Below are 72,089 nucleotides of genomic sequence, written 5' to 3'. Positions count from 1 at the left end.
TGATACCTTGACCAGGCGCTGAAGGCGCCTCCAGGCATGTTTACACTTTGGTCGGGTGTGGGTTTAGGTAAAGTAATTCCAGGAAGCCCATACTTCTTGGAATACTTGGCCACCATCTTGGTCGATATGACGCTAGGAGGGGCAACATACCAGTCTGTTTCTGCTCGGGGGCCATCGCGAGGGCGGGCTTTTGGCTGAATGTCTGGTGGTGAGAAATTTAGAGGTTGAGGGTCATTTGATGGACCCTCAGTATTGGTTGTTGGTTGGTTAAAAGGAGAATTGGTGGTTTTCTTTTTCTTACGAGCTGTGTATTTGACACGACCCATGTGTGGCTGACTGTCTGAAGGACTGGTCGTGGGTTTTTGATGTGAAAATAAAGGCTCAGGGAAGGGAAAGGAAGGTTGTTCTTGATCCTCAAACAACAATGCGAGAAGATCATCGTCTATTGGTCTCTCACCTCCCCAAGGATCGTGCATGAATATATGAGAAGAGCAAAGGGGAAGTGAGAATCTACGACCAATAGATAGAAGAAAGAGAATAACCAGGATAACGTTGCTCATGTATAAATGTTAAGCTTTTATACGACCAGCAACATCCTGATATAAACACTACGAACATGCGAGCAGTTTGAAAAAATAGATCAAAAAGTGAATGGAATTTTTTTTTTCGAGAAAACTTTTTTACTCTGAAAACAGGCAGGAAAAACCCAGTTTTTTCGAAAATAATCAAATTGAATTTTCACTTCGATTTTGGGCCCTAAATCGGTACTCTTATGTCTCACATTAATTTATAAACCTCACCTAGTATTTTATACTACCTAAAATCTCTATTCTAGCATGTTTCTATACATCTTTGTCTAAACCCGATTACCCGAAAATCTTTTTCTCAAGAGCAATGGAGGCACAATCAGAAAAACTTAAGAAATCTATTCTAGATTACAAAAAAGAAAAAGGTGGGTTCAGAGCTTACTTGGAGTATGATTTGTAAAGGAAAACACGTAGATTCTTGCTCGAAGTTGATCGACGGCGTCTCGGATCACAGAGGTTTTATGGGGTTTTTCTTGGAAATTTTTTCTGAGTTCTTAAGGAGAGAAAGCTTTGGTAAAAAGTGAAAGTTTGAAAGATAATATATTTATACTGATCTTGGAGCAATTGAAAAGTAATGATGAGAGTGGGATTTCGATGTATGGGGAATCGCAATAGCTGTCAGAATATTTTTGGGAAACTGTAAAGGTTATGATTATTTGCTTTCTCAAAAAGGTGCTATCAGATGTGACAGGTCAAACGAATAGCTGGTCGAGCAAGTTTATTAAATGATGGTCGCAGTAAAATAAACTTGGGGGGGCAAATGTTTACCCAAAAAAGATTCACTTGATGACGTGGCAAGATTAGTACGCACGTGAGATATGCGTGACTATTTAAGTGGTTACGTTCTGGTCGACCATCGACCATAGGAGAATTCGTACTACAGAGGGCATGTTTCATAGGCGACCAGAGTTGGTCGCAATGCATAAGATATTTTCTAAAGATATTTGATCTTGCATTTATGTAATAATTGTAATTTCCATTATTATTCAAATTTGTTTGTATTAAATATAATCAAGGCCCATTAGCCCATAAGTAGATCCTTGAGCCTATAAATAAGACTCAAAAGGCTCATGAGAGGGATCTTTTAGAGACTCTGAGAGAGAAAATTATTGTTTTTAGACAATACTTTGTATCTATTGTTGAGCTTGTGAAACTTGGTAAACCCTTGTTTACTGATCGCGGGTTCTCATTAAATTAATAAGAACACTAAGTGGATGTAGGTCATTACCATCACTTGGGGCCGAACCACTATAAATCCTTGTATCATTTATCTTCTTTACTTGAATTCATGTAATTTCTATCGTTTTATTTGAATCCGTGTCATTGACCAAATCAAGGGTCAACACAGTGGATGGGCATGGTTAGCTCCATCCTCGACCATATAGGAGCGAAATGCAATGATACAGTGGCATGTGACACGTATATGCTACAGGAGGAAGCCTGAACGTGGTGGGAAGTGGTATCCCAGACCCAGAATGATGTTATTGTAATGCCCCAAAATCCCTAATAAGGTTTAGGACCTTGATTATGAGGCCAGGAGGGCCATAATGGATTTATTATGATATTAAATGGTTATATGCATGTTTATGTGAATTATATTATAATATGATGTTAAATGCATGCATGTGGGTCCACATTTCGTTACAGGGGTGTTTTGGTTATTTGGCCTGCTGAGGGCGTAATTGTATATTTGTATGCATGTCGATGACATATTGTTGAGGCCGCATTATAATGTGGATTTGTTCGAGCTATTCTGCATGAGACGATCATGGAATATTAATTAGCGGTTTAGCATAACAGGTTTAAGTTCGAGGCTCGGGATTAGTCTCGGGGTGATTTTAATGATTAGAGTGTTGCCAGGAATAAAATGGTAACGGGATATGAATTATTGGTGTTTGAGAATATCGAGAATAGCGGGAATTGGAGAGCGTTAATTATAGTTAACGAAATAGGTGCGAAAGGATGATTTTGCCCTTGGTGACTATTAAGGCTTTATTTTAGACTAGAGCACATTTAGGTCTTTTCACCCTTAAGGATTTATATCAGCCATTAAGGCTGTAGAAGTTTACCAAAAACAGAGTCTCCTTCCTCCTTCTCTCCCGATGGTTTTTCTCCTCCATTTCTCTAGGAATTTTCAATCTCTTTTTGAGGAACCAAGCCAAGGAACCAAGCTATGATAAGCTAGGGTTATGCTCCACCATTGAAGAAGGTGTGTTGCTGAGATTGAGGTGAGCTTTTAGCCATTAGAGCTCTTGCTTTCGCTCTATTTTCTTAGTTAAGTTTTAGCTGGATTTTGAGTTGGAAAGTTAGGAATCGATTGGAGTTTTGGCTAGGGTTCTTATGGTTGTGATGCTTGAGGCATGTGAGGATGGTTTTTGGGTTCATTTGGAATCAAAAATGGGGTTTGGAAGCATTGGAATCGAGTTAGAATTGAAGAAGTCGAAGAAGGAGGTTTCAGGGGAGAATTGTTCTAGGGGTAGCGCTATAGCGCTACACAGGATCTTTGTTGGGCGGTTTAGGGTTCTGAGTATAGCGCTGGGGCACTATTGAGCAGCGCTGTAGTGCTACTCTGTTCCTCCAGAATCCCGTTTTGAGTGTTTTTAAGGGTTTTTGGCACGGGGTTTCAATCCTTAAGGCCCGGCATCTACTCTACTCACCGTGTGGTTTCGGGGTCCCGAGAGTGAGGTTTAGATCAAGACCCTATTATTGTTTATTTGCATTAATCGGAGGAAGTATTTGGTTATGACTATGTGACCGCTAGAGGATTAAGGATCGATCGTTCTCAAGGGTCGTTCTTGTTCTAATTCTCGCTCGAACCAGAGGTATGAAAAATGCACCCCATATGTGACATGCATGGTTATTCATGAGGCATGTTGAGTGCTCTATATGTGGACATTGATTGCATTGAAAATTCATAAGATACATGAGATTAGGGCATGGAATGAATGTTGATTATGAGATTGATCAGAGCTTGAGTCTCTGTAATTGTGCATGATTATAATTATGCTTTTGATTACTGAATAAGCATGCCAAATGCCTTATATCTGAATATTTGACATATGATATATGTCTGTTTGTATTACCTAAATGAGGAAGCACTGACTTATTAGTCAGGTATTGGCAATAGTGTCAGTATCAACTGTGAAGCTGTGACTCATTAGTCAAGTTCGGCAGTGGTACAGGGCACTGGTCACATAGTGCTAATTTACAAGTCAGGAACGACTTTAGCGTGCTTAATGCAAGCCAACAAAGATTAGATCTAATCGACATCTGCATTGAATGACTCGAATGAGCATTAATGCCGGACCGACCTCAAGTTCGATGAAAATTAAAAGTGCTTGTCTAGTCTAAGGGCTAGTTAATTAGAGCCAGAGCCAGAGCCAGAAAGGCTAAGGTGACCTACATGTCACATGGCTAGGAGGGTATGGGACCTCCAGAGTGTGACTCATTAGTCACCTATACAGGGTATGACTCATTAGTCATCCACATAGAGATAGACTCATTAGTCATCTATACAGAGTGTGACTTATTAGTCACCTATACAGAGTGTGACATATTAGTCACCTAGACAGAGATGAACTCATTAGTCATCTACACAGGGTATGGTTTATTAGTCATCTATACAGAGTGTGACTCATAAGTCACCTATGCAGGGTGTGACTCATTAGTCATCCACTCCGAGATTGACTTACTAGTCATCTATTCAAGAAGCAGGTGCTCAGAGAATGACTCATTAGTCTTCAATTCAGATGTAGGATCCCATAATCATTGATTTGAAATTATTTGCAAGCATGATGAAAGCCATTATTGCTAGGCATGCACATTATGTTTCGATGACACGTTATTACTTTTCATGAGCATGTTGAGTTTTCTTGTTGGGTTTCGGTTCACGGGTGCTATGTGGTGCAGGTAAAGGAAAAAGAATGCTGGACCATCCTTGAGTTGGAGAGCTTAGGTGACGATGTGTACATATGCGGTTTCTCGATTGCCACGGCCGAGGGTTGGAAGAAGAACTAGGGTTAAACCCTATTTTGCCGCTTAGATCGGCCTGTTGTAAATATTTTCTTGTAATAGACCTGTAAACTATATTTTCGAGATCCCAATGTATACAGTAAACATTCTAATGAAACTTTAAGGGATGAAGAGTTAAGGGCAAGCTAAGCCCTAGATTATCTTGGCAGTTTGAATCCTGGATAGGACTGGTTAGGTTGACTTTGGATCAGCCTTATCTTTGGCACTGTCAGTTGAATACAGTGTGTTATGTAATTCCATGCAGGGGACATGGGTTAAAGGAACTCATGAGTTGAGTCATAAGAATCTGAAGGTTAAGATTAGGTATTCCGGTAAGGAATAGCCAGTTCAGATCGTAACAGAAGTAATAGGGTTCTGAGGAACAGATTGTACCTTGAGTTAAGGTAATGTTACAGAAACAGTGAAGTCAAGAGAATGACCTGGGAAAATTGAAATCTGTTGTGCGAAATTTATATTCCGGGCTGTTCAGAGAAATTTCGAGGACAAAATTTCTGTAAGGAGGGGATAGTTGTAATGCCCCAAAATCCCTAATAAGGTTTAGGACCTTGATTAGGAGGCCGGGAGGGGCATCATTGATTTATTACGATATTAAATGGTTATATGCATGTTTATGTGTATTATATTATAATATGATGTTAAATGCATGCATGTGGGTCCACATTTCGTTACAGGGGTGTTTTTGTAATTTGGCCCGTTGAGGGCGTAATTGTATATTTGTATGCATGTCAGTGACATATTGTTGAGACCACATTATAATGTGGATTTGTTCGAGCTATTCGGCATGAGATGATCATGGAATATTAATTAGCGGTTTAGTCATAACAGGTTTAAGTTCGGGGCTCGGGATTAGTCTCGGGGTGATTTTAATGATTAGAGCGTTGCCAGGAATAAAAGGGTCACGGGATATGAATTATTGGTGTTTGAGAATATCAAGAATAGCGGGAATTGGAGAGCATTAATTATAATTAACGAAATAGGTGCGAAAGGATGATTTTGCCCTTAGTGCCTATTAAGGCTTTATTTTAGACTTGAAGGCATTTAGGTCTTTTCACCCTTAAGGATTTATATCAGTGATTAAGGCTGTAGAAGTTTACCAAAAACAGAGTCTCCTTCCTCCTTCTCTCCCAATGGTTTTTCTCCTCCATTTCTCTTGGAATTTTCATGCTCTTTTTGAGGAACCAAGCCAAGGAACCAAGCTGTGATAAGCTAGGGTTATGCTCCACCATTGAAGAAGGTGTGTTATTGAGATTGAGGTGAGCTTTTAGCCATTAGAGCTCTTGCTTTTGCTCTGTTTTCTTAGTTAAGTTTTAGCTGGATTTTGAGTTGGAAAGTTGGGAATCGATTGGAGTTTTTGCTAGGGTTCTTATGGTTGTGATGCTTGGGGCATGTGAGGATGGTTTTTGGGTTGATTTGGAATCAAAAATGGGGTTTGGAAGCATTGGAATCGAGTTAGAATTGAAGGAGTCGAAGAACAAGGTTTCAGGGGAGAATTGTTCTGTGGGTAGCGTTATGGCGCCCATCAGAGGGCGCTATAGTGCTACACAGGATCTTTGTTGGGCGGTTTGGGGTTCTGAGTATAGCGCTGGGGCACTATTGAACAGCGCTGTAGCACTACTCTGTTCTTCCAGAATCCCGTTTTGTGTGTTTTTAAGGGTTTTTGGCACGGGGTTTCAATCCTTAAGGCCCGGCATCTACTCTACTCACCGTGTGGTTTCGGGGTCCCAAGAGTGAGGTTTAGATCAAGACCCTATTATTGTTTATTTGCATTAATCGGAGGAAGTATTTGGTTATGACTATGTGACCGCTAGAGGATTAAGGATCGATCGTTCTCAAGGGTCGTTCTTGTTCTAATTCTCGCTCGAACCAGAGGTATGAAAAATGCACCCCATATGTGACATGCATGGTTATTCATGAGGCATGTGTAGTGCTCTATATGTTGACATTGATTGCATTGAATACTCATAAGATACATGAGATTAGGGCATGGCATGAATGTTGATTATGAGATTGATTAGAGCTTGAGTCTCTGTAATTGTGCATGGTTATAATTATGCTTTTGATTACTGAATGAGCATGCCAAATGCCTTATATCTGAATATTCGACATATGATATATGTCTCTTTGTATTACCTAAATGAAGAAGCACTGACTTTTTAGTCAGGGATTGGCAATAGTGTTAGTATCAACTGTGAAGCTGTGACTCATTAGTCAAGTTTGGCAGTGGTACAAGGTACTGATCACATAGTGCTGACTTACAAGTCAGGAACGGCTTTAGCGTGCTTAATGCAAGCCAACAAAGATTAGATCTAATCGACATCTGCATTGAATGACTCGAATGAGCATTAATGCCGGACCGACCTCAAGTTCGATGAAAATTAAAAGCGCTTGTCTAGTCTATGGGCTAGTTAATTAAAGCCAGAGCCAGATAGGCTAAGGTGACCTACATGTCACATGGCTAGGAGGGTATGGGACCTCCAGAGTGTGACTCATTAGTCACCTATACAGGGTATGACTCATTAGTCATCCACATAGAGATATACTCAGAGTGTGACTTATTAGTCACCTATACAGAGTGTAACTTATTAGTCACCTATACAGAGTGTGACTTATTAGTCACCTAGACAGAGATTAACTCATTAGTCATCTACACAGGGTATGGTTTATTAGTCATCTATACAGAGTGTGACTCATAAGTCACCTATGCAGGGTGTGATTCATTAGTCACCCACTCCAAGATTGACTTACTATTCATCTATTTAAGAAGTAGGTGCTCAGAGAATGACTCATTAGTCTTCTATTCAGATGCAGCTCCCCATAATCATTTATTTGAAATTATTTGCATGCATGATGAAAGCTATTATTGCTAGGCATGCACATTATGTTTCGATGACACGTTATTACTATTCATGAGCATGTTGAGTTTTCTTGCTGGGCTTCGGCTCACGGGTGCTATGTGGTGCAGGTAAAGGGAAAAGAAACCGTCCTTGAGTTGGAGAGCTTAGGTGACGATGTGTACATATGCTGCTGCTCGACCGCCACGGCCGAGGGTTTGAAGAGGAACTAGGGTTAAACCCTATTTTGCCGCTTAGATCGGCCTGTTGTAAATATTTTCTTGTAATAGTCCTTTAAATTATACTTTCGGGATCCCAATGTATACAGTAAACATTCTAATGAAACTTTATATCTTAATCAAAAATTTTAATCCCTAAACCACTAAACATTCTATTGAAGACAAGGTTTATGGTTCGATTAGCGAGTTACCCGATTTTGGCCAAATGACTCAATTAGCGAGTTTAGCACTGTTTACAAGACACACCGTAACAGTCCTTGAAGTTTAGGGCGTTACAAATTGGTATCAGAGCGAGCCAAGGTTTATGGTTCGTGAAGACAAGCCGAGCATGTACACTCATCACTGAAGATAGCTTCACTCAAGGAATTGTAACTATTTCTGTAGTTATGTGCTTAACTGCTTAAATAGAATGTAAATGATTTCCCTGCACATTGTATTAGGGAGCATGAGATTCTGATAGAGCCTGGCTCTTGACTATATGATTATATGCTCCGTGAATATTTATATGAATATGATCATATGATTACCTGCTCCATGAATATATAATTGTAATATTTGCATGCTGGAGTTGGAAGAGCAGGGATCATGATTAATGTATGAATGTCGTGGGCATGTTTTAGCACTGCAAGTGGTTAATGAATGTGGTGTGGTAAGATTTATCCCATGGGGTAAAGCTCTTGATATGCTCATTATGATTAATGGGTCAAGTTATTGACTGCAGATTCAATCAGCAAGTTTATAGCCAAGGCAGATAATGAGGCCTGGTCGTGGTTATACAGAGGCTGGGAGTTACAGCCAGGGTATTAGTTCTTTGTCTGCTCCTATGAATTTTCAGCAGATGTTTACAGATTTGCAGTCAAGATTGCAGAGACAGGAGGAAGAGATTAGGTGTTTGAAGCAACAACAGAATCTGTTGGGGATCACCTCTTCCTTTGTTATGCCAAGAGTGGCACCAGCGTTGGCTCAACCTAGGGTTGAGAGTAGATGGGAATTTCTCTGTGGAAGGTTCCAGGAGTATTACCCTCCAGTCTTCGAGGGAGGCTTTGATCCATTCGAAGCTGAATGATGGATGGGCATGATCAGTTCCATTCTTGACAGTATGGGGCTGGTGGGCCACGATAGGGTAATCTGTGCTACATGTGTACTGTGGGATGATGTCCGAACATGGTGGGAGGTAGTATCCCAGACACGAAACACAGCTGTGATGGACTGGAAAGAGTTTAGGCAGCTGTTCAATGAAATATATTATTGTGATGCAGCTAAGATTGCTAAGATGAACGAGTTTGTGAATCTCGTTCAAGGAAAGCCATCTATAACCGAGTATGTTAGCAGATTTGAGGGGTTGGCCAAGTTTTCTTTAGACATGGTACCCACAGATATGGCTCGGAAGGAAAAGTTTGTTCAGGGATTGAATCCTGGAATAGCTTAAGGCATTAGAGTTGCCCCAGTGCATGAAGTCTCTACCTATGCTCAGGTGGTAGAAAAGGCTCTTGCTGTTGGGAGCATAAGAGATGGGAAGAGGAGTGCTAGGGAGCACGGAGCTCAGATAGTGGTATCTCCACTTATTGGAGCAAGCAAGAAGGAGCACTGGAGGACTTATCCAATATGTGTTCGGTGTAAGAGGCGCCATTTGAAAGGGTTCCGACCAAAGACATGTTTTTCATGTGGAATGGTTGGACATATAAAAAGGGATTGCCGAAGTCGAGAGAAAGAGGATGAGAAAAAAGGGATGGACAGCTCGATTCCAACTCGACTGTTTATTCCAAGGCAGTCAGAGTTTGAGACTGAGACTAGTTCCTCAGGGGTGGCAGGTTAGTTTTTTGTTATGATTGTTAAGTTATGTTGTTTGGTTTTGGTGCGATGCTGTTCTTTTGTTTGATGCATATAGAGAGGGATAAAGTTGCTATACAGGCTATGTGGTTATGTTATGATGAAAATGTGATATTGTATTGGTAATTTAAGAGATCAGGTGATTATTATGGGAATGACTCATCAGTGGTTTTAATGAGCTGGTTATGATTGGCTTTGGTTTGATCCAGGGTATGGATTGGTTAGCCAAGTGTGGGGCAATTTTAAATGGCAAGGAAAGAACAGTAACTCTTGGATTTAAGAGTGGAAAGCCTTGTGACAGTTGGTATTGTGCATGGATTTAATATGTTTATGACATTTGTAGTAAGAGCTAGAGTTTTATAGCGAAGAGATGCATGGAACTCTTAGCTAGTGTGGTGGATCTTTGATCTGGTTAATACCAGCTAGAAATCAGGAAATAGAATATACAAATTCAGTTGTTATAACTGATAAGGGCACTAGGAGTGCTGAGTTATGATTTGGGAATTTGTTTAATGCCAAGTGTTTGCGAATCAGAAGAACAAAGCATTGAAGGTTTATTTGAATGGGAATTGTCATCGTCTTGGACGATGGTATTGTGGTGTTTTCTAAGCAGAGATTTGCCAAGGTCAAGGAACGCGTTGGGGGCAAGATTTTCTTTGGGTGGTAAGAATATTACAGGTGCCTTAGGAATTAATTCTGAGTCTTCTTGCATATAAGAATCAGTTAGTAGGTGGTTATGACACCTCAATAGCAGAAAGAAGTGATTGCCTATGCAACATGCTGATTGAAGTATCTGACCAGAACTAGGGTAGAGTTTCTGGTGGGTCAGGTGGCCAGTTTTATGGTTGAGATTATTATCTCAGAGAAGATCAAAAAGAAAGATGATTAAGTAAACCATAGATAAGAAGATTGAGGAGATTGTCCTAGTTGGGTTAGTTAAGGATTATACAGTGTCAGGTATGGGTTTATTATGGTATAGGGGTCGGATTTGGAATTCGATGGACACTGGGATTAAATGGGAGAGTCTGGATGAATCTCAGGTTATCCTCCTATTCTCTTCATTCAGGCATCCTGTAATGTATTAGAGTTTGAAAGCTTTTATGGGATAGCCTAAGATGGAGAGAGGCATAATGGAGTGCGTGATAAAGTTCTTAATCTGTTAGCAGATCAAGATAGAGTATCAAGATTCAGCAAGGCCATTGCAGGCTTTGAGTATTTTGTAATGGAAACAAGGAAGGCATCGCGATTGGTTTCGAGGTGGAGTTGTCCAAGTTAATGGGTCGGCGTGAGTTGACATTGGGTCATTATGGACCAGTTTTCCAAGTGAGTTCATTTCTATCAGTAAGGATAAGTAACACAGCTGATCAGTATTCAGATCTCTATGTGTGAAAGAGATAGTATGCCTTCTTGAGAATTTAAGGTCTATCTTATTAGATGAAGACTCTGTTGTTACTTCGAGGTTATGGAAGGGTTAAAGAAGGCGATGATTATATAAATAGAATTCAGTATAGATTATTCTTCTCAAACTGATGGTAAATCAGAGAGAGAAAGAGAGTTATTCAGTATTGGGAAGATACCCAATGAGATGAGGTATGTTGAGAATGCTTAGCACCAGTTCATTGGAATGAGATGAATGTGGGGTGGATTTTGGACAATGAGATGGTTCAGGGGACCGTTGAGATTATTAGAGGTTAGAGCTTGGATGCTCACTTCTCAGAGTAAATGGAAAAGTTTTACTGAATAGAAAGTAGGAACATGGAGCTACAAGTAGAAAAATGTATCCTCCTTAAAGTATCACCATGGAAAGGGGTGAAGAGTTAAGGGCAAGCTAAGCCCTAGATTATTTTGGCAGTTTGAATCCTGGATAGGACTGGTTAGGTTGACTTTGGATCAGCCTTATCTTTGGCACTGTCAGTTTAATACAGTGTGTTATGCAATTCCATGCAGGGGACATGGGTTAAAGGAACTCATGAGTTGAGTCATAAGAATCTGAAGGTTAAGGTTAGGTATTTCGGTAAGGAATAGCCAGTTCAAATCGTAGCAGAAGTAATAGGGTTCTAAGGAACAGAGTGTACCTTGGGTTAAGGTAATGTTACAGAAACAGTGAGGTCAAGAGAATGACTTGGGAAAATTGAAATCAATTGTCCGGAATTTATATTCCGGGATGTTCAGATAAATTTCGAGGATGAAATTTCTGTAAGGAGGGGAGAGTTGTAATGCCCCAAAATCCCTAATAAGGTTTAGGAGCTTGATTAGGAGGCCCAGAGGGCCATAATTGATTTATTACGATATTAAATGGTTATATGCATATTTATGTGAATTTATTATAATATGATGTTAAATGCATGCATGTGGGTCCACATTTTGTTATAGGGGTGTTTTTGTAATTTGGCCCGTTGAGGGCGTAATTGTATATTTGTATGTATGTCAGTGACATATTGTTGAGACCACATTATAATGTGGATTTGTTCGAGCTATTCGGCATGAGATGATCATGGAATATTAATTAGCGGTTTAGTCATAACAGGTTTAAGTTCGGGGCTCGGGATTAGTCTCGGGGTGATTTTAATGATTAGAGCGTTGCCAGGAATAAAAGGGTCACGGGATATGAATTATTGGTGTTTGAGAATATCAAGAATAGCGGGAATTGGAGAGCATTAATTATAATTAACGAAATAGGTGCGAAAGGATGATTTTGCCCTTAGTGCCTATTAAGGCTTTATTTTAGACTTGAAGGCATTTAGGTCTTTTCACCATTAAGGATTTATATCAGTGATTAAGGCTGTAGAAGTTTACCAAAAACAGAGTCTCCTTCCTCCTTCTCTCCCAATGGTTTTTCTCCTCCATTTCTCTTGGAATTTTCATGCTCTTTTTGAGGAACCAAGCCAAGGAACCAAGCTGTGATAAGCTAGGGTTATGCTCCACCATTGAAGAAGGTGTGTTATTGAGATTGAGGTGAGCTTTTAGCCATTAGAGCTCTTGCTTTTGCTCTGTTTTCTTAGTTAAGTTTTAGCTGGATTTTGAGTTGGAAAGTTGGGAATCGATTGGAGTTTTTGCTAGGGTTCTTATGGTTGTGATGCTTGGGGCATGTGAGGATGGTTTTTGGGTTGATTTGGAATCAAAAATGGGGTTTGGAAGCATTGGAATCGAGTTAGAATTGAAGGAGTCGAAGAACAAGGTTTCAGGGGAGAACTGTTCTGTGGGTAGCGCTATAGCGCCCATTAGAGGGCGCTATAGCGCTACACAGGATCTTTGTTGGGCGGTTTGGGGTTTTGAGTATAGCGCTGGGGCGCTATTGAGTAGCGCTGTAGCGCTACTCTGTTCCTCCAGAATCCCATTTTGAGTGTTTTTAATGGTGTTTGGCTAGGGGTTTCAATCCTTAAGGCCCGGGATCGAATCTACTCACCGTGTGGGTACATTTCAGGGTCCCGAGAGTGAGGTTTAGATCAAGACCATATTATTGTTGATTTTCATTAATTGAAGCTTGTATTTGGTTATGACTAGGTGATCGCTAGAGGATTAAGGATCGATTGTTCAAGGGTCGTTTCTATTCTAATTCTCGCTCGAACCAGAGGTAAAAAAATTGCACCCCATATGTGACATGCATGGTTATTCATGAGTCATGTTGAGTGCTCTATATGTGGACATTGATTGCATTGAAAATGCATAAGATAGATGAGATTAGGGCATGGCATGAATGTTGATTATGAGATTGATCAGAGCTTGAGTCTCTGTAATTGTGCATGATTATAATTATGCTTTTGATTACTGAATGAGCATGCCAAATGCCTTATATCTGAATATTTGACATATGATATATGTTTGTTTGTATTACCTAAATGAGAAAACACTAACTTATTAGTCAAGTTTGGCAGTGGTACTGGGCACTGGTCACATAGTGCTGACTTACAAGTCAGGAACGGATTTAGCGTGCTTCACGCAGGCCAACAAATATTGGATCTAATCAACATCTGCATTGAATGACTCGAATGAGCATTAATGCTGGACCGACCTCAAGTTCGATGAAAATAAAAAGCGCTTGTCTAGCTAAGGGCTAGTTAATTAGAGCCAGAGCCAGAAAGGCTAAGGTGACCTACATGTCACATGGCTAGGAGGGAATGGGACCTCCAGAGTGTGACTCATTAGTCACCTACACAAAGTATGACTCATTAGTCATCCACATAGAGATAGACTCATTAGTCATCTATACAGAGTGTGACTTATTAGTCACCTATACAGAGTGTGACTTATTAGTCACCTAGACAGAGATGAACTCATTCGTCATCTACACAGGGTATGGCTTATTAGTCATCTACATAGAGTGTGACTCATAAGTCACCTATGCAGGTTGTGACTCATTAGTCACCCACTCCGAGATTGACTTACTAGTCATCTATTCAAGAAGTAGGTCCTCAGAGAATGACTCATTAGTCTTTTATTCAGATGCAGCACCCCATAATCATTTATTTGAAATTATTTGCATGCATGATGAAAGCTATTATTGCTAGGCATGCACATTATGTTTCAATGACACGTTATTACTATTCATGAGCATGTTGAGTTTTCTTGCTGGGCTTCGGCTCACGGGTGCTATGTGGTGCAGGTAATGGCAAAAGAAAGCTGGACCATCCTTGAGTTGTAGAGCTTAGGTGACAATGTGTACATATGCGGTTGCTCGACTGCCACGGCGAGGGTTTGAGGAGGAACTAGGGTTAAACCCTATTTTGCAGCTTAGATCGGCTTGTTGTAAATATTTTCTTGTAATAGACCTTTAAATTATATTTTCGGGATCCCAATGTATACAGTAAACACTCTAATGAAACTTATATCTTAACCAAAAATTTTAATCCCTAAACTGCTAATCATACTTAGTTACACGATTTTGCCCAAATGACTCGATTAGTGAGTTTAGCACTATTTTCAAGGCACACCGTAACAGTCCCTGTAGTTTAGGGCATTACAGTAATGATGGGTTGGGAGGAATTCAGACAATTTTTCAACGAGAGGTACTACTGTGACACAGTTCGAATTGCGAAGACCAATGTGTTTATGAATTTGGTTCAAGGTAGTAAGACAGTGATAGAGTATGTCAACGAATTTTATGGGTTGGCCAAGTTCGTTTTTGATTTGGTACGAACAGATGTAGCCTAGAAGGAACGATTAATTCAAGGGTTGAACCCTAGGGTGGCCCAAGGAGTTAGGATTACTCCAGTCCATGAGATTTCAACATACACTCAGGCGGTAGGGAGGGCCCTTGTTATAGAGGATGCAAAAGGTGAGATATGGAGCAAGGGTGTCGTGGGGCAGGAAACTTAGGCAATGGTGCCCCCATTTGCAGGAGCAGGTAGGGGCGGAGGCCCCAGTAATCAGAAAAGAAAGACCCCTGATAGTTCTACCACTTTAGGTCCTGACAAGAGGGGTCATAGTATTCAGGGAAGTTGCCAAGGAAGCAACGAGGTCTGGAGAAGTTATCCATGTTGGAAAAACATTCAGAGCACGCAACGAAATTGGCGTGGTGGGCCCATTGGTATAATAACAACAACAATAAAAAAAATCATTAATCATATAAACCGTTTATATGACTAAGAAAACAATCCATCTAGAAACATTAATATACAATATTATTAATCATGTAACATATATATAAAATATAAAATATATTTATATATAACATATAAACACATAAACATATGAATATTCAAGAACATGAAATTTTACCTCTTGAAGCCTATCAAGTGTCCTTGAGTCTTTTCTTATATTTATCGATCTTCCTATCCAAAGCTTTAAGCACTCAAACCACAATCTTCCGGAGTGTTCTCTACACCTCAAGATGTGTGTGGGCACATAGAGAACATGGGTTTGTATTTTTAGGAATCACAAGTATTTCTCAACGCATGAGAACTTGGATTATGGTCTGAGAATGACTAGAATAAAGAAGAAGAAAGAAAGAATTTTTGTCGAACAAAAATTCTAAGAACTTTTCTTAATGGTATTTGATATGTGTAGTGTATTGTGTTCTTATATATTCTCTTCTCTTTGTTCTATATCATATATATATAGAGAGAGAGAGAGAGAGTGTGTGTGAGATTTCTATTACCTTATTATTCCTAATAATAATAGTAATATAATAATATCATAATAATGATAGGATTTGATTTAGGTAAATATCAAACTTACCAATTTTGAAAAAACTAATTTTAAATTATTAAATAATTAAATAAATAAAATAAAAACTACACTGATACAATATCAGCATATTGATACACGCATGTCACAGTGATTGGACTATGTCATGCGTGTACTGTTATATCCCTTTTCAGGGATATTACATTTTTCTTTTATTTAATTATTTAATTAAAATCAATCTCCCACAAAATAATGTGTTTATCTTTTTAAGGAAAAGATTACAACCATATTTCAAAATTTAAATTTCAAATTCAAAATTCAAATTGACGATCATCATTATCTTCTTCTTTTAAAATTAAATAAATCAAAAACTATTTTTTGATTTACCAATTTTATTTTCTCCCACTCAAATAAAATTATTAATTTCAAAAATTAATTTATTCATTTATATATATGAAATTTGAAATGTACATATTTAAATTAATAAATATATTTTTCAAAAATTAATAATTAATTATTTAACCTCAATTATCATATAATTGCATACTTGACCCGAAGAATAAAATGCTTCTCAAATTCCCAAATTATACTTGTATCAACTCTTACCTTGATACAGTCCTGATAGAGCCACCCTGGGGACCTATGTACCTATAATATCAAGCTCCAATAAATAGTACATTATTAATCAAAACTCTTTGATTAAATAATCATATTTATTAATCTCAAGATTACTCCACTATAAATATGAGATTGAACTCTAGATAATTATAGATGTATATTTACTGAGTACTTTATTTAAGAATAAAGTGTCCATTGATATAGTCATTACATACAATGTTAATTCTCTATTAGTGGTTCATAATTAAAAGGGAATAAAATTAATGTCTTACCCTTTTAGCTATATCTTGTTCCTAGAGTACCATTCACTTTACTAGTGAAGGTTGTGTCACAAAAAGTTTGCAACGTGAGCGCTCATAACATTTTCAGTTCCAAAAGTCAACCCAATAGGGAACCATTATTCAATCTATAAGAAGGTATAGATTCCATCTCTATTAAACTACGTCCCCAACCATATATATCATTGAGTCCTCAAAACAATTATTCTTAGCCTGATCATTTCGACAAACCTTAATGCATGAATCAAAGGATCAGATGACATATAGGAGTTCGTAGAAACCTCAGGATTAAGATCATCGTGTATATAATCATCGTTTGATGCGTTTTCTTAATACTATGAAACGTTGTTTAAACAAGTATTAACAAATCACATCTGGTCCAGTTCTACATACTCTCAGCATGCAAAGTACCTCCACTAAAGTGTCCTACTACCTAGTAACCCAGATCTAGATCACATGTATTCATAATACTAGTGGACCGTACTAGCAGTAATTAATCTAAAGATTTCATAACTTTATTTTACTGTGAACCGTTTTAAGTTTATTATCTTAATCTCGATCCTCTCATACCAATATGAGATTACGACCACAAAGATAAACTTTGGAATTTTCTGATATTTACTTATTATTATCAATATAAAATCAAACATAGTCCATATATATAATAATTCAATTCAATTATTTATTTCATTTAAAACATTTGTCAACTACAATTGCTTTAAGGGCACTATTCCCAACAATCCATTGTGTGTCAGTTGCAGGAGACGCCATCTGGGAAAATACTGAGCAAAGGCATGTTTTCTATGTGGAACAGCTGGGCACATCAAGAAGCATTGCCAAGAATCGAAGACAGAAGAACTAAGAAGTACAGATAGTTCGACCTCAGCTCGAGAGTCCGCCTAGAGGCTGGTCCCTTGGAAATGACAGTTTGGCCTTCTAGTTTTTGTTCCTTTATTTTGTATTGGCTGAGTTTGGTGCTACGTACCTCTTTGTAGAAATATATGCATGAGATACCTACCGTATGAATATTATGCTACGGGACTTGAGATTTTGTGTTTGTTAAGAAAGTTGGTAATTTCTAGGGAATGGGACAGGGTATTACAGGTAGAAAATTTGCATTAAAAATTGGTTGGGATTGTTATATGATGATCTCAGTATGATCCTAAGTATGAATTAGTTTACCAATAAGGGACAACCATGGACTGTAAGAGAGAATGGTGACTTCCGGGTTTAAAAGGATAGGACTCGGCTGTGATTACAGGATGCCTAGCCGTTGTGGTAGGTACCACTAGGGGTATGTTAGTTAGACTAGAGGGAAACTGGATCGGTCAGTGGGATTTTAGATGGGTTTATAAGAATTTGTTAGGATTGCTGTCACGACTAGGAAATTGAGTGTGCTACGGGAATAAGGCAAGAATAGAACAAGTATCAGAGACATCATGAAGAATGACGCTAGTTGAGCAGCTAGAATTAAAGGTTCAGTCAAAGGAGTTACTTGGCTTAAGGGTGATCAGATGAAGCATTTTACCATAAGACATGTCAACACCATGGGTTAAGGAGAAGGCTAAGCCTATGAGAGTATGTATTGTATATGGAAAGCCAAATAAGGTAATTGTTAAGAATTGATATCCACTGCCAAGAATGAAGGATTATTTGGACAAGTCATATCTAGCTCGATCAAGAATGTTTTGGGACTACTTCTGGTTAAGAGTAGAATATGAGTAATACCTGTATTGATAGTACTGATGCTAAGGAAGCGGAGATTACAGGTAAGGCTCCAGAAGGGATAAGTTTCGATTTCTCCAGATGATATTCAAGGTCACATTATGGGAAGTGATGGGACTGCATATGATTCAATTAAGATAGAAGTCGCAAGGAAATTGTTGAAGGAATGCCTTAGGGGGTTAGAAACACAGTGAGACTAATGAGACACCTTAATCTTTACCTTAAGCATCTTTGGGGATTTTTATACCCTTTATTAAAGTAACATAGAAATATAAAGCTTGTCTCAATGTATAGTTGTGTACCGGATTCTCAGAGATTAAAATAAGGGTTGATTCACACGCCATGAGATTAGGATATGCACGGGATGGACTGGTACAAGAGGACAGTGCAGTGGGCATTTTCCTTGCTTAGAACGTGGAATATTAGTGTGGTGCGTCAAGGACTAGGGCGCGCCCGTGTATACACTGAAAGAGTGATCGTTTGTACCTCACAATGGATGAAGGGATAAGGACTTAGATGTTCTACAAGGTATGTCGAGTTGACGGTAATGTCAGATAGCCATGGTTAGGGTGGAGTAATGACTGGGATTGGTTCAGAACCTGCGCTTGATAAGTAGCATATATACCTATATGAATAAACGGTGAAGCACCGAAAGAATATCTTGTAGGAATGGTTAAGAATCCTACCGCTTTGGCATAGATAGGTTAAGATATGTGAATCAGATGAGTGAACCGATGGATCCTGATGTTGAGGAAAAGATTTGGGACGGGCCTTAGGTTACCCTTTTACGATTATTGTATCCAAGAAGTTGAATACTGGGAGGTGCGCGACCTAATCTTTTAGTAATTGAGAGATGATAATCAGAAGTTAGAAGGGCTATAATGACTCTAGAATATCTTGAAGTTAGTATGAAGGAATATAATTATGGACCCTCAAGGTGAATCACCTCAGATTGCAGATGAGGTGAGTGGATGCAAAAAGTTGTGACTTGACCGATTGGGTTAACACACTATGGTTGGCGTGAGTGAGATATCAAAAGAGGGACTGTGTACGAAAGGAGACCATACGTCCCCACTGGATACCAAAGTCGACAATGTTAGATTGAGACCCTTAGGTTCCCAGGTTCGGGAAAAGGGTCATAGAGGGTGATGAGTATAAGGTTTGAATTTGGAATTAATGGTTACCTTTAGACAATTGATAACCTAAAGGAATAACTCAGAGTTTGAGTGTTTTACTTCGAATGTGTGAGGTTTGGAACCTTGAGGTAAATACAGTCCCTAGAATGGCTTGTCACGATGATGGATGTCGGTCTACGGCTAGAGTGGCTCTAAGTAAGATATTATGAGAAAGGAAATGATAAATACTTATTCCGAAAAAAATGAAACCAGGAACAGGAAATATCCTGGCTCATAGTGGGTTTGAAGGACCAGTGAAATTATTAAGGATTGTTAGGGCAGAGTGTCTACTTTATTGAAGGGTATAAAAGTTTGCAAATTTGAGTATGGGAACGTAGGGTTTTGGAGACTTTGCATTTCTCCAAATATTGTGGACTAAGAAGGGTAAAAGAGTTTTGGAAAGGAAGAAGGGATTTTGACCCTAGATTTGGATAGATCTAAAAGATCCAAACAAGGACTAGGCCAGGGGTCTACATTTTAGCCTTACCCCAACATGGGTAGAGGCTCATGAGGTGTTACTGGTGCCAATGTTAAGGGAACAAGGGTTGAGTATAACCCCTGATTGGGCGAATAGGCCCTGGAATTTCGGGGGAATTTATTGTGCAAGGAAAAGCTAGTGGAACTCTAAACACAAGAGATAAAGTCATACAAATTAAGACTAGCCATCTTCTGAAGGTGTTGCAAGCAGTGGCAAGGTGAAGGACTTGACTCTAGGGTTATAGTCAGGTTTGCAGAATTGGTATCCCGAGATGTTTGAATAAATTTCGAGAAAGAAATTTTAATAAGGAGGGGATAGTTGTAATGTCCCAAATGTTCTAATAAGGCTTAGTGCCTTGATTATCATGTCAGGAGGTTAATGATTGATTTAATTATGTTATTACGTGGAATAAATGACTGTGATTAAAGATGCATGTTTAGGTGAATTAAATATGCATGTGGGCCCATTATGGTTAATAGGGGCATATTTCTAATTTTGGCCTATTGAGGGCATAAATGTAAATTATATGTGTGTTGTGCTTGAGACCACGAGATTGTGGAGATTTATTTTTGATGTGTGATCTGAGACGGTCTTAGGGTGCAAAATAGCGAAATAGTCACAATTGGGTCGAATACCCGGCTTTGGGGTGATCTTAGGGGTATTTTGGGGATATTGTACGTGTTCAGGGTTACCAGGTAGTGGTAGTGATTTAGTGGTTATTTCAGTATGTCGGGGGTTAAATGGGTAATTATAGGAACACTCGAGGAATTGGGGGGATGTGGCAAAGGGTGAATTTTCCCTTGGTGGTGTTAGAAGGGCTAAGGATTTACCTAGGGGCATTTTGGGCATTCTACTGATGGGGATAAACTTTGTTTGGCCTAAGACTCTAGAAGTAGTAAGAAACAGAAACATAAACCTTAGCCTTATCTCTCTCTCTTTCCACTCAGCTCTCCCTCTTTCTCTCTCTTGAGTACCTCTCTCTCTCCCTCCAAAGGCTTGGAGGTTTTGGTGAACTTCTTGAGGATTTGGCTAAGAATTTTAGCTAGGGACTTGGGAGAACAAGCTAGAAGTGATTGGGATTAGCTCAGGGTCGAAATCATCGTAGAGGTAAGGTTATTTCAATGTTTCTTTCGGTAAATTCTGTTGAGAATGAAGCTTAGCTTAATTCTAGGCTTAACATGAATTTAGTCTGAATTGGATGATTTAGCTAGCTTTCTAAGGTGCTAGTACTTCCTAAAGTGTAGTAGAGTTTTTTGAAGGACTTAATTTTTGCCTTAGAGTATGTTTAGATTGAATTTCAGGGAGTTAGAAATCTGAAAAGCTGGAAAAAAAGCTGGGTTCGCAAGTCTGAGCCGCGGCCTTGTTCTTCAGGCGTTGCGGCCCGTATGAACCCAGGAGGCTTGGAAGCCTCTGATTTTTCCCAGGTGCCATCGCGCAGGCTGAGGCGCATTGCGGCATGTGTTCCCTTGCAAGATCCCAAGGCTCTCTGACTTGCAGCAAGTCGCGACTCAAATTAGGGAAAATGACCAAAATAGGGTTTTAAGCTTGGGAACTCAAATCTTAAGGCTCGAGAAGGATTCTACTACCCGGTTTAGTAGAATTCGAGGTCTTGGAGGCTAGTATGTTATTATGAAGGCTTTTAATTGATTTAGATCGTGATGGCTATTTATCATTACGTTGTGGCTAGGTTTTATCGCTCAGGCTTGGGATTAGGGATCGTGCTCGAGATCACTTTGGGTTGTCAGCTCGGGACACAAGGTAAGAGAACTGTATGTTCCTGTAGAGCTATGTTGTGTTTTGTTTTGTAGGTATTATTTATCACTATTATGTCATACATGTGATTGTGACCCATTGGCAAAGATCGAGAGCGGCAAAGGTCGGGAGTGGGAAAGGCCAGAAGCAGCAAAGGCCGGGAGCGGCAGAAGTCAGGAACAGCAGAGGCCAAGAGCGGCAAAGGCCATGATCGGCATTAAGCATGTTGAATGCAGGCCGCCAGGGTGAGACCCTCTAAGCATGTTTTACACACTCGCTCGGTTAAGACCGTGAACTTGGTGCCTGGTAACACACCCTGATCGGCGTAGGCCGCTGTTGTGTATTCCAATAGAAACTTGTAAATTGTTTGTTGTCTTTGATTAAGTATGTATTTGTTGAAATTAATTATTGTATGATGTGCTGTGAAGTTCTCTTGTTGGGCCTTAGCTCACGGGTGCTCTGTGGTGCAGGTAAGGGCAAGGAAAAGAACGATCAAGCATGAGTTGGAGGGCATGGAGCGGTGCGTACATGTTTTGCCTACCTAGTCGCCACGACTGGGGTATTTTGAGGAGCGTTTATAAATGTTTAATTTTTTCACTTAGGTCGATTGCAAAGTAACTTTTGAGTTGTAAATATGTTTCTAAATAGTATTTTGGGATCCCAATGTAACACTTTCATGATTTAAATGAATGTCCAACCTTTTATACCCAAATCCTATTTAAATGAGTCTTCATTTTAATTAACCACACTTTTTCGTATAATACATCGATTAGCGAGCTAAAGGCACATCTTAAAATTACATGGTAATTGCTCTAGGGTAGTAGGGTGTTACAGACTTGGCTGCCTGACAACCCTCCCACTACGATGAAGCTCTCTGTTGTTCTGACTAGAACTTTTCGCTTGTTCTGGTCGCTTTTCATTGTGAACAGTTGGTGATCTATTTACTTGATTAGAGACCATCTCATTTAGTATAACCTTACTACGAACTACTACAAAAAAGGCCTTTCTCTGCGGTTTTTTTACTCAATACACTGCGGTTTTCGAGAGTATTGAAAAGCGCAGTGTATTCGACCGCAGAGAAAAGTGATACGCAAACCGCGGAGAAAAGCTACACTTTTCTCTGCGGTTGTAGTAAGCCAACCGCGGAGAAAAGAGAGCTTTCTCTGCGGTTCTAGTAAGCAAACCGCGGAGAAAAGAGAGCTTTCTCTGCGGTTTTCTTACTAGAACCGCAGAGAAAGCTCTCTTTTCTCCGCGGTTGGCTTACTACAACCGCAGAGAAAAGGGATTTCTCAATAAAAAAAAAAATTTAATTTCGGTTGATAACCGAGCATTTTTAATAAAAAAAAATTAATTTTCAATTTTAATAAATAATTATTTTCAATAGTATAACTAATTTGTTAAATTATTATATATACATTTCATATCTAATACAAAATAAATGGCTAGTAATGAATTAAAGACTTTAATCATTCTAACCAATATAAGTTAGCACTTTAATCTTACATACATACAAAAATTTAGTTTTCATAAACAAATGGCATTAATCTAGCTAACCAATCACTTTGTAGTGGTAGTAGATCCTCTTTGACATTGAATTGATTTTTGTCAAACCACTGCAAAATTGAAAAGTTAATATAGATTAGATAATTAAATACAATATCTAGTTTTTCTTAAGCAAAAAAGAGTTTAAAATATAACATACTTTCTTCTTGATAACTTCTGCTGGATTCGGTGCATTTACAAGATCATAAATGTATCTTAGTACATAATAACCACATTCATGACTTTCAGGTTGTTTTGGACAAGAACCTCTCACCAATTTTGTAAATGTGCCGATGTATTCATTTTCCAAACATTGTGCGTATGCTCTACAAAAATTAAAATTAATTAAATACATATTATGCTCTCAACTTTTAAAAATTAATAATGCATACATTACAAATGAAGAACTTACTTTTCCATAACCTCCATAATTATTGGTGGAGATTTATGATTTTTTAAAGGGTCCAAAATTATGGTCATCCCCCGCATCATCACGAGCACCAACATCCAATGTCGACTAAAATAATAATAAAATATGATTATTATAAAATTAAAATTCAACCATAGTAGTGATAATGTTTAAGTAGTTTGTTCTTACTCAACAATCCAAGGAATGAAATATATTTGGCCTCGTCTATCCATAGTCATCATCCATTTGGCTATAAGATCCACCGTATAGTTTTTACTTTCATCATTGCCAATAGAAAGATGTTCGGTGTCAAAAAATTTATATAATTGTCGTGAATTTGGGTGCATGCTTTCCCAAATGCATCTGTAGAGAATCAATCATTCATATTACATTTTCAATTAATAAATTAATATCGTCAAAAAAAAATTGGGCAGAGTTTCCTCTGTTTCTATAGCATATCCAAAATTATTAGAACCTATAAATTCAATTCAGACAAAGCATACATCAAACAACATGCATGTTCTCAACCATAAGCCACCGCAGCACACAAAATTCGCAGAACCTACTTCACTAAGACACACATGTTCTCAACCTTCTGTTATCTCCGCAGCACTCAAATCTCCCATGGATACCAAGTTTCGAATGTTGGATGAATAGCCATCAGGCACTTTCATCTCTGCAAATGATTTACATACAACTTTTTTCTCTTCTCTGGACAACGTGAAACAAGCAGGAGGTAAATATGTGCGTTTACCTTTCTGTTCAGGTGCTAAATCAGTTCGTATACCCATTTCAACAAGATCTAAACGACTAGTTAAACCATCCTTAGTTTTACCGGGAATATCAAGTAATGTACCTATAATACTTTCGCACACATTTTTTTCTATATGCATGACATCCAAACAATGTCGAACAAGTAAATCTTTCCAGTAAGGGAGACGAAAAAAAATTGATTTCCTTTGGAAACATCCACTTACTTTCTTATTTTTCTGCATTTTTCCATACTTGAAATCAATTTTCTCTACTTCTTTAAGAATTTGTTGCCCCGAAAGTGGCAAAGGAGCAACACCTTGTTCTTTATCACCATCAAATGCTTTTTTTTTGTCCCTATAATGATGATTTAGGGGCAAATATCGTCTATGACCCATATAACAAATTTTGTGCCCATTAGACAGACGAATAGCCTTTGTGTTAGTGCAACATATTGGACATCCCTGGTAACCTTTTGTGCTTAACCCTGATAGATTACCATAAGCTGGGAAATCATTAACAGTCCACAACAAAACAGCTTTTAAGTTAAAGACTTCTTTCTTAAAACCGTCATATGCCTCAACACCATTTTCATACAAATCTTTCAAATCATCAATTAATGGTGCCAAATAAACATCTATATCGTGTCCCGGTTGTTTTGGGCCTGAAATCATTAACGTGAGCATCAAAAACTTTCTTCTCATCACTAACCACGGAGGAAGATTGTACATAACAAGGAAGACAGGCCACGAACTATGCCTACTACTTAGAGATTTATGTGGATTTACACCATCGGCAGCTAGACCGAGACGAAGATGTCTTGCTTCAGTTTTAAATTCTGGATTTAAGTTATTAACTTTTTTCCAAGCCTGCGAATCTGCAGGATGTCGAAGTTTACCATCTTTCACTCGCCTAGTCTCATGCCATATTAAGTTTTCAGAGTGTTCTGCACTTCGATATAATCGCTTTAGCCGCGGAATTAAGGGCAAGTACCACATCACTTTTTGAGGAATAAGTTTCCTGATCTCCTTACTCTTGTTAGGTTTGTAGCGGGGTGAATCACATTCTGGGCAAGTGTCCATGTCTGCATACTCTTTACGATATAACACACAATCATTCGGACATGCATGGATCTTCTCATACTTCAAGCCTATGCAATTTAAAGTTTTATTCACTTCATACGTAGACTCAGGGAAGCAATTATCTAACGGCAAAATCTCTTTAAAAGTAGCTAAAAATTGACTAAAACATTTATCACTAACTCCATTTTCTGCTTTTATGTTGTAAAATTTTACCATCGTTGGTAATCTTTGTTTCAGACAACCATTGAATAATGGTTTATCTGCATCTCTAACCAATTTATCAAATTTTGAAGGATCATCAACAAACTCTTCTTGTGCTTCATCGAGCAATTCCATAGGATGATCGTCAAAATCACTATAACCCAAATCATCAACCCCTCGCCTCCCGAATGGATATGGATTATTATTTTTCAAAGATTCCCCATGCCAATACCATGTACGATAACTTGTATCAAATCCCCGACAAAATACATGATTTTTTATCATGGTAATATTTCCTTTTGTTCCATTACCACAATCTATACATGGACAATGAATTCTTTCCGGATCACTACAATTTGTTTGGCAAAATTCTAAAAATTGGTTGAATCCGTCTTGAAATTGTTGTGTTTCTCTATTCTCAAGAATCCATGACTTTTCCATAATGATAATATCTACCTAATTCCTAAGTTGATAATGAAAAGAAAATTAGTATAGTAATACTCTAAAATTATGTTCAATTATTAAATTATAAAATGAAATGGACAGAGTTTCATTTATTTCTATGACATATCCAAAATTCATATGTATTTAAAATTTCAACAAAAATAAAAACATTATTATTATATATAGTAACTTATAAAACATGTTCAACTAATATCATCAAAAAAAAATTGGGCAGAGTTTCCTCTGTATTTATAGCATCTCCCAAGTTATCTACCTATAAATCCACATCAAACAAAACATATAACAAACAACATGCATGTTCTCAACCATAAGTCACCGCAGCACACAGAAAATTCACAGATCCTACTTCACTAAGGCACACATGTTCTCAACCTTCTGTTATCTCCGCAGCACACAATTTTATCTCAGAACCTACTTCACTATGGATGAATATCTAATATATTCAAACTCCTCTAACAATAGTTTGTAAATATAAAAAAAAAAAAAAAAAAATTAAGTAGTAATTACTACTTACCTTAAAAATTAATATTCACCAATTTCAACCTCGAACAAATATTTCAACCTTGAGTGGGAGCTCACACTCAAACAAATATTTCCTACAATAAAAAGTTAAGCATTAGTAAATATATGGTAATTGAATTTATCCTAAAATAATATAATCAACAAAAATATACTTTAAAAAAATCATTACCTAAATAATATACAAAATTATGCAAGAGCACTAATTTTTAATATAAAAAATTATGTAAACAACATTATTCTAATAAAATAATACAAAAATACCCTAAACCGAAATATACATTAAAGAAATCAAGTTTTAGTGATCAATACACGTTTTAAACAATAAAAATGTCCTCCAATCCTATATAAAATTTCAAAAATATTACAAAAAATAACCATATGATCATACATAGAAACCACCATTAAACCCACACAATATTTCTTCATTTTTACCCTAAAACTTCAAAATAACTCAAGATTAACTATATATACATGATTTCAAGCATTAATATGCAAAGAAATGGAAAAAAAACAAAAAGAAATAGCCAATGTGGGTACCGTGGTTGGGTTCGGCGTGGGGAGTGAGCTCTCGGCCGTGACCTTCAACAAAGAAGAAGATGGGAAAAATGAGTGGGAAAAATAGGTTTTTGGGCTTTAGTGGGTGGAGACCACCTTTCTCCGCGGTTTTATACCCAAAACCGCAGAGAAATGTCCACTTTTCTCTGCGGTTTTGGGTATAAAACCGCGGAGAAAGGTGGTACACTTTTCTCTGCGGTTTTATACCCAAAACCGCGGAGAAAAGTGTCCCGTTCAAACCTTTCACTGCGTTTTTTTTAAAAACCGCAATAAAACAGGGCGCAAACATTAAATATACATTTTTTGACTCTTTCAAACCTTTTCACTGCGCTTTTTATTTATTGTTTAAAAAAAACCGCAGAGAAAGGCTATATTTGTAGTAGTGATTATGATTGTTAATATAGTCATATTCAAGAAATGTAGCATTTGTCGATACAAATGTTTTATTTTCTTTAGAACTGTAGAATATACCACCTCTTGTCTCTTTGGAATATCCTACAAACATGAACATTTCAGTGAGAGATTCCAGCTTTCCAGCCTTACCTTTCAGCACGTGTGTTGGACACCCCAAAATACAAAAAATGGTGTAAACTAGGTTAAGTACCATTCCATAATTCTAACGATGTCTTCTTGATAGACTTGGATGGAATAACATTCAATATGTACATTTCACATTGAATGGCATAGCCCCTGAATGATAGTGGCGATAAGGAATAGCACATCATTGATCTAACCATGTCTAATAACGTCCTGTTCCTTCTTTCTGAAACACCATTTTCTTGGACATTCTAGGTGCAGTGAGTTATGATTGAATTCCATGCTCACACAAGTGGTCATCGAATTCATAAGCCAAGTACTCTTGTCCTCAATCAGATTGAAGAACTTTCAGTGATTTACCTAATTGTTTTTCAGCTTCAGCTTGGAATTATTTAAACTTTCAAAAAGTTTCAGATTTCTTTTGCATTAAATATATGTAACCATATCTTGAATAATCGTCAATGAAGGTAAAGAAATATTTAAACACTCCTCTCACTTGCACATTAAGTGGTCCACACACATCAGTGTGTACGAGTTGGGATGGTTCTATGGCTCTTGAACCTTTTGCAGAGAAATGTCTTTTGGTCATCTTGCCTTCCAGAAAAATTCACAGACTGGAAGAGAACCAACAATTAATTCTCTTAAAGGTCCCTCCTTTGCTAGTCTTTTAATTCTATCCAAACCAATATCCCCCAATCTTAATTACCATAGATATGTTTCACTTTTGAAATCAGTATTTTGACGTTTAATAGACCTTTGGTTTGCAACTTTAAATATTTCAGAGTTGTATACAGATCGCTCTTTTTCCTTAAGTTTATACAGCCCATCATCGAATTTTGCATTACATATTTCAATACAAGATCTTAAGATAACAATCGAATTATTATTGAAGGAAATATCAAAACCTTGTTCATGCAACATAGAAATCGAAATTAAGTTTCTAGTAAATCCAAGAATAAAATAAACATTGTCCAAAACAAGAAATTTATTTTATCAAATTCAAAACGGGTTGTTCCAACTGCTTTGGCGGAGATGACCTGGCCACTGCCAACCCTCATAGTCACCTCCTCGTCAACAAGTTCCCTCAAAGAACTAAGAATTTTGAAAGAAAATCAAACATGGTTAGTGGCACCAGAATCAACAATCGAGGATGATGTATCATCTTCCACTAAGCAAGATTTTAAAACAAGTAAATCATATTTACCTTTCTTCCAATGAAAGCATGTCCCTTTGGGTTTATTTTCCTTGGAAGTTTTGTTATCATTATTCTCTTTGTTCTTCTTGCCTTTGGATGACATTTTAGGCTTTTTTTCGTGTTTGTCATTGTCCTTTTCATTGGATTTCTTTCTCTTCTTATTTTTCCCTTTTGAAGAGGAAGGTTTAGAATCAGCAACATTTACTTCTTCTACTTTTGATTCACTCTTATTGAGTGATTCGAAAGTCTGCAATTCATTCAACAACTGAGTCATATTATACTCCAACTTTTTCATAACATAGTTGGTAGTAAATGTGGAAAAAGCTGGTGTGAGTGATTCAAGTATCAGACTAAGTTGAGTCCTCTACTCAATGGTTGCTCCATGAACTTCCGCATCATGCATTGTATTAATCATGTTTAGAACATGTTCTCTGAAAGAAACTTCTTTCTTCATTTTCATGTTCATATAGGCTCTTGTAGCCTCATGTCTACATTGATCGGACTGTTGTCCAGACATGGCTTGAAGATACTCCCATATTTCATATGCAGTCTCCATGTCTTCATGCTTCTTTCTGAGTGCATCACTCATACAGCAAGCATGTAGCGTTTAGCCTTGTTGTTGGATAAAATCCAAGCATCATACTTCTCTCTTGTAGTTTTGGGAGTAGTGGCAGCAGGGACTTCAGGACATTCCTTAGTAAAGACAAACTTGTGGTTCTCACAAATCAACACAATGTTCATGTTTGATTTCCATTCCATAAAATTATCACCAGTGAGTTTGTCATTTGCAAGTAAGGCACTAAAAAGGTTTGAGTTATTCATCATTGTAAGATAAATAAATAAAATAAGAAATGAATTCAACATACATTATGAACATCAGTAAGTTTCACTACACCAAATACCCATTTCCATAACACATAAATATAATAGAAATGAAAAAGAGTTATGGTAAATGTTATGTATGTAGCAAAATAAAAAGGCGGTAATATTTTGGGAGCCCACCACTCGTACATTTTTTTTCAGAAAAAATCACACGGACTCACCATTTTCTTCTTCGGCTAAGCAAAGTCCGAACATTATCTTCGGTTTCATCATCCCTGCTTCAAATCTGAGCTCACATCTCCTCCATCCCTCAAATCTCAACCTCCATCCTTCATATCTCCTCCATCTCTCTCTCGTCTTTCTCTATCTCTCTGTCAGTAGGGGTCCATTCATTGGGTTGTTTCACTCCTCTTCGGTCTTGGCAAGCCAGGTAAGGATATATAGTTTTAGGTGTTATTGATCTGGGTCATTGGATTTTTATGCTAATCGAGCTTAATTTGGGAATAAATCTAATGGGTTGTTTGATTATCTGTTTCCCTCTACCTCCGGCCTCCCCCGACCTCTGCTCTCACACTCTCTCTCCATATTTCTCGGCAATGGACAGTCCAGCAAGCCGAGCAGCGGAGGAAGCAGAGCACCCACCGACGGCGACTTCTCCAACAGGCTCTCGACTCGCTCTCTCTGACTAGCAACGGCGCAGGAAGGGACTCCTCCAACAGGTTCTGTCAGCTCTCTTCTTTCTTTGTGTCTTGGACTGAATTAACTGGTCATAGCGAATTGAGATGGATGTGAATTTTGAAGCGTGGTTTGATTTTTTCTATGTAATTTTCTTCAGTCCAATTTTCCTTACATATAATACAAATTTTTCTCTTAGAGTGTCCCTCAATAATCTGCAAATTGGTTTCTTTCTCCGTCCGCCCCTCCTCTCTGTATATATACTATAAGCACATAGGCTAAATATTAGATAAATGTAATTTGTAGCAATGGTATGTTGAGTATCCCGACGAAGGTCCATGGTATGAACTGTTGGTCATTCCACTTCGTTTTGAGCTACTTTGTTCAATCATGATCCCCATATCAATTAAGGTATCCTTCTGTATAAAAGTGTGTGAGAAACTGTGGTACATAAATCATTATATGAATAAAAGACACAACAATGCTTTTGTTAACAAAAGTTAGAATTTCTCTGTTTGAAAGCGGTTGATAGTCTCTAGTGTAAACTGTTATATCTTTGGCAGGTGTCCCTTGACCTTGTGAAGAGCTTGTATGCAAAGTTTATTGATTGGGATGATAAAATGATTGACCATGAGACTATTACTCCAGCCCATGCAACAAAGTGAGTGTAATTGGTATTGTAGTAATTGTCAATGCTTCCCCCCCCCCCCCCCCTTTTGAATATTTGCATATGAGGTTTATATAATATGTGGCAGTACAGCAATCAGCGAGGACTTGGGCCAGGTTGAGTACATTTTGACTGACAAAACTGGTACTCTAACAAAAAATAAGATGATCTTTAGAAGGTGTTGTATCAGTGGCATTTTCTATGGAAATGAGACAGGAGATGCCTTAAAAGGTATGGTGTTTTTCTGAACAAATATTTCTGTTAAACTTATGTAGTTATTAACTTAATTTGGGGTTGTAAATTGGTGTTAAGTTGACCTTACATCAATTGATCATGTGTTAATATGTAGGTTCAAAGACAAATAATAAAGAAAATGTAGTATTTGTTTTAAATGGGCTTGGTGATTGGCTAATTTATTTCTGTCATTGATTTGATATCATTGACAGTTATAGGACGAATTCAATCAATATTAGAGCCTTGACGATAATGCAAGTGATAAAACTTCAATTCATGGGCACTTAAACAGATGCTTAGAATAATATGATCTTTCTTATTTTTGAAATTATACTGTGCATTTGGCTTGATTCCTCATTCGTTCTGTTTGGGTAGGTTCATTGGGACTACAGGAGCTTTAGTGGGTAAGGTGAGACTTTGATTTGATTAATGTTATAATCTTCTCAAAATTTCAACATTATTAAATATGGTTATCTGGATCAGGACATTATTTTGAGATATTTTGGCAGTGGCATATCTTGAAAATTGTTATTGCTATTCCAATTTTGGCCAACACTTTTTGTGCTTTCTTTGCACTATGTTATATGCTGAAGGAACACAAGTCAATAGATTTTTGTAATAAAAATGATCTCTGGATAAGAATTGCAGTGTTTACTTTCACCTTGGTTTATTAGCATAATCTGAACATGGTTTTTATAACATTGATCATTCATTCAATGTATGTTAATGCAATAGAGTGGCTTAAACAGATGCCAAGTTCTTTGTCATAGGTTAAAGGGTTCTGTGAAGGATGAATATGCAACCGGCTGTCCATTCCAGATCATCTGTGAATGGATTTGGCCGTCGTAGAGGCGAAAGAGATGTGGGGACCAGGCTGGAGAACAGGTCACAGAGTGGGAAGTCAAATTCCAATAACAGATTAACATCTACTGGTGAAATTCGCTTGAATTTCTGTTGTTTCTTGTTAGGATTTATTTTCCATTGTTAAAGAGTCTAAATTCTATGACAGGGAGCAAAACTGGTGGCCATGAGAGTCCTTCGCATGATCGCTTAGTATATATAACTACTTGTTTTGTTGGTCAGCATGTGGATGTCCATGTGAAAAATGGATCCATATATTCTGGAATATTTCATGCAGCAAACGAAAAAGATTTTGGTAGGTTTCACTTTTTCTATTTTTGTTGAAGAGCTTATGTTTTACAGGTTTCAACCTTTTTTATTTATTAAAGATCCAATCTTTAATATCTTAGTCTTCATTGAGTATTTTGCATTTTTTCTGGCGTTTAGTATTACTTTAGTCAGCTGACAGTTCTAATCCTGTATTTTAGATGAGCTTTATCACATTCACCTGTTTGTTACATTCAGGAATTATATTGAAGATGGCTCGCTTGACAAAATATGGTAGCTCTCGAGGACAAAAGTCTCCCGTGGAGTCAGTTAGCAAGCCTCCCGCAAAGACATTGATTATACCTTCTAAAGAACTTGTGCAAGTTATAGCAAAGGTTTTGCAATATTTATGTTCTGTTCTTATTTCTGATTTCAATTTGTTGCATATATTTTAATAAGTTCCACTGCTTATGGTTTTTGTTTGAGTTATGTTATTGTTTTGTTATTACTATAACTAATAACAAAACTATTGCTACTATATTACACTAATGCCTTGCTTGGTAAAATTTTTGGTTTCAAAAGTGAAAAAAGGGTGGAGATCTTATCAAGATGTTACTTTAGAAAATCTTCACAATTATTTTGAATATTGAAATAGAAATGTTTACGGGCAATAGCTTAATAGGTAGATACATTAGATATTACATAATTGGATAGAGTATGCTGATGCAGTGGTAATTCAACTTTGACAGGATGTTTCTGTTACAAGTGAGGGGTTTTTAGATGAGGCTCAGTGTGAAAAACAACAAGAACTTATGATAGATTCTGTCATATCGCAATCTCGCCATGTTGAGTTGGAGAGAGAACTTGAGCCATGGGTCCCTGACGAAGATGATCCGCAATGCCCTGAATTAGAGAATATTTTTTATGGCCATTGGAATAGGTTGTTCTAACATCTACTTTTTCTCATATTTATTGGTGATATACTGCTATTTCAATGTTGCAAATGATTTTTTTCTTTCAAGTAGGGTGCCATTTGAACAACTTTGTGGTTCGATTGGTAATTGTCATTTTCTTTTAAATTTAAAGCTAATTTGTGATAAGTCTTTAGAGCACTGATGCTTCTTTAGATTTTTTTTTTTTTTTTGCTTTCCTAAGTAATTACTAGTGTGCTTTTCCTTTTAGGGGATGGGACCAGTTTACAGCAAATGAAGCATTGTTTGGAGTTAAAAGCACATTTGATGAGGAACTTTACACCACAAAGCTTGAGAGAGGTCCTAAGACTCGAGAGTTGGAAAAGGAAGCTCAAAGAATTGCAAGAGAAATTGAGGGTGAGGACACTCGTGATCCTCATTTAGCAGAGGTGAGGCTTTGTTGATGGTATTTTGAACCTATAAATACTTTTTTTTTTACCTTCGAAGTTTTCTAGTTTTGGATGTTGATTTTTTTAAATGCAACGCAGGAAAGAGGCTTTCAACTCAGTGGCAATTTAGATATTGATGAGGAGACAAGATTCTCTTCTGTCTATCGTGGTAAGATAGTTGATGACAGTGGTTATGATGAGGATGTATTGGTGGATTCACATAATAATGACACCTTTGGAGATTCCTCTACCTCTGGAAACAGATTGTTTGAATGTAACCAAGCTGTTCAAGTGTTCATTTACTTTTTGCCAGTTACTTACAACTGAGCATGGTGGTATTTTTTTTTTTTTGGATTTTGACTTGTACATTCATTTTTCTTATTAATAAAAGTGCACTTAGTCATACGAGTAGATTCTTTTTTAGAAGTTCAAATGATGTTGATCGTAGCTTTGATTTGTATATAAAGTGATTTTTTTATTCAATTTTACTTTTAATATATATTTTGATCTGGTTTATCTCAGATTTTTCTTAGAAATAATTTAATAAAGATTGGAGAAGGGATATTGGTTTATTGCAATTATCTAACTCCTTTGATTTATCTCTCTCTCTCTTTTATAAAGGAAAAATTGAAAGAGAAAAAACCTGCCTCTACTGAGGCACTAAATCAAAGTCTTCAGGCAATGCATACAGTTGGGTGCTTAAGTCTAGCTGACATTGTGGAAGGCAAGTATATCTTTATCCTACGCAATAGTTCTTTAATTTAGAATATAGTATTGTCATAGGATTCCTTACTATGTTTTTGGTTTAAGTTTTTTTTTTTATTAGAGATTAGATGACATAAATTCTTTGCATTTAAGTGTTTGTAATCACTTTGATAGGTGGTAATTTTGATTTTGCCCAAACTGTAATGGATGTTGTCTATTGCAGATATTAAGACAGCTGTAAAAAATAAAGTTCCTCTTGTACGGTCATCAACTCTTAACTGGGTAACATTCTGTATTGAAACAAGTAACAAGGTTGTTATTTTAAAGGTGCACAAGGACTATGTGCCTATCCTTATGGAGGTAAGTGCATTTATGTTTGTAGTTGTAATATATTTCATATTTTTGAACAATCAGTTGAGTAAAATGTGCTAAACATTGCTTATTCCCATTTATTTTGGAAGACAGCTTCAGTACTGGTTTTGATGAGTTTAGAGCACTAATTCATGGTTTGGTGCTCTTACTTTCTAATTTGTAATCTAGAAGACAAAGGGAAATAAAAAAAATAATGGTGCAACCTATTTTTGACCATGGATTATCCTGTTCATGGTGTTTCATGGACTCTCTTATCTATATTATCGTTTCTTACTTTTTCACAGTGCCTCAATGATGGGACTCCAGATGTGAGGGATGCAGCCTTTTCAGCTTTGGCAGCGATAGCTAAGGTATCGTTTTATTTATTTATCAATTTTGTGCTTTTGCTGCTTAATTCTAAATTTTGATTATTGATGGTATGGATTTATTTCTTCTTTGCCCATTTTATTTAGTTGGTTGGTATGAGACCCTTGGAGCGGTCACTTGAGAAACTTGATGATGTTAGAAGAAAGAAGCTTTCTGAAACAAAACAGAAACAGAGCATCCTCGTAACCCAGTAAGTAGCTTTAAAAATCGATACTTTCTGAATGGAGCTTTTTAATTTCAGTACTTTTATATGTCAAATGCCTTTGCTTATTGCTGTCTTTGGTTTAGTTTAGTTTGATGTTCACTTTACTTGGTTGTTTATGTGATACTCATGCTAGTTGCTTCTATCTTTTTTATTACTGGATTTTACTGGTTTCTCTTAGGATGGGGATTTTACTGGGTGGTGGATAACTTATGGCTATCTAGAAGTTGTTTTTGCTTTTTTTTTTCTTGATGCATTTACTAGTTGGGTAAGCGGGGTCTTAGATCCAGAACACAGTGCATCTGGAGATGTTGTTACATCAGTTAAAAGGTAGGCTCTTATTTGTTATTTTTGTTTACCTATTTATGTAGTTTCTGCTTTAATAGTTGGTGTAATTTGTTTTTGTCTTTTCTGTATATATACTCTTTTGTATCATTACTTCTTTAATGAGAATTGATTCTATTAATTCAGTCACTAAGTTTGATTCTATCTGCTTTTCTGAATTCCATTGAGCAAAGAAGTTGTCTCATTTTGCTTACCTTTATGTACATGTTTCTCTTGAAACTTTACACAAAAGTATTGTTTTCAAATTATTTTTTTCAGCTGGTCTATGTTTTTTGCATAATAAAAGAAAGGGAAGACATAAAGCATAGTAAGAAGAATAGCATTAGAAAAGGTGATAATTCCTCTTTGATTTTTTATTTGTAAGCTATAAAGTAGATTTTACTGTATTTTCCTTTTTAATGTTAGTGGGTTTTACAAATGGTAGTATCCTTTGCCCTGTGATGGAAAAACTCAATGTTGGAAACAATGCCTTGGCCTGATGATTACTTTCCTTTTTTTTTCCACGGTTCTTTAGTTTGTTTCTAGATTACTTTGTGCCTGATGATGAAAACTTTTATTTTTGTATTGATATGTGCATTGATTTCATTTTGAGCCTCCATCTTTTCTGCTCTCACCATCTTTGGTACTCACCATGATCCATTATTTTATTTTATTTATTTATTTGTTACTATTTTCTCATGTTGGATGTGGTGGTGATGATCTGTGTTTGCTGTTGGTGGTGGTGAATGCCAAAGGTGATGGTTGAAGTGGTGGTGTTTAAACCTTGAAGATGTGATTGGTTCTTAATGAATTTTCAATGTTCATGAAATTTCTAGCATTAATCTCTGAAGGCATTTATATATTAAAATGGTCTCTTTTTACAGCTACAAAATATATATTTTATTGCCTTATGTAATAATATGAAGATATTGTCTTTTTTTTTGTTGTTGTTAGTTTTCACTTTCTTTGCATGCTTATTTGCCCTGTGATGGAAAATCTAATTTTCAGAAGCAGTTTCATGGTTTTGCATTATAAGCCTTCTCTCTCTCTCTATACATACATACATACATATATATTGCTCTCTCTCTCTTTCTCTACTTTTTCACCAGAAAAAGTCTATTTTACAGAATCTATTGTGAGTGCTCTTAAGGCTTATAATGAAAATTCTCATGTACACTGTTAATGACCATATTAGCTTATGAGATCTGAGGGCTTTTGAATATCTAAGTTTGTTATTCTCTGTTTTATAATGCTTTATTTGCTTGATCACCTGTTAATAGATTAGAGGAAGAATTATTTAAAGATTACCTTTATTATTAATCTGTTTTATAATGCATGTTTTTGAACACTACTTGACAATGCCTTTGATGCTTTTGTATCAAGTAACTTGAACCTGTTTGCAGTGCATTCTTGTTTACATTGGATTTGATTTTGTCGATATCTATTTTGGCCCATCTTTGCTTCTTAGATTATGAACTTTTTTTTTGGCCTGATGATGATATTTGTCCTCTGTTTTTGCTAGTCTACTTAGTTTTGTTTCCTCAACTGAAATATATGAGTACTGCCCTATTTTTGTTTCTCAGGCAAGTAAAAAAGCCTTGGATCCAGTTGCTCTAGTTTATAAGTACTGCCTTGTATCAGTATCTAACATATTAACTTCTACTTTTGGGTATAAACTTATATATTAAGCTCTTTGAGGGCTCATTTTAACTAAAATCTTAACTGGAACTTGTTCGCTTTCTTTCAGTTTTTCATAAATTTTAGGTAGCATAATATCTCTGTTTTTTTTAATTCCATTTGCAGCTTAAAAGTCATCCTGCTTTATCTGAATTGTTAGCCCAATATTCACAGAGCGGTTATAGGTATTAAATTCATTTTTGTTGTAAATCAAAGCATATTGATTCACGATACCATTATTGAACTTCTGAAAAAGCTTTGGAGCTTATTTGTTTAATGGTCATTAACTACATGAGGTGTTCCTCTTATTTAGTATTTTAATTTATATTAGACTGAGCATAAACTTCTTAGTTGCATGAGTGATCTTTTTGAAAGTTTTTTTAAGTTATGATAGGTTTCTTACAATTTGTGGTGTATCTCTCTGTTTAGAGATAGAGTTCATCTCTTAAATTAACAAAATTTTCCTTTAGATTAGATTGTATTAGTGTTGATAATCCAAAAGTCTGTTAGTAAAAGCTTTGTCTTAATTTGTTATTGCTTTGTTTGTCTTTATTTTGTTATTTTATTTTATCTTGTCTATAATTCTCTGGTTGTGTAGTTCCCTCAAGCCTTGTTCACTTATATGACCCATCCTTTGGTGCCATAGTTGCATCTCATTTTCTTGAACTTTAATAGCACCAGCTTCAGCAATAGATACAATTTACCCATCTAACACATACAATCCATTTACTTTATTCCATTTCATAACTAGCAGTGAGCCTTTAGTAATCTTTATGATGCCAGGTTGTACTGTTATGGTTCATCTCCATGGCTGCCAGATTATTGTTTAGCCGTATCCATACATAGATATATATACATAATTTTAGATCCTATGTTATAAGCTACTGCATTCATACATATATATTTGGATATAATTGTAGATTTTCTATCTGTTATAAGCTACTGAATTCATACTTATATAGGTATGTCTCTGTGGTTTGCTTTAGAGGACTTGTAAAATGTTTTTGATTTCTTATGGAGGACATGTCAATTTTTTTTTAAAGTGCTTTCTTTTTGTATAAATTGGCTGCGTTTTATTTTCCTGTTACTAGCACAAGTTCTCTGTTTTGTATGCTTGATTCTATGAGCACATTCTAGAATTTCCTATATGTATTGAATCGGATTCAAAGTATTGTATTGTAATGTTTATTGGTTTGAAACTTTGTTTATTTGTTCCATGGCTTAAATAAAAACCTTTTCTCAAGCAGAATTTGATAGCTTTCATCAAGTTTGGTGAGGACTGCATACTTTTCTGGGGTGTAAATGATCACAGTGAAAATGGTGTTGAAAAAAAACTTCTGGGTTATTTTTGTTCTACTCCTTTTAGGATTTGCAGCTAATTTGCACACTGCAAAATGCGCTCCTCGGCCTAAGTCTCGTCGGATTCTCTTTGATACAGATGTTGATACGGATGATTTCTTTGCTCTGCTCTACCTCTTAAAGCTTAACAGATCAGATCAGAGTTTAAGTTAGAGGTAATTTAAGTTTTCTTTTGGTAACATTGCCATAACATGTATATCATACAATCTCAGTTAAAAGCTACTCTAATTTGTGTTTAGTTTATGTATGTCAGGGTGTTACAACCACTGGGGGATGTAGATATAGACAAGCTATCCCAGTAGGTATTGGAGGTCGTCTGGATGTTGATACAAATTTTGGCATTAGAAAAGCTTTTCTTCCTCAGGTATATATAAACTTTTATTTCCACTGATATGTTATGCTTATTCTATGTATGATAAAAGAGATGCTTGCTTGAGTTGAGTTGAGTTGAGTTGCTTATTTAAACTTTATATGCTTACAGGTGGAAACTAGCTTAAGTCTTATGTTCTTAATAATAAAAGGACTTTTTTTTAACAATGTGCAGGTATATTGAGATGATTTCTTTGGAGCAATTCTTGACAACATTTGTAGTTGAGGCCTTTAGAATGGAAGAATGTATTTCACTAATTTTTGTATACATTTCTTGTTTTGTATTTAGTGATAAAGAAATTTGAATTGGGCATAAATTGTGTTGTAATATGATTTCTTAAGCCTAGACTAGTAGACTAAATATTGTAATTACATTTGAGTAATTAATAAAAATCTATTTTTGTTACCTTATTTGGCTTCAACTTTCATATTTGTTTTCCTAGTTTTGTGTAAGTAAAAAAAGATTATGTTTCTCTAAGCTAATATAACACATGTGTTATACTAAAGTGTAGTATAACACAAAAAATGTGTTATACTAAAGTGTAGTATAACACAAAAAAAGTGTTATCCTAAAGTATAGCATAACACAAAAAATGTGTTATACTAAAGTGTAGTATAACACAAAAAAAGTGTTATACTACAGTGTAGTATAACACAAAAAAAATGTTATATAATCGACTATAAATAACATAATTAAACACTTATCTATATATTAAAATAACACAGAAATTGTGTTATCGTTGACAGTACAATAATACATCTGTATAACACTGATAAAGTGTTATGTAAAGTACCCTGACCTACGATAACATAGTCTGTCTTAACACATCAGAAAGTGTTATCGTATGTTTTGATAACACATTTTCGATGTTATTAAAAGCATTTTTTCTTGTAGTGTTTTTGGAATAGTAAGTATGATGCATGAGTGCAACAAATTTAAATAACACATATTTTTCGCAATAAATTAATTTGAAAATTAATGGACTAGCCTTAGGGTAGGTCAGACTAATCCCAAATTAATTTTGAGACAATTCTCAAATCCATAAGTAAAAACATAAAATCAACTATTTTCTCTTTTGACTTACGAACAACTGCTAGTTTGGTCAAGATTAACTAGTCCGCTCGAAAGCCTAGTTAACCTTTGTGATCGTAACCCATTATTTTAGATTAATGACTCAACTCAAGAGTGTGCCTTAGGGCCAGTCAAACTTGAAATACATCATTCAATCCTATTCTTATAAAGAATTTAACCTTGAATAATAACACAGTTATAAATCTTCCTTAGGGGGATGCAAACAAAGGCGCCTCGAGGCCCATTCCATGAAACATCAGTGTTAACTAATAATAGAGACCATAGAAGGTATTGTTATGACTCCTACTCCCACTCACTATTTTAGAATATGTATTTTCCCAAAACATGCTATTCTTTTTAATTAATTAAATTAATCGAATTAATTTACCAAATGATATACTATTAATTACTAATCTCATTAAGCATTTGATCATTAAGTAAGATTTAATCAAACTACTAAATAGGCTCTTAAACTATCTAGTTAATAAATGCTCTAATTATTAAGAATATCATTAGCCTATCTAATAAAATTTAATTATAAATATGTCTTGAAATTAACACTTAAAATCAATTTTCTGCTTTGTTCCAGATTAGTCTAGATCAATTATATGATTCATTAAATGCATATAATCAAATAGGACATTCCTAATCAAAACATGTTTCTACTCAATATGAGATGCATGCTTTAATTAGATATTGTGTGGGTATTATGTATGACATGTTATAATGCATGATAATGTTATTAAACACATTTAATACATTCAAACATTTAAATAAATAAATACAATAAATAAATAAATGCGAACACAAGTGTTTTGGGTATTTCTAGAAAAAATTACAACAATTGCAATAAATTACAAAATAAAATAAAAATAAGACCAAGGTTTCATGTAGAATCCCCATCTGCATCTTTTGGGCCTTCTATTATTTTTATGCCATCAAGCCCAAATTTGAATTATAAATGACTTCAATAATTTTTAAACAATCTTTTAAAAATATTGAACTTGGCTAATTAAAGCCCGATAGGTCATTTAGGTCCATTTTGAACATGGGCCACTTAATTCAAAATTTAATTAGATTTTTAACATTCCAACTAATAATTTAGGCCAAACCCACAAATTCAAGGAAACCACCAAACACCCTAGGGCTCAGGTAAGGAGCCCAGTGGTGGGAATTTGCAACAAGGGGGTCGACTTGGTGCGGGAGGCTCAAGATCCACCTACACACCAAGTTGCCATGACAGGTGTGCGGCAGGGGCACGGGGAGCCCAGTGCACAGGGGCGCAGCTAAAGGATCGGGCACAGGAGCGCCTGATGCGCGTGGTGCAGAGGCGCCTATGCGCTAGGCAGCAAGTGTCGATAGGGTCTAGATAGTCTTGAGGCTAGGGGCTCGGGATTACATCTTTTTGTAAATAATTTTAAATGTAGAAAATAAAATTATAGAAAACCATATGCCTCATATAGCTTACAATTTTGTAGATCTAGAAAAAATTAAGAAAAATTCATAAACTCAAAACACCATATAATTAACGACTCTTAAGAACAAACATTCATTAAAATAAACATCCATCCATTCATCACATATCACAATAATATAAGAATGCATATTTTACCCACACAACAATTAATGTATGCAGATATTAATGACTGCTCTGATACTAATTGTTGGTAACTAGTATACCATGTGCGCAGTGGAAAGCACAGGGTGGTGGGCCTAGAGATTTCAAAAAATAAATTATTTAAACCATATTTAAATAATGGATCCATTAATATGCAAAACATTAATCAAATAGAAAGAAAAAGATAAAGATTTACCAATTGTAGAACAATCAAGGATCCTTGCTATCTTTTAGTAACTCCAACGAACATCCAATCCAAAGCAGCCTTTTGAGTAGTCAGACCAAGATCTTCCAAGATGTATCTCTACACCTCAAGATGTGTGTGGGCACGTAGAATAATGGTGGAAAATTTTCTAATTCACAAGATTTTCTCAACTCGTGAGATCTTGGAATATTAGGTCTGAGATAGTTTTCAGGGATAGAGAAAAATAATACGATATATTATTCTCTTTCTGAAAAGCTTAGAATTTTCTCTCTAGAATATTTTCTCTATTAAGTGTATTATTATTCTGAAACAATTTCTATCTAATAGATTTATAAAAGAATTAATTAAAATTTAAATTTTAAATTATAAATCAATTATTAAATAATTAAATAAATAAATCAAATATCCAAGACCCATTTTTGAACCTTGTTACATGCCAACTATAGTGCATGCACTGTAGTTGGCATGTAACACATCCTTGATTTCAAGGATGTGTTCTAACCATTTTCTTTTAATTATTATTTATTCAAAAATATCTCAACCTGATAACTTATCTTATCATATTCATTAATGAATAAATATCATTTTAAACTCAAATCCAATTTGAATTATCAGAAATATATTTTCACATTATTTAAATAAAAAAAGTAATTAATTCAAAATTAATTATCTTATTTATTTAAATGCTATTTTCGAAAATACCATTTTATTTAAAAAAAAATTCAAAAAAATATATTAGTTAATTTAATAATTTCAAAAATTAATATTAATTAATTAATTTGTCTTAATTACATATTTGACCTTGAAAAACAAATTTCTTCCAAATATGCATTTTTCCTGAATCTTCCCAATTTCAACTCTTACCTTGAATAGTGCTAATAGAGCCATTTTGAGGACCTATAATTTCAAGTTCCAATAAATTTTGATTATTAATTAAAACATTTTAATATAATAACCTTAATTTAGTAATCTCAATATTATTCCACTAAAAATATGAGACTGCACTCTTGTACTTATAGACATTTATTTATTGAGTACTTTTAAATATAAAAAGTGTCCATCGATTTAATCACTAGATACAATTCAATCATCTATTAATAGTTTATAATTGAAGTAGGAATTAATTATCGTTCAACCTCTTTAATTATATCAATGTTTCCTTAAGTACCATTAACTTTACTAGTGAAGGTTAATTCATAAACTGATTTATGAATTTGAGCTCAATAACCTTTCAGTTCCAAAAGCCAACACTTAAGAGAACCATTATCTATTCCTCTTGGAAAGGTATAGATTCCATATCTATATATTATGTCCCTAGCCATCTACGTCAAGGAGTTCCCAAAACAAAAGTTTTCAACCTAATCATTCTAACAAACCATAACGAGTGAATCAAAGAACTCATATGGCATAAACAAGAGCTCATAATAACTTTAGGATTAAGATCAATTTGTATATTATCATCTTATTAATATGTTAAATTAATACTTATAAAGTAAACGGTATTATTATGTATTAATAACATATCAGGTCTCGTTCATGTATAACCACTTTATACAAAATACCCCCACTAAGATGTCCTACTACATTAGTAATCCGGATCTAGATTACATTTATTCATAATACTAGTGAACCATACTTATAGTATTTAATCCAAAGATTTCATATAACTTTGTTTTACTGCGAACTATTTAAATTTGTTCTCTACAATCTTAATCCTCTCGTATCAACACAAGATTGTAGTCACAATAACGAATTTGGGAATTTTATGATATTTATATATTATTATTCTAATAATAATATTAAACAATAAATATACGCTAAAATTTATTTCATAAAATATTGTTCAATACATATGCTTTAAAGGGCACTAATCCCAACAGGGTGTCAGGATGGACATCGGTCCCCCAAAAGCCCATATCTATGCGTCCTCCTAGTTGATGAATTCTTGGGCCCGATGAATGAAGTCGTCGAGCCTATGACACCCTTGCCTTTGCAGGTCACCCCACAGCGGAGAACCTGGTTAAATTCTGGCCTGCAGAGCCATGAGATCGGCTAGGTTTTTAAAAAAGTAAATTGATCATTATCTTAGGTCAAACCTATAATGATGTATTTATAGGGTTTAATTTGATCCAATAAAGATAAATAATATTTTTTATTTAAACTAAATTTAAATAATAAAATATCTTTATTACATTTTTATTTAATATCCAATATTTTAAAACATTCAAATAATTTATTAAATAAATATATTTTAAATATTATATCTAATAAAATATTCAAGACAAATCCACATGGCACTCCTATAGTGCTACACGCCTATGACTGTACAGATATAGGCGTGTGGCATTATTTTAATGCTCAAAAAATATTTTTCTCAATTTGTCTTCAAATAAAATAATATATTTATATTTAAATAAGTATCAGTTAATCAAAAATTAACCTTATTTTATTTTCTAGTGGATTAAAATAATATATTTATTTTATCTCTCCTTTTATAATATTATTTAAATAATTAAATAATACTATTATAACTAATACATAGTAATAATAAATAAAACTAAATAGTTAAAATTAATTAATTCACAATTAATTAAATAATAATAATTATCTCATAATTACCATTTTTCCCTCGAAAATAAAATCTCTCACAAAATAGTTCTTTCTCTCACTAATCTTTCCTTAGTCAATCTTACCCTGGAGAGTGTAGTACAGATGTGACTTTGAGATCATGGACCTATAATTCTAAGCTCCAATAAATCAGATTATTGATTAAAATCATCAATGTAATAACTTTATTTAATAACTCCATTATTACTCCACCATTGTAACGCCCTAATTTCTCATAAATTATCGAGAACACAGCGTTGGATCATAATCATAAACATATGAAAACTTAAAAATATATATATATATATGTTGGGGTTTTATGCCCTAATTAAAACCCAAATTCTTTGTAATCTCATTTTATTATCAATAAAAGAATAGAAACCATTTTTTGACTTGGTCAATCACTTTGCCCACATGTTTTATTTTCATGATTATTTGTTTAATATAAACTTCTATTAAATCCCGATCATATAGTTAATCATATTTATAGTGACGTAATCACAATGGAATAGAAATATGATTATATGTTCAAAATAAGTTAGTCCTAAGATTAGTCAGTGCACAAGATTTATACTTACTTACCAATCTACGATATGATCTACTTACACATTGTAGTGTTATGTTCTTTCCAGAACATTAGCAAAGTAGATAAGATCGGATGTATTTGTTACATCTCATTGGACAGAAATTGACAGTTGATAAGATAAGTAAACATACTATTATTATCTATTCTAGCCATATCATATAGTTGACCATAGGTCAATTCAATCTCAATTCTGAGTGGTTAGTATTCTAACTGATTGTATTATTTGAGTTCTTTGACTTGTTCGTTACCAGCTTACCCTATGGACTAGCCCATACTTACATCTTGGTAACTCGGTAGTATAATTGAGTGGGAGTGTTAATCATAGATATGAACATCTATAGCTTCTGATGAAGAAGTGAAACGATGGTTTCCTTTTGGTTTGGTTCAAGGTGTTAAATGATAGAGATCTCATTTCAGTAATTAAATTAGTTTACTGAAATATCATTTACAAGGAACTAAGTGTTTTAAGGATACAATACAATGAGGGGTAAAACGGTATTTTGTTCTCATCTCATTGTAGACCGTCTATAAAGGATTGAGTGACAATTTTGGTTGTAACAATGGATAATTAATAGCGTATTTATATTTGTTATACAGCATTCTATGAATTCAAGAGTGCAATTCCGAGTCTATAGTGGAGTCACGAGGAATTAATAAGTTAGTAAATTTATTTGTTAGATTTATGATAACTTATTGGAGCTTGATTTCATAGGCCCATGGTCCCCATTGTACCTTGGATAAAATAATCTAGATAGTCTCAATTAATTGATTTAATTATCAATTAGAATTACCAAAATTGACCTAGTTTCACAGAGTTATGTAATTTTGAGAAGAAAAGATAAATTAGGGCAGATTTATTAATTAAGATAAATTGGTATCTAAATTAATAAATAAATTTAAATCAAGGTTCAAATTACAAATAATTAATTTGATAAGGGGTTTAAATAATTATTTAATTTATTAAATCAATAGAAAATAATATAGACCTTAATTTTAAGCCCAATGGGCTTATAATCAAATAAGAATTTTCACAGGCCTAAAGCCCATGATAATTTTGACCTAGGGCTTCAAATTTGCTATTATTTTATTGATTTTTTTTATTAAATTAAATGACCTAATTGAGTCTATAAAAGGAGTGCTTAGAGAGAAGTCAAAACATAAGTTTCATCACTGGTTTTCTGATAGGTTTTAGATTCTCTCTAAACACAAGTCATTTTCTAAGCCTCTTTGTTATTTTATCTTATTCTCTCTGTGTCTATCTCATGTGTTGAGAATTTCCCACTCTAGTCTAGGTGATTCTAAGGTTTCTTTGGAAAACTGTGAAGAAAATAGAAGATTAGTTCAGTTTCTTGATAATACTCTGTGACAGAAAGGATACAAGGGTTAGAGAAACTGAAGGAATGACTCATTCATTCCGCTGCGTATACTGTAAGTATTCTTATCATTGTTTCTCTTTGAATTCAATTTTAGAAACATGTTCTAGGTTATCTCATATTAATTTGTTTAATATTAGATCTACATGAAAATAAATAAAGATCATGTATAAGTTTCCTAACAATATATATATATATATGGATCCATGGTTTTACAAAAAATAAAATAATTGTCTTTAACATATTAAAATGAGCAACATTTAAATAAAACATTCTTTAATAAAAATAAATAGGCCCGCTTAGTCTTCCTCGACTATATGGTCCCCACGAGTACATCACAAAGCTCCTAGGTCCCACTCGTCGCCAGCCTTTCTATCTTTAATTGCATGTAATAATAACATCATAAGGGGTGAGCTTCTAAGCTCAGTAAGGAAAATACAAACAATAGTTAGTCATATAATCATTTAATCAACATATCATAAATTTCACAAGAGTCATAACAAAACTTGTTTATACTAATCATACAACATCATAAAACCCTAGGTAATATCATAGCCTAAGTCATAATCATAAATCACAAGTCATAGGTCATAAGTCATAATCGTAACTATAGGTCATAGATCATAATAACAAGTCAGATATAATAAAAAGATAAGTGCTTATACAGGGGTGGCAATTCAGCCCCATACATAGGTCTGTCATACATAGGACATCAACTTAGGTCCGTCATAAAATTTTGGCAACCGAGCCTGCCAGACATAAGTCTGTCATACATCATTGGACACCTTAGGTCCAGACACACTTACCCCTTTATTGTACCTAAAATGTTAGGTCATACAAAAGATAAACTAGATCATAAACTAAACTACCTAATTTTCCTTACCAAAAACCAGAATATTGGAGACAAGAGTGGGATTGGGAACTCCTAAAATCAAACATAAAGAAACCATAAGTCCTCTAGAGAAAAGAAGATGAATAGAAGATCTAAACCACTGGAATAAAGACTTACCAAAAACCTTAAGTTTCAAAGAAATTGAACACCTAACCAAAAGTCATTATAACGAGTTAGGATTTGAAGAAAATGAAAAGAATAAGAGGAACTATAATGAACTAAACCTGAGGATAAAGAATACCGTGGATAGATTAGAACTTCAATCTACACCTCAATACAGAAAAAATCACTCTATCTTACTTCCCAAGTGTTTATAAAAGCTTAGATTGGAAAGCTTTTACCCCCAAAACCCTAGTGTTTCTCTCTAGAATGAACGTAGCAGCTTGGAGGCTCTGAACTGTGCTTGAAAGATGATAAAAATGGTTGAGTGAAGGGTCCTATTTATAGATTTCAAGGAGGGAAACTAACTCCTTTTAAAATGAATAAATAAATGATTAAAAATACATTTTTCGCTCAACAGATGCCCAGAACTCGGTCAAAAACATTCAGGAACAAGTCAAAGTTGTTGAGGGTTGTTTCTAGTTTCGAATTCCATGAAAATTTAAAAATGGTCACTAGAGCCGATATATCGCCTCCTATAGGCGATATATCGCTTGCACCATAATCCCGAGGGTCCGTGGTTTCGTTCGTGTGAAGTCGACGTATTTTCCATATCAATCATAGGCAATATATCAGCCCCTATAACTGCGATATATCAGCATACACTGATATTTCAAACACGTTTTTGCATACTTTTAGCACACTTGAATTTGTTTAAACCATTTTGACTGAGTAAAATGTAATCCTAACAGCTGAGGGAAGGTTCTAGACTTCCTAGACTTATCCATGATTATTTTTATTCATCAAAAACCTTAAATATTTAATAAACATATATGTGACAAATGTCATATTCATAATTAATCTATCTAAACCTTAGGTTGTAATAAATAATATTCTTAGGACTATCTTCATTAATCAAACCTTATGATAAAATTAATATTTCCAAACTATAGGCTAAACTTATAAAATCCACAACTAGCTCTACGAGTTTCCAACTCAATCCCGGCTTGAACCAATAACCACGAAAACTAAAATACTAAGCTACTACTACTGCTACTATCTAGCTAAGTAAAATTCTGAGACGCTATAACTATAAATATGGAATTGCACTCTTAGAAAATATAGAATTATATTTACTGAGTTCTAACTAGTAGTCCATTGATATAATCAATATAAGTAGTTTTGTCCTCCAATTTATTAGTTCATAATGAATAGTTAATCTATAATCCAATTATCTAAGCTATCAATCATATTCATAGAGACAAAAGAATGCGTAGCTCCCAAATCGAATAAAACATTGCATAGTCTACCAGAGATAGTGACCTAACCTGTTACCACTGTATTACTAGTTTTTGGTTCACCTCTAGTAAGAGCAAAAACTCTGACTGGCACAAGCATGTCATCCTTCTTTTGGCCTTTCATCTTTGGGAAATCCTTTTTAATGTGTCCTTCTTCTCCACAATTGAAATAGCCTTTCGTCTTATATCGACATTCTCCGGAATGCTTCCTCTTGCAGATAGGGCACTGGGGATATTCCACATAGGGCTTCTTATTCCCATTACTTTCTGATGCAGTCTTATTCTTCTTGTCAACTTTTTTATTTTGACCACCGTCATGTTTTCATTTGTGGTAATTATGTTCATTTTTATTCTTTTTGGCGTCCTTTCTGGTCGCGCCTTCCTTCCAAATCCTTTCTTCCGCCTGTTGAGCTTCCAAGGCTACCTCTAAAGTTTCTACATAAGTGGTTATTCTCCGAATCAACTTTACGTCATGGGCTATCATAGATTTTAGCCCCTTCACGAATCTTTGAATTCTTAGCGTCTTGGTGGTTACCATGTCCGCCGCGAACTTAGCCAGCCTATCAAACTTCCTGGCATACTCTCTCATAGTCGAATTCCCTTGAGTAAGCGCGATGAATTCGTCCACCCTTGTTGATAGAATTGTAGGACTGTAGTACTTCTTGTTGAACACTTGGATAAACTTGTCCCATGTCATAATGTTCACATCTCTAATCTGCTTCACTATATCCCACTAGATGCAGGCATCTTTCTTTAGCAAGCTTGAAGCACAAGAGACTCGATCTTCGTTTCCTAGCCGCATATGTTCTAGAATGGATTCCACTGATCAAAGCCATTCTTCTGCTTCTATTGGGTCAGATTCGCTGCCAAAGTTTGGCGGTTGCTGCTTTCTAAAACGTTCATACACTGCCTCGTAGCGAGGTTCTACCAACTGTAGTAATTGTGCTAGAGGAATGACTTGCTGCGCCACTTGTTGTTGTTGCCCTGAGTTTATTTGGAGCTCTTTTTCCCTTGTCCTTAGCTCTGCCCTAAGACGGACATTTTCTCTTTCCAAATTTTCTCCAGTAACAGTAGCTGCCAGTTCTTCCACTAAATTGGGTGCTTCTAGCACTCTCGGGGCTACTAGAAATTCTTCATAAATGGGGGTGGTGGCTACTCCTCTTCCTTGCCCCTTCCTCTTCCTCGGCCTCTGCCTCGGCCTCTTCCCTGGCCATTTAGTCTTTTAGATCTTCTTGGTTCTTGCTCCATGTGTCTGTTCTGTTTCCCCAAAAGAGAAAATTTTGAAAAAGCTAAAACAAACAAAACAAGTAGAGGTTATAACTATTGTCTATTAGGTTGATCTATATATTAAAACTACCCTATTATAATTAAGTCCAACTCGGGTAAATGGGCCTTAACAATTGAATCTTCCATGGAGGAGGGCTGGGTTCAGTATATCGTACCCACTACTAAGGCCCCCTAACTTCCACTTGGACCCAAAAGACAGGAATTTAAACCCTTGCTTTATTAATTGTTATTCATTTTAATTAGATCCAATCTAATAATGCAAAGCAAATGGGCCTTCACAAATGGGCTAACCCATAAGAGAGGAATTTAAACTTTACACTTTCAATTGAATCCAAAACTCTGAACACTTACTAAACAATGAAATAATAACAAAAGCAAATAACATGTTTTATTAAAATAAGCAATTAATTACAAACTAGTGAAAATTTAACGATGTGTTCTTATATACATCTAATCCTCCACATTGATTCCTTCTTCTAGCATATCTTGAGTGAAGTCCTCATAATCCTCTCAAGTGTAGATAAACCTTGAAGTAAAAGGAACTTGTTTAAGAAATCCTTTCCTAAGGTTATCTGATTACTGATGAACCCTTTCTCCTATTTCTCCATTTGGTAATATAATATCCTCGAATTTCTTAAAATTTCATGCAAACCTATCCATAAATATGTCATATTTATCTTCAATAGGTACATCATTATCAAATAAAACTTCATTACATGTTATCCTTAAGATTGGCTCTGCTCACGATAGTTTGACTGAGTGCATGAGAACTATGAACATCTCATGTGATTTTAAAAGGGCTATATGACTATTAATAATCTTTTCTATTTCCTTGTGAATTCGGTTGATTCTAAGAAACACTCTCTCAAACTCATTATCATAGTTAGGGTCTGGTATTCTTCTTATAGCTTTAACCTTCCTAACCACACTTGAGTCCATTGAGCTAATTTATGAAAATAACACAAGAAAGACATTACAAACATATTTTGAAAACAATGTGCATACTTACTTGGTAACGAGTTGGTCCTTTGTAGCTGTCATGTGCATTTTGTAGGAACATTCAAGACCAATATAGTCGTGGCTCTGGTACCACTTGTAATTGCCTAATTTCTCATAAATTATCGAGAACACAACGTTGGATCATAATCATAAACTTTGCTCTTTTATTGAATGAAAACTTAAAATATATATATGGACCCATGGTTTTACAAAAAATAAAATAATTGTCTTTCACATATTAAAATGAGCAACATTTAAATAATACTTTAAAAGAAAACATTCTTTAATAAAAATAAATAGGCCTGCTTGATCTTCCTTGACTATATGATCCCCGCGAGTACATTACGAAGCTCCTAGGTCCCACTCACCACCGACCATTCTATCTTTAATTGCTTGTAATAATAACATCATAAGGGGCGAGCTTCTAAGCCTAGTAAGGAAAATACAAACAAGAGTTAGTCATATAATCATTTAATCAACATATCATAAATTTCACAAGAGTCATAACAAAACTTGTTTATACTAATCATACAACATCACTAAACCCTAGGTCATATCATAGCCTAAATCATAATCATAAATCACAAGTCATAAGTCATAATTCATAAGTCATAATCGTAACTATAGGTCATAGATCATAATAACAAGTCAGATATAATAAAAAGATAAGTGCCTATACAGGGTTGGAAATTAAGACCCGGACATAAGTCTGTCATACACTGGACATCAACTTAGGTCCGTCATAAAATTTTGGCAATCGAGCCTACCGAACATAAGTCTGTCATACATCATTGGACACCTTAGGTCCAAACACACTTACCCCTTTATTGTACCTGAAATTTTAGGTCATACAAAAGATAAACTAGACCATAAACTAAACTACCTAATTTTCCTTACCAAAAACTGGAATATTGGAGACAAGAGCGGGATTGGAAACTCCTAAAATCAAACATAAAGAAACCATAAGTCCTCTAGAGAAAAGAAGATGAATAGAAGATCTAAACCACTAGAATAAAGACTTCCCAAAAACCTTAAGTTTCAAAGAAATTGAACACCTAACCAAAAGTCATTATAACGAGTTAGGATTTGAAGAAAATGAAAAGAATAAGAAGAACTATAATGAACTAAACCTAACGATAAAGAATACCTCGAATAGATTAGAACTTCAATCTACACCTCAATACAGAAAAAATCACTCTATCTTACTTCCCAAGTGTTTATAAAAGCTTAGATTGGAAAGCTTTTACCCCCAAAACCCTAGTGTTTCTCTCTAAAATGAACTTAGCAGCTTGGAGGCTCTGAACTGTGCTTGAAAGATGATGAAAAATGGCTGAGTGAAGGGTCCTATTTATAGATTTCAAGGAGTGAAACTAACTCCTTTTAAAATGAATAAATAAATGATTAAAAATACATTTTTCGCTCAACAGATGCCCAAAACTCGGTCAAAAACTTTAACGCCCTGGATAGCCAAGACCATTACACTGTGTTTATGAAGGTGCAAGACTTGCTAATCAATTCATAAAGTTGAAAACGTGGTCCTAAAGCCGTAATTAGGTAAAGATTAAAATGTTTTAGTTATAAACATATAATTTTTCATATAAAATGAATGTTTAGTACATGGGATCCCAAAACAGGGTTTAAAAGACATGTTGACAAAAATTCCAAAAGTTATAAATAACCATGGCCACTCTAATGGCAAAATTACATTTTAGGTTTTCCTCCCTGTACAAACCCTCGACCGTGGCGGCCGAACAGCTGACAATGTACACCTCGCCCCCAGAGTTCTCCAACTCATGGCTGAATCACCAAACCCTTGCCTTTACCTGCACCACGTAGCACCCGTGAGCCGAGGCCCAGTAAGAAAACATAATATCACGTCATGATCAATATCGATAATCAATTATTCCACAAGCATAACCAAGTATTCAACAATTCATAACATTCACCTATTTAGTGATAACCAACAAAAAATTAACAATTTGTCAACCAGATAATCAACATCTCCTATTCATCAGGTTAACAACAATAATCACATTCATAATCAACAATTTATCACAACCATCAAATAATACTCAGGGTCGGCGCCCTTAGGCTGCACCCTCTGTTTAACCCACTGTCTTCGACTCACTTAGGCCGCCCCCAGTGTTATACCCACTGACTCTGGCCAGCTTAACCGAGCTCAGTGATTAATAAGTTGTCCTTAGCTACCAGTGGCTGAGCCGCGCCCTGTGCGCAACTATTGATTTTGGCACTCTTAGGTCGTTTATCATATGTCCCCGTGGCGTAATACCACCTCATGACATTATATACAAATATAGGAAACTCTTAGTCCCAGCACAATCACAGATCATAATCATACATTGATGTATACAAATATAGGGAACACTTAGTCCCAACTTAACCACCTAACCGGGGTGCAGTTTTCTTACCTTAGATTCCGATAGCTTTGATTAGCGAAATTGACCTTCAAGCACGATCCCATCCGAGCCTTAGTGTACACCTGATCACAGCCATAAATTAGAACCATTACTAAGCTTCAATTCCAAAACCTGACCTTGGGACCAATCCCAAGCCCTTGGGAAGCTCTAATTCCACCAAATGGGGTGGTGGAATCAAACCCCGAGCCCCCGGGCAAAAACCCTAAGAAATAACTCAAAAACCCACTTCTGGAAATAGGGTAGCGCTACAGCGCCACAAAGTGGGTGCTATAGTGCTACAAGCAGAGCCAAAAGCGCCCAGGAAGCCTAAGCCTAGCGCTGTAGCACCCAAAGGCTAGCGCTACGGCGCTAGTCATAGACGTGCAACACCCTGTTTTTCTTCCTTCGATTTTCCTCGAACCAAAACCCCTTGGTTATATGTGACAAATGTCACATTCTTAATTAATCTATCTAAACCTTGGGTTATAATAAATTATATTCTTAGGACTATCTTCATTAATCGAACCTTATGATAAATTAATATTTTCAAACTATAGGCTAAACTTATAAAATCCATAACTAGCTCTACGAGTTTCCAACAAAATCCCGACTTGAACCATTAACCACAAAAACTAAAATACTAAGCTACTACTACTACTATTATAAATATGAAATACAAATACATTATCCCCATAATATAAATAATGTTAAATTAAGAATTAAATCTCAATTTAACTATACTTGTTACCGATGCACACATCTCCAAGTTCTTCATCAAATCGACTATTTGACAACTTCATGTCTTTATTATTTATTCATGTTTGATGTCCTTATATTTATTCATAATAAATAGACTATCTCATAGAATAACTAATAACTTACCACTTGTTTCCAACTATAAACGACCTTCTAGAATCTACCATATTTCTATGGTTTTAATAATATTGAATTTCTGCTTTAATTCATTCTTATTAAACTTTGTCAACAGCATTCACATGATATTGAATTTTCCAACCATTAGGCTATCAATAGATAATTATCTAATAATTATAACTTCAGACTTTCATCCGAAATTTGGAAACCTGAGCTTTCCCATTAATGACACTAGTTGATTTTGAATGTCCATTCATCAAATGACACTAACCTCGTTAGTTGGATAGTCAAAATCTCTTGATGGATTTAGAATTTCAATAAATTATATTTATTAAATTTACACTTTCTGAATTATTTATAATTTCATAAATAAGAATTCATCCATATCCCAGTGAGTTGTCATCAGATAATGCACCTACTAAAATATTTGACAGGTTTTTATTTTTCTCAAAAAACGATGTATTTTCCCTTGTAACTAAATGGATATGATCTTTATGATTAATGTTTTATTTCTCAAAACTAATCATTTAGATGATCATTTATTTTGAGTGTTACCAATATAAAATTTGTTAATACAAATTCTTATTAATTTACTCAATATTTGTGTATTCTTAATACAGCTCAATTTATCTTCCAATTTTAAATTAAGTCTCCTTAATTGAAAATTAATTTTAGAATCATAATCCCAATATATCAACTCTATCTTTATGATCTAAAATTTCAGTTAAGATCTATTTTGAGCAAACCTTAACTCTAAGACAAATTATAACTGAAGTAATAATTCAAGCAATATTAGACTTAAAGTCTAATTTATTTCTTCGTTTCTTCTATACTTTTAAAAAAATGTAGTCTCTTTTTACGTTGAGTTGGGATTGAATTCCATTCTCGCGTACTTTGAATTCTGAATTTAAGTAATTTAAATATTAACTAACTAATAATTCTTTCTTAAATCTAATTCAATGATACTAAGTGTTACTTTACATGAAATACATAAAACTTTAAAGTTTTAATTTCATGTACTTAGTATTTAGAAACAACATACAAATTTCTAGTCAATATGAATAATTAAGTACTCATAATTATTCATACAATTAAATATATAACAATCTCTTGACATTTGTATTTTTGTTATTTTCTAAGAAAATAAGATAATTACTTAAATATATATTCTGATTAATAATTAAATGAGCATTGAAGTCCTTTTAGTTTTCATTTTAAATTTGCACATATATTTGAATTAAATAAAATTTATTAAAAAAACAATAATAATTGTACCAAAAATAATTTTATTAATAAAACAAATAATAATAATATGCAACTAAAGAAGAATAAAAACAAAAACAAATTTTAAATAAAATTCTTCTAAAAAACTAAAAACTAAAAATAGACTTCATCAATGCTCTTATTAATCTTCTAGGTGGAATTTTGATAGCTTTGAGTAGTCTGCATCACCGAATCTGATTCTTCATCTGACTAGAGAAACAAAAAAAAGTTAGTGGCTCTTGAATATAAAACTCAAGATGACAAATTCATTTTCCACTTTTGTTTTAAGATAAGTGTAAATCATATTTACCTTGCCCTCCTATTCCTCAGTATTTGAATGACATTTTCCTTAGCAAGAAGGATGTTTCTTTCATGAACCCATTGTTCAAGAATGTGACCGTACTTGTTGTGTACAGCCTTCCAAATGTCATTTGCATAGACAAAACAATCATATGTGTAACATCCAGTGTTTTGAACATCCGTTAGTAGCCAGTGAAGAACTATGTGAAATGTTATTTTGATAAATTATATTATATGAATTTGCAATGTTTAGTGAATTTTATAGCCGTTGTAATGATCCGGTAAAGGATCTAGCCTTATGCAAAGAAATATTGGTCTCGGACCAAAGAATAAACCCTAATGGGAGAAAAATCTCTGATTAAATAAAATAGGAAATATTATGGCATAAAAAATATTAACTTTGGTTTGAAAACTGGGAATTATAGTCGAGCCAATAAGTTTAAGAAAAATTGATTGAGGTTTGAATTCCAATCAACCAGGCTTAAGAATGAGAATTTCTTGCTCGGACCTCTAAGGGCATTTTGGTCAATTTGATAAAATTACCAAAATTATGTGATATGTGACAAATTTTCTTTTGGGTCACATTTAATTTAATTAATTAAGCTTGGTGATATTTAAAAACCATAGGGAAAATTTTTAAGGAATTTTAGATAAGTAAAATTACCAAAGGTCCCTTGAGTGTCTAAGGAGAGAGGTAAAAAGATGTAAGGGCATAAAGGTCTTTTCCAAGGAAGGAGAGAGAGAGGGGGCGGGGGGGGGGGGGGGGGGGGGCCAAGGCCATGCCTAGGGATCTCAAGAGCCTAGGACACCTACCCTAGGAAGAGTAAGAGCCTCACCCCACCCATTGACTAAACCTCCAATCATTTCCCTCTTACACATCTAATCATTTTTTTAAATTTTATTTTTCCTCAAGAAAATAACTCTCTCCATTCTCTCTCTGCCAAAACCGAACCCAAGTCCTTCTACTCTCCATTGCTACCATTTTTCTCTCCATGAGCCAAGAGCACTCATTCCCATTGAAGGAGGGAGAAGCTCAAGAGCACACTAAGGAAGAGTAAGTACGAACCCTACTCTATTTTCTCCTCTCTTCTTCTTCAAACCTGAAACCCTAACGGTTTATGTTGCATGCATGTGATCTAATAGCCATGCATGGCTTTGATCTTGTGTTCTAGGGTTCAAGAGAGGCTTGTATGGGTAGTACCTCAAGGATCTAGCACTTTGGTGATCTAGTGAAGGCAAGGTAAGAAATCTTGGTAGTTTGCATGTTTTCTTCCTCATCTATGTTTTCTACCCTAATCCTTTTCTTAAAAATATGCATGTGGAACTTAAGGCTCAGCTTTGAGATTTTAGAGCACTAAGGGAAGGTGTTGAAGAGCTAAGGAACACATCTCTAAGCTAGGTCTTCGAAAGGTAGAATCTATGGTTGAGTTATTATGTTTTGTGGTGATTCTTGTAGATCTGGTTGTATAGGATATTTTAATAGTTTTTTAGCTTATTTTATGCTTAAGGTAGAGATTTATCTATGGTATAATGATTTGCATGCATGCATGTGGCCAGGGTTATGCAAGAAATTCTTATTGTTGTTAGGTTGTGTAAAAGTGCATGCTACCAAAATTTTGTAGTGTCGCTTCCAACGGGTTAGATCGCATACCAATGTCTCTGTTTTTGAAAAATATTTGTTTAGTTGCATATTTCTTTGTGCGTACTTGATGATCGGCCTTGGAATATCGCAAAAATGTATTTTCAAACCCAAGTTATGAATGTTTTGGCATTTTGATGTAAATGTGGAAAATTTCTGGACAGAATGCACTGCCTAGATTGTTTTGACTTTTAAACGGATTTTACAAATAAAAAAGCTATGAAATTTGATAGGGTGTTAGTTTAAACATGTATAAGGGTCACGATAAAGTTGTAGAAGAAATTTTTTTAATTTATAAGGGATATGATTTTTCAAAATTTTCCCTAGAATTTGGAAACAAAAAATCTAGGCAGCAAGCACTGCCCAGATGGCTTTAAACATTTGGTTGAGTTTTATAATTCCAAAAATTATGAAATTTTGTAGGAAGCTAATCTAGAAATTTTTAAAGATATTTCTAAAATTTTAAAAATAACTGGGCTATGGTGTAAGAGACATAAATTTTCAAAGTTACCATAAAATATGAGAAAAACTTCTCAGCTGCAGGCACTGCCCAGATTGGTTTAAAAATTCGAATGGGTTTTGCCATCCCAAAAATTATTTTTAAGGGAATTAGTTAAGTTGTGTACATGAACTCCTATAAAATTTGAGAGAAAAATATGTTAAGGTTGAAGAGAAATAATTTTTCTAAGTTTGCCCTAAAAACAGAAAAATAGCAATTTCGAACCTTAACGAAAAGTTGATTTTATCATTTTATAAGTTAAGGGTCCAATTTCCCTTCTTTCCAAAAATAACATAAAAAGATATCCTAGGTTATGGATAAAAATTGTAAAAATATGAGTTTGGGGTTTTGTAGAACCTTAAGAGAACGGGATAACATGGTCGGATATTATTTGTACAGGGTCAAAAAGCAATATTTTGGTAAATGATTAAAAACAGTAAACTTTTGTAAGAGGGCGACAAGTTGGTATTTTTCTAAAGATATGAGTTGAGTAAAACTCCTTTTTCTAAAACCAAAATACGAATTATTTTTAAAGAGAATTCTTTAGTTAAATAATATTAAGATGCATGGCACAGAGAGCATGTGCGGTGAGGCAGATTTTCTCATGTTACTATAAAGACTGAAATGAAATCTGGCCTTATACATTGTAAGGTGTATAGTAGGCTATAGTATAGAGTCTCTAAGAGAACTTTATTGCTTGTAGCTATCATATAATATTAGCTACAAGAGTATGTCATTGTTTAATCCAAGTACATTGTATTAGTTACAGTAACTGCAAAAGGGAAAATCAATAGTGGTGATAAAGATCCAGCTGGGAACTAAGGACTCCAAGTAAGTTATCATTTCTCTTTCTTGGCGACAACATGAATACACTAGTGTGTGCTTGTAGTAGTAGATTACACTAGTTTTGTTTGGGTCGTTAAGACCATGGTATGCTTAATGCCTGCCTTTGCAATGCGTATGCATTCTGCGGCTTAATGGTAAGTGAGTTCGGGTGGGAGCAAGAACCTTATGATAATATTGACCGGGTTGGAACCAGGACAATGGTGAGTTTATTGTCCGGGTTGGAGGCAGGACATGGTAAGTATATAGTCCGGGTTGGAGCCAGTACAATGGTAATATGGTATGGGTTGGAGCCAGGACAATGGTAAAAATACAGTCTGGGTTGGAGTCAGGACAATGGTTATATAATCCGGGTTGGAGCCAGGACATAAATGTTGGAACCGAGTTTAGGCTCAAATCCCTTGCTGTTAATCTGTTGATTAGTTATGATATGTATTATGTATCTTGAATGTTCTGGGATTTTCTGATTGCAGGTTATCATGATATGTGTAACGTTGTTCGTTAGGTACAATCAAAGTATTTGATTCTTATTTGGCTATTGTTTGAGAATTGTATGATAGTGTTGGAATTTATCGAATACCCTAATGCCCGGTAGCGATAACTATAGCGTCCCAAATTTTCTAATAGGGCTTAGGGTCTTGATTAGCGTGTCAGGAGGGCAATAGTTGATTTAATTATGCTAATATGTGATTTAAATAATTATGTGATTAGAAATTCATGTTTAGGTGAATTAAATATGCATGTGGACCCAATTTGGTAATTAGGGACATATTTGTAATTTTGGCTCGTTGAGGGCATAAATGCAATATATTTGTATGTTGTGATGGATACCACGATGGTGGGGTGATATGTTTGCGATGTACAATTCGAGATGGTCCTAGGGAGCAGTTTAGCTAAATAGTCACAACGGGGTCAATACCCAGCTTGAGAGGAGCCAAGGGGTATTTTGGGAACCCAATTGATGCTCTGGAGTTACTGGGTAATGAGTAATGATTTATAGATTGTTTAATTATGTTGGGGATTAAATGAGTTTTTATAGGAACACTCAAGGATTTAGCGGGATGTGGCAATTGACAGAATTACCCTTGGTGGCACTAAAGAATTGGAGGATTTGACTTGTTGTGCTTGGGGATTAGCTCAAGGTTGAACATATCTCAGAGGTAAGGGCCTAAGCTTAATCTTTTTAGTATAATTCTGTCGAATTCTGTTAGAATTATAGGCTTGCATGTGAGAGGATTCCAAGATTAGTATTGGGTGTTTGATGAGTGTATGGAATTGTTTATGGGATTGTTGAGATGTTTAGACTGTGTGAATAAGGATTCTAGGATTAATTCTGTGTTTGGTTGGTGTTTGGAGTATGAATTATGGATTTAGGCTCGAGGAAAACATAAGAAAAATGGTTGGTTTATGGGATTTTGGGACTCGCGTCGTGGCCCTATTCTACAGGTGTTGCGGCCCGTGTGTGCGAAAGGGCCTGGGGAGCCTTGAGATTGCCCAGGCACCGCGGCGCAGGGCTTAGCACACCGCGTCCCATGTCCTCCAACAAAGAGGGCTTTGCCCTCTGACATGTAGCAGGCCGCGACCTTAGAGGGCATGTCGCAGGCCAAAATGGAAAAGAAGGTGAAATGCATGTTTTGGGCTCGGGAACTCGAATGTTAAGGCTCGGGAAGGATTCTACAACCCGGTTTGGTAGGATCCAAGGTCCCAGAGGCTAGATTAATATTCTGAAGTTATTAATTGGTTTAAGGCTTGATGGATGGTTGTTATGAATGCGTTGTGACTAGGTTCTCAATGAGGCTCGGGTTAGAGGACTGTGCTCGGGATCACGGTACTCAGTCAACTTGGGACACAGGTAAGAAAATTGTTATACCCGTAGAGCAGGGCATGGCCCTATTGTTATGTTTCAGGGCATGACCCTATTGTTTGTGTTTAATATATGTGTGAATATCTATGATTATCATGTTGTGATATGCCTGTTTATGAATTAACAACGAACGCCGAGAACAACGAAGGCATGGAACAGCGAAGGCCGAGAACGCCGAAGGCCGGTGTAACAACCTAAATTTTGACTATAATTGTAGAAATAAAGATGTTGAAAAATAAAGCTAATAAATCGTAAAAAGTGTTTCCTTCTTTATTGATAATTTAAAATAAACATAACCTGGGTTTAAGAAAAATAACTAATAGTCTTTAAAATAAAACTAGGCAACATTTAATCATAAAGTTCATAATTTCACAAGAAAATAGCACGCAGCTATACGACCCCCACATATTCACACCAGTCTTGCTATTGGGAATCCGCTCGCCACCGTTCATCTAAGGTTAACTTATTCTGCAAAAATAAAATAAAGGAATGAGCTTCTAAGCCCAGTAAGGAAAATACACAACAAATCATTCATAAATCAATTATAATCTCATAACGCACAAATACACATGTAATACTAGAATCATAATAGAATTCAAAATCAAAATCTATCCTATATCACTGTCATACCAAAGATCACACATAGATCTAGATCATAAATTATATCCTGCAATCATAACATTAGTCATAAACACAATAATAACAAATTAAGACAACCCAAGAAACAAATAAGAGTCAGTTATATAATCATATAATCAAACATATCATAAATTTCACAAGAGTCATAACAGAACTTATTTATACTAATCATACAACATCATAAAACCTTAGGTCATAACATAGCCTAAGTCATAATCATAAATCATAATCTAAATCATAGTTCATAGTCATAAGTCGTAGGTCATAAGTCATAATAATAACCATAGGTCATAGGCCATAATCATAGGTCATAAGTCATAATAACAAGACAGATATGATAAAAGGATAAGTGCTTATACAGGGGTGGCAATTAAGCCCCAGACATAAGTCTGTCATACAAGTTTGGCAACTGAGCCTATCGGACATCAACTTAGGTTCGTCATACAAGTTTGGCAACTGAGCCTATTGGACATAAGTCTGTCATACATCATTGGATACCTTAGGTCTAGCCACACTTACCCCTTTATTGTACCTGAAATATTAGGTCATACAAAAGATAAACTAGGTCATAAACGAAACTACCTAATTTTCCTTACCTTGAGTGTGGTGCACAGAAACTATACTTGAATCCTTTATATGCTAATCTCGCTTAAAACCCTATTTAAAAAACATAATACCATTATTAAAACATAAACTAATAGATCTAAAACTCAAACACAATCCAAACTTAACTATACCTCAACCTTGATCGTGAAGAAAATCCATAGATCCTTAAATGCTTGCTTGTATGGTTTTGACAATAAGAAAGATAGTTTTGGTCGTGTGGCCTCTTTGGGTACTAGGGTTTCAAAGAAATGAAGAGGTGATGGTGATGATGATTTCAGCCTTAGGGTTTGTATTTTGATGGTGGTGCACGACAACAATAGGGAGATAGATAGAGATAGAGAGAGAGAGAGAGAGAGAGAGTGTGAGGGTCTCAAGAGGAGCAAGAGTGAATGAAAAAAAAAGAGAAGGAATAAGCTCTATTTATAGGCGCTAAAAAAAATCATAATTTCATTCTAACTATAATCCAAATTTAAATTTAAATAAAATAATCCTAACTTCAATAGAAAATATCTCTACATTATCTTATTGATATTTTTATTAAATAATTGAGGAATAATCTAACTACAAACTTCCTAGGAAAAATATATGAACCTCAAACTACCTAAATCTCGTAACTCTGGACTCACCTGTAGTAAAATCAACATAAATGAAGTTGTAGGAGTCTGATTTAGACAATCTTTACACAGTTGAAAAGTTAGTTCAATTATCTACAATTTTTTAGAAATGCTATTTTTCCAAAATCATAGCATAACTGTGTCAAAAATAGGTTCGAAGTTACAGTATCCTAAAGTTACGGAAACTCTATTTAATTATCTAATAACAACCTAATTCACAAATATCCTAACTAACCATAAAATAACAAACTCTAATTCTCTAGGCTCATTTTGAATTTACTAAGCCCAAAATCTTATTGGGCTTTAGGGCTTTATATAGACTCGATCCATAATAATTCTTAATAATACCATAACTAATTTATTCTTACGCAATCACCCCTTTTCCACAAACAAGGCTACTAATATCACAAAACTATACTAATCATAACCACTAAATATTTCAAAAATTAAACCTTATTCTATCACCACAACTCAACTTAAATCTATTCTATAAAATAAAGAGAACCTATAATCACATAAATAAAGAGGTCTAAGAGAAAGGTAACCTCGGTTACTACAATCCTCCCCTCCTTAAAGAAATTTCGTCCATGAAATTTGACTTACTAAAAACCTCAGGATATCGTTCCCTCATATCTTCCTCCAATTCCCATGTTGCCTCTCTTTCAGTGTTATTGCTCCACAAGATTTTAACTATAGGGATACTTTTGGACCTAAACTCCTTAGTTCCCTGCTTTAGAACACGTATTGGTCGTTCTTCTTAACTGCAATCTTGTTTCAACTCTAGAGCCTTGTAATCGAGCACATGGAATGGATCTGATACATACTTTCTAAACATAGATATATGGAAAATATTATGTGTTTCATCTAATGATGGTTGTAAAGCCAATCGATATGCTACTTGCCCTACTTTTTCCAACATCTCAAAAGGACCTATAAACCTCAGGCTTCCCCTTCATCGTACTTTCAGAAAAACATGGTCACCTATTGCAAACTCTATGTCTCACCTATTAGAGTTTGCATAGCTTTTCTGATGACTCTGTGTTGTGACCATTCTCTGCCTAATCTTTTCTACCGCTTCTGATGCCTGTCTTACTATGTCTGGACCCAACAGTTGCCTTTTACCTACCTTGTCCCAATGAAGTGAGGTTCTACACTTACGCCCGTACAACATTTCAAAAGGTGCCATTCCTATCGCGATTTGATAACTATTGTTGTAAGTGAATTCCATAAGCGGTAAATATTTACTCCAAGACCCTGGAAAGTCTAAAGTACAAGCTCTCAACATGTCTTCCAAAATTTGTATGGTACATTCTGATTGACAATCAGTCTTAGGGTGAAATACCATACTTAGCTTTAACTTAGTGCCCATGGCATGCTGTAGGCTTTCCCAGAACTTCGAGGTAAAAATCGATCCTCTATCAGAGACTATCGTCTTTGGGACTCCATGTAATCTTACTATCTCCGTCACTTAAAGCTTTGCATACTGCTCAGCATTGTAAACTATCCTTACTGGCAAGAAGTGAGCAGATTTTGTGAGTCTATCTTGCTTGGCGGTCCTTGGTAATCCCGACACGAAGTCCATCGCTATATCTTCCCATTTCCATTCGGGAATCTCTAACGGTGGTAATGTTCCAGCGGGTCTCTGATGTTTGGCCTTAACTTGTTGGCATGTAAGACATTTTGATACAAACTCTGCTATGTCTTTCTTCATTCCCAACCACTTGTACATTGTCTTCACATCGTTGTACATATTGGTCGATCCCGGATGAAGTGAATAATGAGTGGTGTCCGCTTCTCTCATGATACTTTCTCTTAATACATCCTAATTCGGCACACACACTCGATTTCTATATCGTAGCATACCTTCCTTTGTTATCGAAAAAATCAACATTTTCCGAGCTTTGTAGTGCTGCTTTTTTCTGAAGAAGAAACTCTTCCTCTTGTTGTTTTTCCTTAATTTCCTCCATAAGTGTTGACTTGATTGTGAGATCAATTAATTGTCCCGTTATCAGCTCGATTACGGATTTCTTAATATCGTCTTGTAAGGGTTGTGCAATCCCCTTAAGTGTCGATATGCTACCATAACAATGTCTACTAAGCGCGTCTGCCACGACATTAGCCTTTCCCAGATGATACAAAATCTCACAATCATAGTCCTTAACTAGCTCTAGCCACCTTCGTTGCCTTATATTAAGATCCTTTTGTGTAAAGAAGTACTTTCAACTCTTGTGGTCCGTATAGATCTCGCACTTCTCTCCTTACAGATAATGCCTACAAATCTTTAAAGTGAAGAACACTGCTGCCAACTCCAAGTCATGGGTCGGGTACCTTTGTTCGTACTCCTTTAGTTATCTCGAGGCATATGCAACCACCTTTCCGTCTTGCATCAAAAAACATCCAAGTACTTGTTTTGACGCATCGCAATATACTACACACTTGCCCTTGTCATTTAGGATGCATAGAACTGGGGCTGTTATGAGCTTGTCCTTTAGCATTTGGAAGCTTTCTTCACACTTCTCGATCCATACAAATTTCTCTTGCTTTCTTGTCAAATTTTTTAAGGGCGTAGCTATTTTGGAGAACCCTTCAACAAATCGTCTGTAGTATCCCGCTAAGCTCGGAAAACTTCTTACTTCAGTGGCGCTCTTAGGCTTGGTCCAGTCTTTCACAACTTCTTTCTTGGTAGGGTCTACTTCTACGCCATTTTTGGATACTATGTGTCCTAAAAATGCCACCTTCTCTAGCCAGAATTCACATTTCTTAAACTTGGCGTATAATTGGTGTTTCTTAAGCCTTTCTAATGTCAATCACAGGTTCCCTTCATGTTCGGCTTCTATTTTTGAGTAGATTAGTATGTCATCAATGAATACCACCACGAACTTATCCAAGTAATCCTTAAATACTCGGTTCATAAGGTCCAAAACGTGGCTGGTGCATTTGTTAATCCAAATGACATTACTAAGAACTCGTAATATCCTTATCGAGTCCTGAAAAATGTTTTTGGGATATCCTCCTCTCGTACTCTTAGTTGGTGATATTCTGACTGTGGATCTATCTATGAGAACAACGTGGATTCTTGCAATTGATAAAAAAGATCATCTATTCAAGGAAAATGATACTTGTTCTTCATCGTCACTTTGTTTAGCTCTCTTTAATCTATGCACATCCCCATTCTCTCATCATTCTTCTTGACAAAAAGCACTGGTGCACCCCAAGGCAAAAAGCTTGGTCTAATGCAAACCTTGTCTAAAAGCTCTTGTAGTTGTATCTTTAATTCCTTAAGCTCTGTCAATGCCATCCTATATGAAGTTTTTTTATATTGGTGCCATTTCCAGTGCCAACTCTATTTTGAACTTGATCTCCCTACTTGTAGGTAATCCCGGTGGATCTTCTAGAAATACCTTGGGAAATTCACATACTATATGCACATTCTTTTGTTCGAGTTGTCTCACGGGTTCCATTGAGTTTTCTTGCTGGGCTTCGGCTCACGGGTGCTCTATAGTGTAGGTAAGAGCAAAGGAAAGGTCGACCAACCATGAGTACGGAGAGAATGGAGCGACGAGTACATGTTCGGCCTACCTGGCTACCACGGTCAGGGTTATTTTGGGAAATGTACTGTAATGAACTGCTTTGTCGCTTAGGTCGACCGTAATTATATTTTTGAGTTGTAATATATTTTCTAAACAGTATTTTGGGATCCCAACTATATAACTTTTATGATTTCAGTGAATGTCAAAATCTTTATCATCAATGTCGTTAAACAAGTTTTATTTCAATTTAGTCACACTTTTAACCTAAAACCTCAATTAGCGAGCTAATGGCACCTTTATAACTCACATAGTAACGACTCTAAGGTAGTAGGGTGTTACAACTTGGTATCAGGATGTGCCAAGGTTTATGGTTCCTAGAGATCGACTGAACATGTACGATTGCTGCCAATGACAAGCTTGACTCAGAGTTTGTTGGTATTTAATGAACTATATGCTTAACTGCTTGTTTAAGTTGCCATGTTTGCCTGAATTTATGGATAGAGCATGATGAATGTGTTGATATATGCATGATACTAGGGCATGGCTCCTTAACTGTTATATGATATGTGTGATATGTGTATTTGTTGATTGTGGCTGGTTGATGAGTTTGGGAGGTGGTTTTGGATGTTGTTATCATGCCTCATGTGTGGCGTCATTGATTGTAGGCATATTGCAGTAATGCCTCGGCAATCAATCAGACTCTGTGGCAATAGGGCCGAGGATGACAACCAGGGTCAGGACCCTCCACCTGACCCACCAAATTGGCAATAGTTATTTGCCAAGATGGAAGCTATACTTCATCGAATAGAAGAAGTGCTTCGACAGTTGAGGAAGCAGGCCCCTCCTCGGGGTATTGGGTTACAGGTTCCACAAGCTGTGGCACCAGTGCCAGCCCAGCCTGCTATGGAAAATAGGTGGGAACCTTTGTATGAGAGGTTCAGGAAGTAGCATCCTTCCACCTTCGAGGGTGTCCCAGACCCACTGCGGGCAGAGCAGTGGATGAACATGATTTCTTCCATCCTGGATTTCATGAGGGTGGAAGGGAATGAGAGAGTAGCCTACGCTAGCTACATGTTGAGAGAGGACGCCCGCATCTGGTGGGATGTTGTGTCCCAGAGGAGGAATTTGGCAGTTATGACCTGGGAAGAATTTAGAAACATTTTCAATGATAAATATTACAGTGTTGCAGTTCGAATTGCAAAGGTAGACGAGTTCGTTAATCTGACTCAGAACTGGATGACAGCTACAAAGTATGTTTTGAAGTTTGACCGGTTAGCAAAGTTCGCGCTGGACTTGGTGCCTACTGATATGGCACAGAGGGATTGGTTTGTGTGGGGATTGAATGTTATGATCGCCCGTGACGTTAAGATAACATTGGATCTGGAAACTACCACCTATGTACAGGTAGTGGAGAAGGCCTTTACTACTGAGGGGGCCGAGGATCAGATATGGAGAGAGGGCGCTGCTAGGCACGATGCTCGGAGGATGGTGCCTCCTTTTACTGGATCTAGTCAGGGTAGTGGCCCCAGAGAACAGAAAAGAAAGACTCCAGATTCTTTTGTTCCTCTTGGTTTAGATAGGAGGGCACAGGATGCTTTTAGTGGACGTCAGGGTGGGGGAGACAACTAGAGGAGTTTCCTAGTGTGTCCTCGGTGCAGACGATGACATCAGGGAGACTACAGGATTAGGGCCTGCTTTACTTGTGGGAGCATTAGTCATTTGAGGAAGGACTGCCCACAAGCAAGGAAGGAAGAGCCGAAACAGAGAGACAACCTCACTCATGCCAGAGTATTTACCTTGACCTAGACTGAGGCTAAGGCTAGCCCCGAGGTCATGACAGGTCAGATTTCTAGTGCCGGTTTTTCATTTACTGCATTGATTGATTCAGGGGCTACTCATTCATTTGTATCTGCTAGGGTGATAGATCAGTTGTGTAGACCTGATTATTTGTATGTTAGGGGATATAGGACTTTGTTGCCAACTAGGGAACCTGTAGTCTCTAGGAGATGGGTTAGAGCATTACCAGTAGAGATAGACAGTTGAGAGTTATCTGTGGACCTAATTGAGTTAGTGATGGACGACTATGATATGATCCTAGGGGGATTGATTATCAAAGTACGGGGCAACGATTGACTTCAAACGCGGGATGGTGACCTTTGAACCAGAAGGGGAGGTACCCTTTGTATTCGTGGGGACAGTGTGTGGACCGCGAGTACCTATGATTTTGACACTGAAGGCTAGAGACCTAATGCAAGGGGGTTGCATAGGACTCCTAGCGAACATTGTGGATACTTCTAGAGTTGTTTCAATTGGACTAGATGAGACCAGATTAGTATGTGAATTTCCTTATGTGTTCCTAGCAGACTTGTCAGGGTTATCACCACACAGAGAGATCGAATTTGTCATAGAGTTTGTGCCAGGGGCAGAGCTAGTATCTAGGACACCTTATAGAATGGCTCCAGCAGAGTTGAAGGAACTGAAGATTTAGTTGCAAGAGTTAATGGATTTGGGATTCATCAGACTGAGTTTCTCGCCATGGGGTGCTCCAATGTTGTTTGTCAAAAAGAAGGATGGATCCTTAAGGATGTGTATTGACTAAAGAGAGTTGAACAAGTTGACCATTAAGAACAAGTACCCACTACCCAGGATCGACGACTTATTTGACCAGATACAGGGGAAGTCAGTGTTCTCCAAGATTGACCTTCGGTCAGTCTAACACCAGTTAAGGATTAAAGAGGAGGACATACAAAAGACCGTATTCCGCACGATGTATGGACATTATGAATTCCTAGTTATGTCCTTTGGATTAATCAATGCCCAAGTAGCCTTTATGGACTTAATGAATAAGTTCTTTAGGGATTATCTGGAAAAGTTTATGATCGTATTCATTGATGACATATTGGTGCACCCTCAGTCAGAGGCAAAGCACGAATAACATCTTCCCCTGGTACTACAGTGGTTGAGAGAGCACAAGTTATATGCTATGTTCAGCAAATGTGAATTTTGGTTACCCCAAGTAACACTTCTAGGACATATTGTCAGTAAGGAGGGGATTCTGGTGGACCCAAGTAAGATTGAGGCAGTGAGAGATTGGCCCAGGTCGAGTAGTGTAATAGAGGTTAGGAGCTTTTTGGAATTGGCAGGGTACTATCAGCAATTCATTGATGGATTCTCCATAATTGCCACACCGTTTACCAAAATGATGTGTAAGAAGACTAAGTATGTGTGGATAGAAGCAGTGACTAATCACCGCTCCAGTATTGAGTCTGCCATCAGACAATGAGAAGTTTGTAGTCTACTATGATGCTTTCAAACAGGGTTTGGGGTGTGTAATGATGGAAAGGTGATAGCCTACGCATCGAGACAGCTAGAGGAGTATGAGCAGAGGTATCCCACACATGATCTGGAATTGGCAGCGGTGGTATTTGCACTAAAGGTTTGGTGACATTATTTGTATGGAGAAAAGTGCAAAATATACACCGACGATAAAAGTTTGAAGTACCTCTTTACTCAGAAAGATTTGAATATGCACCAAAAACATTGGCTGGAATTGGTAAAGGATTACAACTGTGACACTGTATACCATCCTGGGAAGGCCAATGTGGTGGCCGATGCGCTATGTCGGAAGGGCCTAGGACAGTTATTTAGTTCAAGGAAGATACCAGATAGGTTAGCTGAAGAGATGACTAGAGCAGGTATTGAGTTGGTAGTTGGTCAGCTAGCCAACATCACTCTTCAGTCCACACTCCTTGAGAGGATCAAGGAGGCACAAGGGGAGGATCCCTAGTTGAGGGAACACACAGAGAGCATCTTAGCCTGAGCAGCTAAAGAATTTTCTATTTCGGAGATGGGTTTACTAAGGTACATAGGTTGGATTTGCATTCAATGGATTCCGTTATTCGGTGAGAGATTATAGATAAGTCTCATACCACTCCCTATTCCTTACATCCGGGTACGACGAAGATGTGCCAAGATTTGAGAATCTTGTATTGGTGGTTGGGAATGAAGAGGGATGTGGTGGATTATGTGGCCAAGTGTTTGACTTGTTAGCAGGTGAAGGTTGAACACCAGAGGCCAGCAGGATTGCTGTAGCCTTTAGGGATTCCAGAGTGGAAATGGGAGGATATCACCATGGACTTCATGGTGGGATTACCAAAGAATGTGGGACAGCATGATTCAGTGTGGGTGATTGTTATAGGTACACCAAATCAGCCCAATTTTTTCCTGTTAGGACAACTTATATAGTGGAGCAGTATGCTGAATTGTATGTGAAGGAAATTGTACGACTACATGGGGCTCCAAGGTCGATAGTATCTGACAGGAACCCCACTTTCACCTCCAAGTTTTGGGAGAGCCTGCAGAAGGCTATGGTTACACAGTTCCAGTTTAGTACCGCCTATCATCCTCAGACAAATGGACAGTCTGAGAGGATGATTCAGATACTGGAGGATATGTTGCGAGCCTGCGTACTGAATTTTGGGGGATCTTGGAGTAAGGATCTCCCTTTGATTGAGTTTTTGTACAATAACAGTTATCAAGCGACTATCGGAGTGGCTCCATGTGAGATGCTTTATGGGAGGAAGTGTAGATCACCCATCCATTAGGATGAGACAGATGAGAGGAGGTATTTAGGTCCTGAGGTAGTTCAGAGGACCGAGGAGGCGATTGAGAAGATTAGAGCTCGAATGCTCGCCTCCCAAAGTTGGCAGAAGAGTTACTCAAACTTGAGGCGCAGGAGCGTAGATTTTTAGGGCGGGGACCATGTGTTTCTTAGAGTTTCACCCTTGAGAGGGGTGAAACGATTTGGAGTGACGAGCCCTAGGTTTGTTGGCCCCTTTGAGATTCTGGAACGGGTTAGAGAGGTAGCCTACAAATTGGTGATGCCTCCATCTCTATCAAGGGTTCACAATGTATTTCGTGTATCTATGCTCTAGAAGTATGTATCTAATTCTATGCATGTGCTGAGTTATAAGAACTTGGAGCTGGATCAAGGTTTATCGTATGAAGAGAAGCCAATTCAGATTCTAGACCGAAAAGATAAAGTCTTGTGAAACAAGACCATCGCCTTAGTAAAAGTGTTGTGGAGGAGCAGCAGGGTGGAAGAGGCGACTTGGGAGCTTGAGACTGATATGCGGGATCGGTATCCCGAGTTATTCAGGTAAATTTCGAGGACGAAATTTCTGTATTGAGAGGATAGTTGTAGCGTCCCAAATTTGCTAATAGGGCTTAGGGCCTTGACTAGCATGACGGAAGGGCAATAGTTGATTTAATTATGCTAATATGTGAATTAAATTATTATGTTATTAGAAATGCATGTTTAGGTGAATTAAATATGCATGTGGACCCAATTTGGTAATTAGGGACATATTTATAATTTTGGCTCGTTGAGGGCATAAATGCAATATATATATATGTTGTGATGTATACCACAAGGGTGTGGTGATATATTTGCAATGTGCGGTTAGAGAAGGTCCTAGGGAGCGGTTTAGCTAAATAGTCACAACGGGGTCGATTACCCAGCTCGAGTGCAACCTAGGGCTATTTTGGGAACATAGTTGATGCTTGGGTGTTACTGGGTAATGGGTAACGATTTAGAGATCGTTTGAGTATGTTGGGGATTAAATGGGCTTTTATAGGAACACTCGAGGATTTAGCGGGATGTGGCAATTGACGAAATTGCCCTTGGTGGCACTAAATAATTGGAGGATTGGACTTGTTGTGCTTGGGGATTAGCTCAAGGTTGAACATATCTCAGAGGTAAGGGCCTAAGCTTAATCTTTTCTTTATAATTCTGTTAG

At 36.1% G+C, this 72,089-nt stretch overlaps 2 protein-coding genes and 1 long non-coding RNA gene across 3 annotated transcripts; all 3 read left to right on the top strand.

Moving 5' to 3' along the window:
• Nucleotides 1–30,736: 30,736 nt before the first annotated feature.
• On the top strand, nucleotides 30,737–31,269 carry LOC133805318 (uncharacterized). Its single transcript, XR_009878918.1, has 3 exons — nucleotides 30,737–30,837; nucleotides 30,990–31,087; nucleotides 31,182–31,269. It is a non-coding gene; the product is annotated as an uncharacterized LOC133805318 (long non-coding RNA).
• A 692-nt stretch (nucleotides 31,270–31,961) lies between these two features.
• Nucleotides 31,962–34,121, top strand: LOC133805970 (polyadenylate-binding protein-interacting protein 3-like). Its single transcript, XM_062244114.1, has 6 exons — nucleotides 31,962–32,259; nucleotides 32,337–32,483; nucleotides 32,693–32,829; nucleotides 33,184–33,374; nucleotides 33,617–33,794; nucleotides 33,894–34,121. The coding sequence occupies exons 1-6, from the start codon at nucleotides 32,118–32,120 to the stop codon at nucleotides 34,119–34,121; spliced, it is 1,023 nt and encodes a 340-aa protein (XP_062100098.1). The 5' UTR covers nucleotides 31,962–32,117.
• A 556-nt stretch (nucleotides 34,122–34,677) lies between these two features.
• Nucleotides 34,678–35,822, top strand: LOC133805969 (protein MOR1-like). Its single transcript, XM_062244113.1, has 5 exons — nucleotides 34,678–34,859; nucleotides 35,156–35,221; nucleotides 35,324–35,419; nucleotides 35,621–35,707; nucleotides 35,811–35,822. Exons 1-5 carry the CDS (start codon nucleotides 34,707–34,709, stop codon nucleotides 35,820–35,822), a joined length of 414 nt encoding a protein of 137 aa, XP_062100097.1. The 5' UTR covers nucleotides 34,678–34,706.
• Nucleotides 35,823–72,089: the final 36,267 nt, after the last annotated feature.

Source organism: Humulus lupulus, chromosome X, assembly GCF_963169125.1.
Source record: "Humulus lupulus chromosome X, drHumLupu1.1, whole genome shotgun sequence".
NCBI classification, from domain to species: domain Eukaryota; kingdom Viridiplantae; phylum Streptophyta; class Magnoliopsida; order Rosales; family Cannabaceae; genus Humulus; species Humulus lupulus.
This window is presented reverse-complemented; position numbering and strand designations above follow the sequence as displayed.

Excerpts from the sequence above, each read along its gene's own strand:
- LOC133805970 (XM_062244114.1), top strand. The coding sequence starts at position 32,118 with ATGAATATGCAACCGGCTGTCCATTCCAGATCATCTGTGAATGGATTT. Across the intron at positions 32,830-33,183 it reads TTGTGCAAGTTATAGCAAAG|GATGTTTCTGTTACAAGTGA; the intron begins GTTTTGCAATAT and ends CAACTTTGACAG. Across the intron at positions 33,795-33,893 it reads GTGATCCTCATTTAGCAGAG|GAAAGAGGCTTTCAACTCAG; the intron begins GTGAGGCTTTGT and ends AATGCAACGCAG.
- LOC133805969 (XM_062244113.1), top strand. The coding sequence starts at position 34,707 with ATGTTGTCTATTGCAGATATTAAGACAGCTGTAAAAAATAAAGTTCCT. Across the intron at positions 34,860-35,155 it reads ATGTGCCTATCCTTATGGAG|TGCCTCAATGATGGGACTCC; the intron begins GTAAGTGCATTT and ends ACTTTTTCACAG. Across the intron at positions 35,222-35,323 it reads CTTTGGCAGCGATAGCTAAG|TTGGTTGGTATGAGACCCTT; the intron begins GTATCGTTTTAT and ends CATTTTATTTAG.